Source organism: Garra rufa, chromosome 16, assembly GCF_049309525.1.
Source record: "Garra rufa chromosome 16, GarRuf1.0, whole genome shotgun sequence".
In the NCBI taxonomy this organism is placed as follows: Eukaryota; Metazoa; Chordata; class Actinopteri; order Cypriniformes; family Cyprinidae; genus Garra; species Garra rufa.
Window position 1 is genome coordinate 34,577,617 of NC_133376.1, and position 70,351 is coordinate 34,647,967.

The 70,351-nt window shown below is 35.9% G+C and overlaps 1 protein-coding gene across 1 annotated transcript; it reads left to right on the forward strand.

The window, feature by feature from the left end:
- The first annotated feature begins 7,178 nt into the window (after positions 1-7,178).
- fat1b (FAT atypical cadherin 1b) lies at positions 7,179-54,694 on the forward strand. Its single transcript, XM_073821106.1, has 27 exons — positions 7,179-10,440; positions 12,524-12,838; positions 14,678-14,739; positions 15,377-15,691; positions 15,891-16,101; positions 18,131-18,196; positions 18,390-18,529; positions 21,465-21,740; positions 21,844-22,054; positions 22,178-26,236; positions 27,791-27,987; positions 28,149-28,302; positions 31,550-31,783; positions 34,316-34,705; positions 34,789-35,003; positions 37,801-37,938; positions 38,035-38,178; positions 38,318-38,506; positions 39,979-40,780; positions 42,409-42,540; positions 43,320-43,471; positions 46,034-46,496; positions 47,397-47,550; positions 47,631-47,741; positions 47,822-48,423; positions 50,635-50,754; positions 54,034-54,694. The coding sequence occupies exons 1-27, from the start codon at positions 7,179-7,181 to the stop codon at positions 54,414-54,416; spliced, it is 13,497 nt and encodes a 4,498-aa protein (XP_073677207.1). The 3' UTR covers positions 54,417-54,694.
- The last annotated feature ends 15,657 nt before the right edge of the window (positions 54,695-70,351 follow it).

Here is a 70,351-nt window from a genome sequence, read left to right on the forward strand (position 1 = left end):
ATGATGTCACCCAAGCACAGTCGTTTGCATAAACACTGCCTCCAGAGCAAGGCATCAAGGAATAGTCATCCTCTCACCATAGGCCCTGCTCACTGGGATTCAGTAGCTTAACGGCTGATCACTTGAATACGCTGAATGCAAGTAAAAATTACAGTCACTCTCGCTATCTCGTCTACACTGGATACAGTATAAAGATGCATGTTTGCTTTCTGACACAGTCCAAGAGCTTGAGTCTGTCGTCATTAGGACAAACAAAGTGAAAGAATGTTCACTTTGACATCTCAGCGAAAGGTGGATCGTTTATTTTTAATACCATCCCAAATCGAGTCAGAGGATTGTTCGGACTACTGAGAATGTTGTTTTGTGATTGAGGCACAGTGAGTTCACAAAGAAACATTTGTTGATAGATGAGGCGGTACTAGATCTGACTGCAGCTGCATCACAAACTGTAAGTAAATTACTTCATAATGCTTTGTCTAGAAATTACCTTTTTTTTATCATGTTGTCAAAACACTCACATGCAATAGCGAGGGGGCAACGAGAGGGCATACTGTTTACTATGTAATGACGTTAGCCAATCATAACAGTGGCCGATTGCTGAGAAGTCTTAAAGGACACACCCCTTAAAACAGGTCATTTTAGAGGGTCAGAACGAGGGTTGAAAATAATGATTTTCCAAATATATATTTGATTTTTGTGTAAAAAATGTTATTAACATTATAAGGAACATATTAAAAAAAAAAAATCCATGTCATGACCCCTTTAAGAAGCTATTTTACATTTAAATTTATTCATTTTTTTAATTTATTTTGTCACATCTTCACACAACACATCTTTTCCACCTCTGGTGAAAAACAATTCAGTCTATTTATGACCACATAAATTTCACAGCTCTAAAACAACAGGGTACACAAAAAAAGTTCAGAAGACAAAGGCAAAGTCAAAATATTGCTTGTTACAGCAAGATAATTACATCCACGTTAGTTTGTATGCACAAAGAAACAACATGCTAGAGATATTACATTCTGAGTATGAATTATTACTTTTTAAAGAAATAGTTCATGGAAAAATTTACTGAAAATGAGTACTCACCCTCAGACAATCCAAGATGCAGATGAGTTTGTTTCTATATCTGAATAGATTTGGAGATATTTAGCATTACATCATTACATCACTTGCTCACCAATGGATCCTCTGCAGTGAATAGGTGCCGATTCTGGCTAAAATCCTGTAGTGCTCTATCAATTGCTTGCACAGATTAAGTACCATTTACAAGCGAAAACAGTCCAAAAACAGTTCTAAACAAATATGTGACTTTGGACCACAAAACCAGTCTGAAGTAGCACAGGTATATTTGTAGCAATAGCCAAAAATACATAGTATGGGTCAAAATTTTTCTTTTATGCCAAAAGTCCTTAGGATATTAAGTAAAGATCATGTTCCATGAAGATATCTTGTAAATTTCCTACTGTAAATATATCATAACCTTATTTTTGATTATTAATATGCACTGCTAAGAACTTTTAATGGCGATTTTCTCAGTATATAGATTTGTTTTTTTGCACACTCAGATTCCAGATTTTCAAATAGTTGTATCTAGATTAAATATCCTATCCAAACCATACACCAATGAAAAGCTTATTTATTCAGCTTTCAGATTATGTATAAATCTCAATTTAAAAAAAAAAAGTACCTTTATGACTGGTTTTGTGGTTCAGGGTCAGGTATGTTGGTGGACTTTAATGTGAGAGAAAAACAGGGACTTTTTCACTAAAGGAAGCATTATAATGGTCATATTTTGGCCAGAAGCGAGAGTATAAAATTAAAACACCTTAAACATGCAGGTTTTCACTTTACAAGATGAAATCATGTGGATTACTTGTGGATTATTGTGATGTAATTATCAGCTGTTTGAACTCTCATTCTGACGGCACCCATTCACCGCAGAGTATCGACTGGTGCTAAATTTCTCCAAATTTATTCGATAAAGAATCCAACTCATCTACATCTTGTGTGGCCTGTGGGTAAGTAGCCCTACATTTTCAGCAAATGTTAATTTCTGGGTGAACTACTCCTTTAAAATTATGTTTCCTGGTTGTGTGACCAGAGCTAAGGGAGAAAGGAGAAGTCAGAGCTATTCATCTGTTCGTCTTGGACTGTCACACATAAGATGGCAAGAGTTATATTTTCACCAGTAAAGATTCACTTTCACTGGCTAAACAGCATTGCATCCAGCATTGTATTCTCACTGTAAAGTTCGAAAGATGTCTGGTATAGCATTAGTATAGCAATTTTGGATTTTGGATGCTTCAGCGCATTTTATGTGGACTGTGTATCAGTTTTGTAATTTCAGCATGAAGGGAAAAAAATGAGCTGTCCGGATGTGCAAAAGATAGGCAATGTTCCTTCAAAATAGATTAAATTACTTCTAACATCACAGTTGTTTGAATAACAAACAACAAATTAAATCGGTTAGGATTTGGCAGTATCTATACTTCCCTACTTGTTTATGTTCTTATGCTGATGAGATTCATATGCAAATATATTGCACAGATTGTTTTGCATGCTTAATTACTGATATCCATGCACAATCTTCCCACTTATTCAATTTATTTTTTGCATCGTTATAGACTTCTCAAGTAATCCTGCTTGGGAAATAAAGAGAATGATGCAATATGGCCTCTCCCTTGGCTCTGTTATGTTTATGTCTCCTTTTGTGTCTAACTTAGAAACACTGTACAGGGACAGATCATCGCCGGCATCATGAGAGGATATAGATTACACAGAGACGCTCAATAACACATATTGTCTCAAAACAGCAGAGTGTTTCTCTGAAGACTCTTGCTGGAGATGAATGCAAATAACATGTTAGAGCGAGATGGAAAAGCAAAAGCGTTTTGCTCACAGGCTTATCCAATATATATCCTCCCACTCATGAACGATCAATGCGACGCTTACAGCTTCCACGCTGTGTGTATCATCTCGTTGCAAAAGCAAGTGTCAAAGTTGAAACTATGCCAGCTACAGGGTTTGCGTTCTGTTGTTTTTCATTAAGGAGAAAATCTGGCAGTGAATTATTGAATGGAGCTTAAAAACTACACCAATCTGAGAGGATAAACAATGCTGCGAATATGATGTCTAGCAAATCTGAGCTGCACAAGTGTGCAAGTTTATTTCTATACCCATCTACTCTTATCTTATCTTTTAACGCATAATAACTGTATTCCAATGAGCGAATGTAGAATGTATGATTGTAGAGTGCTTTTGGTTATTTCTTGCTAAATAACTCAGAGTGATTCCCATAGGCTGGATTTGATGGAAAACACAATGTGAACTTATTAGAAAAGTGCAAATAGCCTTTCCGCCCATTTTATTTCCTTTGAGAACCACTCTACACACTATTTGAATGCTTCCTAATGCCATTAGAACTCAAGTCTATTTCCCAAAACAGACAAGAACAGTTCAATAAACACATTCACATGGCTTAATTTTGCCAGCGCTGATTTAAAGCACTTATTTCAGTAGCTGTCTTGTACTGAAAATAACCTGGATATGATTGGCATGTCAAATCTGTAGCATTTGATCAAGGATAAAAGAATCACAATGAAGGGAATATGAAATATTTTGTGATAAAAATGTTTGCTAAAGCTACCAGTGACATAAAACCAGCAAACAACATACGGTGTATAAAATACGCGCTACAATACTATTCAAGACTTTAAAGAACAACTCTAACAATCACATCCACACAAGTTCAGATGAAGAACAGACCTTCGAAAGTATTTTTAGAGAAATGAAACAAACAAAGCTTTTTAATAGACCAAGTCATATAAGTATGACTACACCAATCTATTATCTACAGTGTTGGGGAAAGTTACTTTTAAAAGTAATGCATTACTTACTCCCTAAAAAAGTAACTAATTACGTTACTTAGTTACTTTTTATGGAAAGTAATGCGTTACATTACTTTTGCGTAACTTTTTAAATCTGGGCAGGGCTTGCTTTTGGTTTTTAATATAAAAAAGTTATATTTTGAGGAATTTAAAAGCCTTTTCACACCAAAAGCCTCAGGCTTGAGTAATTTTTGCTTATTAGTATGAATGAATTAGATCATCGAAGGTTGGCAGCAAAGACATTGGTTAATAAAATGGCATTAAACACATAAAACATATTTGATTTTTAATTATTGCAGGTTTCTTGTTAATTAAAAAGTAAGCCATTACTTTACTAGTTACTTGGAAAAAGTAATATTATTACATAACTTGCTCTACTTGTAATGCGTTAGCCCCAACAATGATTATCTATTAGAATCCATAAATTATAAAATAATAGACTTCCACTTATTCATTTACGCTAGCGATCAGCTGTGTTAATGATCTCGTGTAGATGAATTATCTGAATCCTATCTATGTTTTACTTTACGTATTCTTCTAGTAAACCTTCCTCTAAAAACAGATCATGAACCAACCATTTAGTCTATACAACTAAGTTCTGACAGACTGACACCGATGACATCACGGAGGCTGATCCAGACGGACTGTCCTCTGAGGAGCGGTAATGATCCAGCATCAGTGAGGCACCGAAACACCGACACCGCGTGCACGAGCGTTCTCCGTCTCATGTGGAGTTTAAACGACATCTTTATTTGGAAAATATCTGAGATTGCTATGTGTGGATTACTTATTCATTTAGACAACTATTCTTTTGCAGCGTCGGTAAGTAAAAACTAAAGCCACTTTTGTTCGCAAAACAGGTATATAGTACAGTTAAAGTTAGTCACATTTGATTATTTATTTGTATAGTACTGGAAAGAATAATGCAATTTCTTCTGCTGTCGCGATAAATGTCTGTACAAATAATGATTTTGAGCTGAGCTGTATGAGACGTGTGCACTTACATTAACAATGAGCTCGTACAAACTTGAGAACTGAGTCTTTTAGTGCATGCAGTCGGAACTATAGGTCTGCTTGTATTAGGCTATAATAATAAATAAACTTAAACTCTTGTACACGAGCAAATCAGCCAGATTAACGTTTAAATAGAATACAAGATTGAAACCTGTTTATTTTCCTCATTTATTTAAGTGTAATTATCTAAAATTTGTCTAATAATTTAAAACATTTCCAGCCAACAAGTCGTCATAACAAAATGATCGGTCTCACATTGAGAGGGGTTCAATCAATAAACAAATATACAAAGATATATATATATATATATATATATATATATATATATATATAGATAGATAGATAGATAGATAGATATAGATATATAGATATATAGATATATAGATACACTGTAAGAATGATTTTTGTGAAGTTGTAAATAAAAACAAAGACTACTGGAGTGGGCTACGTTTTGCACGAAAATAATATTTCGATTTTTTACATCTAATTCAATGTGTTACTTGCTATTTCTTTGTAATTATTTGTGTAATTTACTAGCAATTTCTAAATGAAAATTTGATCACCAATTCCTAAAATAGTACAGTGTATGTGTAAACAATACCTGAAAGACGTACTGCAGGCGCTGAGATTGCGAAGTGTGCAACCTGTTCACTTTAACCTCCCATGAGGCCACATAATCTGAGGAAAAGGCGGGAAAATAAAAAATGGCAGAGGACTGTTTCTTGGCAGCTCAAGCATTAGTGTTAGTTAACCACGAAAATCATCGTAGTTAACTTGTATTTTTGGTGCGTTCAAGTCAGGAGCTGAATGCACATGAACACCACACAAAGTAGTTATTATGAGTGGGAAACTCTAAATTGTCTGTGAGCCCAAGTTTCCGAGTTAGGGGCATGTCAGTGAGAAAACATGTTGGCTGCGACTATAGATTAGCCCAGAGGTTCTCAACTCTGGCCCTTGAGGTCCACTTTCCTGCAGAGTTTACCTCCAACCTTGATCAAACTCACCTGCCTGTAACTTTCTTGTAATGATGAAGAGCTTGATTAGCTTGTTCAGGTGTGTTTGATTAGGGTTGGAGCTAAACTCTGCAGGAAAATGGACCTCGAGGGCCAGAGTTGAGAACTCCTGGATTAGCCTATGCAACTTCTGTATTGATTTGTTGAAATTAATAAAAATTATTTTTTTTACATGCGCGATAAAAATATAAAGGTTAGACCTACATATCTACAAAATATTCCATTATTGTAAATATAACACAATAGAATATATATTTATTCCATTTTCATAATCTTCATAAATTGAATAAAAATAGAAATGAGCAAAAACATGGTGTACATTTTTTATTCATAATTTCATAGATGTATAGTTTTTTTTTTTAAATTTTATGTAGAAAAGTTAAATCACCATCTTGTTCCGACCAATGTGACTTGAATGTACCTGACATTGTAATTATGAATTTGCAGCTATGTTGTTTATCATATTTGACATATCAGGCTTTTATGGTTCATACATATGATATATAAATGATATAGATGAAATTCTGATAACTTCTCAATGAGTAATGCATTTTTAATGAAATCAGCGAGATTATTACTACAGTATAGCAGACAAATTTCATAAGTGCATATAAATATCAGTTGTCACTCTTAGCCCTTTGATCAAAGCTCTATATGTTTTATTATGGAGGCAAAACATATAATGCTGTGTAATACAAAAATTATTAAAGGATAAATAAATAAATGTTACTCAAAAGCTTGATAGGTTCAATCAATCAGTTAATCAACTAATCAATCAATCAATCAATCAATCAATCAATCAATCAATCAATCAAATCAATCAAATCAATCAATTAATCAGCCAAATATATAAAGTAATGCCTTTAAATGTTGTATTATCTGACCGATTTACTGACATTTTAACACAAATCTCTCTAAGAAATGATGTATTGATAATCATGTAACTCCAAATTTCTTTAAATGTTCATCTTTAAATATTAACAATATAAAAGTTATTCTAACGTTTACATCTAAAAAAGTCATGTGTATCAAACCTGAGGGTGGAGATTTTTACAATTACTAAAAGTCCTTTATTTTCTAAGAAAAAAGAACAAATTTCCATATCAAATATGATACAGGCTTTATAGAATTAAATAATTTCACATGTGGTTGAATCAATGCATTATTGTGATAATGTTTTATTCTCATATTTACTGTATTTTCTTCTACCTGTTGCTCTGTTTTTACTTTTCAGTTGACTCTGTAATTACCTGCCACAATGGGTAAATCCTTGACGAGCTGTCTTCTAGTGCTGTTTATGTGGACTTGCTTAAGTGCCCAGCAAATAGAAGATGCATTGTCTTTTCAGTTTACTCACCCACTTTACAATGTGATGATATATGAAAATTCAGCAGCTAAAACCTTCGTTGAATGTCCCATAAAAATGGGTATTTTAATGATGAACCAGTCTTGGGACATTTGGTACACAATAGAACCCGGTGACCATGACAATTTATTCAAAGCAGAGAAGTATGTTTTGGGCAATTTCTGTTTTTTGCGAATAAGAACCAAAGGAGGGAATTCCGCAACTCTTAATAGAGAAGTAAAAGACGTCTATCTACTGACTGTAAATGCTATCGAAAGACATACAGGTGCTGAAACGCAAACACAAGTTAAAATACAAGTTCTGGACACGAATGATCTCAGACCTCTTTTCTCACCGACTACTTATAGTTTTTTTGCACCTGAAAACTCAGCCGTCAGAACAAGCATAGGCAGAGTTTTTGCCACAGATGCTGACACAGGCACCAATGGAGAGTACTATTTCAGCTTCAAAGAGCGGACTGACATGTTCTCCATTCATCCTACTAGTGGGGTTATAACTCTGACAGGCAAGCTGGATTACTCTGAGGTGGCTCTTTATGAGATTGATGTGTTGGCTGTGGACAGAGGTCTGAAGCTCTACGGGAGCAGCAGCAGCAGTAGCACGGCAAAGCTAAAGGTGCACGTACTGCAGGCCAATGAACATGCACCTGTCATCACAGCTGTCCCTTTAACTCCATGGAACGCAACCAGGGATCCCACTTATGCGTACGTGACTGTGGAGGATGCAGACGAAGGGCAGAATGGCGAGATTGCCTCTTTGAGCATCGTCGCTGGAGATCCGCTCCAGCAGTTCAAAACGTACAGAACAAACCCTGGGAGCAAAGAATACAAAATCAAAGCTGTCAAGGAAGTTGAATGGGAGGGTTATAGTTTTGGCTACAATCTTACATTGCAGGCCAAAGATAAGGGAAATCCTCCGAAGTTTTCCTCAGCGATAGTTGTGAGGGTGAGATCACCTTTTGAATACACAGAAGCTCCTACATTTGAGAAGAGCGTCTATAGAGTTAGTCTGAGTGAGTTTGCGCCACCTCACTCTTCTGTTGTTATGGTCAAAACTGTACAGAAGCATTTGCAGATTAAATACTTGTTGCAATTTAAGATGCAACAACATGAGAATCCATTTGTTATTAATCCAAACACAGGCCTTATTACCACCGTGGCACCTATAAAAGCAGAAAGTGTCAGTCAATATGAATTCAATGTTGTTACAGGTGACAGACGAGCAGTGGCCAAAGTGGTGGTCAGTATAAGTGACGTGAACAATAACGCCCCATCGTTTCAAAAGACTAATTATGAAGCAAGTATCGCTGAACACGTGCCCATAGGAACAAGTGTTTTGACAGTCAGTGCTACCGATAAAGACGATGGAGAAAATGGCTATGTCACCTACAGTACTGTCAATGTGAACAAACAGCCTTTTATAGTGGATTATTTCACCGGTGTCATAAGCACTTCAGAGGATCTAGATTACGAGACAATGGCAAGCAAATTTTCCCTAAGGATTCGAGCCTCAGACTGGGGCTCCCCTTTCCGCCGTGAGGCAGAGACTGTTGTTTCAATCACTCTCACCAACATGAACGATAATAAGCCACACTTTGAGAATATCGATTGTGATGTTACTGTGCCAAGATCTCTAGGGGTCGGCGAACAAATAATAGTAGTGTCTGCCATTGACGCTGATGATCTTGGCGTAGTGCGGTACAGAATTGACAGTGGTAATAACATGAATCTTTTCGAATTGGATTCCAGCTCTGGGGTGCTGACACTTAAAAAGTCGCTGAGGGATGGCGATGCGGTGAAACAGTCTTTCCACCGCCTGCAAATAACTGCCAGCGATGGAGAAATGTCAAGCACTCCTATGTTCCTAAATCTAACAGTTGTTAACGCTTTTAAACATGTCCGCTCCAAATGTGCAGAGACTGGCATTCTGAGAACTTTAGGAAGGCTGTTGCTTTTCGGCTCTAAACGGCCCAGTCGGAAAGAGGCAGAAGATGAATTCGCACACATCCATTCTGTTAACCGTCACACTCCACGCTTTATAGAGTCCACTCCAAATGTAATAGAAGTTAAAGAGGACCTTCCTAGAGGGACAAGCGTAGCACTTCTCAGAGCTGCCGATTCAGACTCTGGCTTCAATGGGAAATTGCTTTTTGTGATCTCAGGGGGAGATTTTGATAGTTGTTTCACGATAGAATCTGACACGGGGTGGCTTAAAGTTTTCGAGCCACTTGATCGAGAAACAACAGACCGCTACACTCTTAACATCACTGTTTATGACCTTGGCTTGCCACAGAAATCCTCATCTCGCATGCTAGAAGTTAACATTTTAGACGTCAATGACAACAGCCCAGAGTTCCTTCAGTCGGAGTATTCAGTGGATATAAGTGAAGACACTGCTATGGCAACAGACATCATTCAGCTTGAAGCAAAAGATAAAGATTTAGGGGTTAATGGACTGGTTAGATACTCGTTTCTTACCAAAACAGACAAATTCGTCATACATGAAGAAACAGGGATTGTAAGTGTTGTGGGTCCACTAGACAGAGAAGCCAATCCGTCATTTGTTTTGAATGTGGCTGCTTTTGATTCAGCAGTTGATGAGCCTAAAATGGTATCAACAGTGTTGTTACGGATTAATTTGGAGGATGTGAATGACAACGCCCCTACGTTTATACCCCAACACTACCATATCAGAATAAGAGAAGACATTCCAGTGGGCACCTTGGTGCTTTGGCTTGAAACTCACGATCCTGACCTTGGCCTGTCCGGACAGGTGAGATTCAGTCTAACAGATGGGGAAGATGGAAGCTTTCAAGTGGATAAAATGACTGGAGCTGTGTATGTCTCTCAGACTCTTGATTTCGAAACAAGACAAGTATATAATCTGACAGCAAAGGCCAAAGACAGAGGCAAGCCAAACCCTTTATCCTCATCCTGCTTTATTCATGTGGAAATTGTGGATGTTAATGAGAACTTGTACCGACCGTCCTTCCCATTCTTCGTGGACTGGGGAGCTGTGAGTGAAGATGCCCCAGCTGGCACCTCTGTTATGAAAGTTACAGCTCGTGATGAGGACGGTGGCAGGGATGGAGAAGTTCGCTACTCCATACGAGGCGGTTCAGGCCTGGGTGTGTTCACCATTGATGAAGAAAGCGGTAAGTTTATCAGTATTTTTGCATTTTTAAAAGAAAAAAACAATCTGTTCTGTGGAAAAATAAGCCTGGCTCATTAGTTGCAAGGATTCAAAACAAAAAAGGCATCAGTAAGTGTTCTTACTGAGAGAATCTACAAACCACATCTGAAAAATATTTTGATTAATTAATGGAAGCTTGTGAATTCATTTTTTTTTCTAGGAAAAAGAGTGCAAGAAATGAAAAGTGCATTATTTATTTATTTATTTAAATGTGGATTTCTTGGTACTGAACACTTACTGTGATTTTTCTATAATTATTTATTAATATTAACTGATGACAGATAGACAGAAGTGTTTGGACACTTTGCATTGTAAACGTTGTTGCATTACAAATACAAATCCATAAAAAAATTAAAATAAATAAAACCAAGTGTCCTTTATATTAAATATAATTTTCAAGCAAAACATTTAAACAAAAAATATTATACTTTAAAAATATTAGTAACATTTTGCAAGGTTAATCTTAATTAATGTTAATTTCCGAATTTACTTATGCATTATTAAAATCACAAGTTGTATTTGTTGAAATTAGTTGAACTAACACTGTGAGCTAACATAAACAAACTGAACAACTGTATTTTTTATTAACTAACATTAACAAAGATTTATAAATAAATGGTGTTATTAATGTATGGTTTATTGTTCGGTAATGTTAGTTAATAAATTAACTAATGTTACACAAATGACACCTTATTGTAAAGTAACTGAAATAACTGATGTATTGTTCAAAATTAAGAAAAAACAATATTTGGACTCTTTCTGGATGTTAGTTGTTAGTGAAATATGTTCATAGAAAATGTAATGAGATATACCTGTAGTTTTTCTGATAGGATCTGAGGAGATGGTTCATACATACACTAAAAATCATATAAGCAACGTTAGAGGTAATGCATTAAAAATAATGCAAGTTACTTAATCAGATTACTTTTTCAAGTTACTAGTAAAGTAACACATTTACTATGAAATATCTGAGATACTTTTTCAAATAAGTAACTCAAGTTACTTTAGTTTTCCATTTAATGATTGACATCTCTCCTGTCATCATGTTGAGAGTAATTGTGAATGAGGTGCAAAGACACTTTCTTCAGTCTGAGACTTATTAATTTCACTTTTGGTGTGAAAGGGGCTTTATAATTAGCAAAAATATAGCAACTGGGATTATTGTTATTAAAAATAAATTAACAAGCTCAGGTGACAAAAAGCAACACAAAAGTAGTGCATTGCATTACTTTTCATAAAAAGTAACTAATTATGAAGTAACGAATATTGTAATGAATTTTAGAAGTGACTTTCCCCAACGCTGGTTGTAAGAAATCTGTAAAATAGCTTAGTGAAGTGAACAACTGGTGGTGTTACTGTGATGCTTGCATATACCATTTTGAAATGTTATCATATATAATAAAATGTATTCATTTTAAGTGTGACTGAAGTGTACAGTATGTTTTGAGGCCACTGTGTGCACTAAAGACATCTAAGAGAGAAAGAATGAAAAACAGAGAGAAAAAGAGGGAAAAACAAAGAGTGATATGCTGGAGACTTTCACCCTGAGGAAAGAGCTTATCAAGTGTTACTGGAGTTGTAGAAGCCACGCCGTTACCTTTAGAAGAAAGCCCACAGCATGAAAGCAGACACTGCCGAGAGACAGACGAACAAAAAGAGCTGCCTCATCTCCTTTTATTCACTCAATATTTTATGTACAATGTCTGCCCTTTACACATTTAATCTTTTATGCAAATGTCCGCGTAATGAATTCTCAATTCCCTGCTAGATAATAGACCCATTTTTTGCTTCTATGTTGATAACAGTTTTCATTTTAAAAGAACATTATTAGCGTTGTGCCAGTCGATTCTACTTTGTATGGTTAATTTCTGCTTCACCCTTATCTAGACTTTAGAGTTTACAATGCAAAACTCTCAGTACCATGTGACATGGTTTTATGGCAGCACCGTTGGTGCTTTCTTAGTCCAAATATTTAAAGTGCGTTTCGCTTTTTAAAGTGCCTAACATGTAGTGCAACATGTTCCTTCTTCTTTTCTTTGTCACAGGCATAATAAGGACACAAGAGATCCTCGATCGTGAGACTACCAATCATTACTGGCTCACAATCTATGCTACAGACCAGGGAATTGTGCCGCTTTCCTCATTCGTGGAGGTCTACATTGAGGTTCAAGATGTCAATGATAATGCTCCACTGACAACAGAGCCTGTGTACTATTCTTCTATATCTGAGAACTCTCCCAGAGACGTCTCTGTCATCCAGATCCAAGCATTTGACCTGGACTCCAAATCAAGGGATAATCTCTCATATAAAATAACCAGTGGAAATCCACAGGGATTTTTCACCATCAACTCCCAGACAGGTACGTTGATACCTCTCATCAAAATCTGCCTATGGATTTGAGTTTTAAAAAAAAGTAAAGAAGGAATTGAATTTTTTTTTTTTACATTTTAAAACCCTGTGTTTGAGTATATACACATATAGAGATACAGTTGAGGTCAAAAGTTTACATACACCTTGCAGAATCTGCAAAATGTTATTATTTATTATTTTACTAAAATAAGAGGGATCATACAAAATGCATGTTATTTTTTATTTAGTACTGACCTGAATAAGATATTTCACATTAAAGACGTTTACATATAGTCCAAAAGAGAAAATAATAGTTCAATTTATAAAAATGACCCTGTTCAAAAGTTTACTTTTGATCCACAGCTGTGTGTTTTTTTTTTTTTTTTGTTTAGTGATAGTTGTTCATGAGTCCTTTGTTAATGACTGTATGATTTGGAGATCCATCTTTTCACACTGAAGACAACTGAGAGACTCATATGCAACTATTACAGAAGGTTCAAACGCTCACTGATGCTTCAGAAAGAAACACAATGCATTAAGAGCTGGGGGGTGAAAACTTTTTGAATTTAATCAGGGTAAATGCAACTTATTTTGTCTTCTGGGAAACATGTAAGTATATTACGTAGCTTCTGAAGGGCAGTACTAAATTAAATGATTATGAAAAATATGATTTTTAGGCAAAATAAAAAAAAAAGCACACATTTTCATTCCGTTCAAAAGTTTCATTCCCCCCCCGGCTCTTCGTCTTTTTGTCCTTCTGGAGCATCAGTGAGCGTTTTAACTTTTTGTAATAGTTGCTTATGAGTCCCTAAATTGTCCTCAGTGTGAAAAGATGGATCTCAAAATCATAAAGTCATTGTTGGAAAGGCTTCAAACACACAAAAATGCTAAAAAACCAAAGAATTTGTGGGACCTGAAGGATTTTTCTGAAAAACAGTGGGCAGTTTAACTGTTCAGGACAAACAAGGGACTATCACTAAGCAAAAGAAAAAAAAGTGGAATACATGTAAATATCTTCAATGTGAAATATCGTATTCAGGTCAGTACTAAATAAAAAAAAACAACTTTAATTTTGTATGATCCCTCTTATTTTGCTAAAAATAATTAACATTTTGCAGATTCTGCAAGGTGTATGTAAACTTTTGACCTCAGCTGTGAAGCTTTCTTAATAAATTGCAACATTTGAGTGCTGCCACGTCCTCACACCTGTGAGGGAGATACAAGTCAAACATTTATGAATAATAATGTTAATGTTCACAAATGTACTTGCAAATAACACATATGCCATATAGGTTTTGACATCTTTCCTGAAGTTTTTCATACAGTATATAGCCATAATTGATATTCACACCAGCTGGTTAATTACATTCACTGAGCAGCACAAGTAATGAATGCAGCTAATTAATTTGACGCGTCAATTGATTTCTCCTCCAACAAATTACTTGCCACACTCAGTCAGCTCATCTTAAAGTCTCAACAGCGCAAGTAAAAAGTTTTTCAAAGGATTTCCATGCCAAAGTCAATCGAACACATTGAACTTAGTTGGTACATTAAGAACGGAATGTTTTTTCAGGAAAAAATTGTGACCGTTCAGATAGCGCTTCAAGGAACAGCAAGCACAGTACACTCTAAACTACGACTCCATTTATGTTTTTTTTTTTTTTTGGCAATACTTGAAGCAATTCAACTCTCTCTGAGGAGAATATACAATTAAGGATAGATTCATCTGTCAAGCCTGAATGTTTCTTTTCTGTGTGTCAAGAGAACAGCTTGAATCTTTTAGTACTGACAGACAGATTTTTCAGTTAGAGACAGAAACATGCTGAACTATACTATTTGTTATGCACAGGGTTGATAACAACAACATCACGGAAACTGGACAGAGAAAAGCAAGCAGAGCATCTTCTTGAAGTAAGCTGCACTCCTGTAACTGTTGACTTTGTATTTGGACAAGTTCATTTGACTTCCACAGAGCATAAAACAAGGCCAAGCTCCAAAAAGGACATAAAAAGCACTGTAAAAGTAGTCTGAATGAAAATGTTCTTTCAAGATGTTGTAATTTAGTGTTTCACTGAAAAAAATGACACCATACAGGTTTAAAATGACACGATGGTGTGCTGTATTGAGTAGATTACTTACAAATTGTAATCTGTTATTGCAAATTACATGACAAAAACTGTAGTTTGTAATGTAATCTGTTACAAGATTTCCCTTTAACTGAATTAATTATAAATAATTTGTTTGGTATTGTGTGAATATGTAATCATGCAATCAATAAAAAAGTAACCATAGCCTGATTACAAGTATTTAAAAATTTAATGTAATCTAATAACAAGTAGTTAATTTTTGAAATCTGATTACATAATCCAGATTACATGTAGGCTAATCAGTTATCACCCAGCAATGATAGTTTTTGGGTGAACTGTTCACGTTGAAGCGATTTTGAAGTTTACATTAAATTGAATACATTTTATGCCTCCCTCATGTTTACTCTGGCAGCAGTTTCTTAAGCTCTCAGGCATGAGATGTGTTTTTTCTTTTTTAACAGATCACTGTTTCGGATGATGGCAGCCCATCCAAGTCTACAGTGGTTCGTGTGATAGTCAGCGTATTGGATGAAAATGACAACAGTCCCCAGTTCTTGGAAAAGAGCTTTAAAATCAAGCTGGTGGAACGACCAGAGGCAGTGGAATGGGAGCCAATTTATCGAGTGATTGCTTATGACAGAGATGAGAGTCCCTCCTCTGATATCTCATACACAATCGAGGAGGCTGAAGAGCATGGGAAATTCTTCATTGAGCCCACAACTGGGTTTGTGCTTTCCAAAGAGGCTTTTGCAGCAGGGGAGTATCATATTCTCACGGTACGTTTATTTCAATTCCTAGTCTCCAAATGGTGTCAGACTTGATAGAGGCGTATTTGTGGCTTCAAATTGAATGAGTACACGCCCTTTCATATTTTTGATCCAAATGCAACTTAAATATTTTGTTAAATAAATTGAATAACACTGTAATTTAAATCTTCAAGAAACAAGAGAAAACACTCACACTGCTCTCTTGCAGATTAAAGCATCAGACAATGGAAGGCCTTCAAAGTCGTCCATCTGTCGGTTGCACATTGAGTGGATTCCAAAGCCTAAGCTGGCTAAACAACCGCTGGCGTTTGAGGAGATTCCGCTTTCATTCTCCGTGATGGAGAGCGATCCAGTGGCCCATATGGTGGGAGTCATCAGCGCTCAGCCACTTGACTCCCCTGTATGGTTTACAATCAAAGGTAAAGATCTAAAAGCTCTACAATCAGCTTTAAAAGAATATTTCCAAAAATGAATATTCTGTCATTTACTCTCCCTCATGTGATTCCAAACCCATATGACTCTCTATCTTCAGTGAAGCACAGCAGGGGAATTTTTCAAGAGTATGGTGGTCTTCTCTATTTCATGCAATCACTATGACTAGAGATTGGACTGGAGCATCCAGCATCAAAAAGGACATAAAAGCATCATTGTTTTCATAAAGTGTCTCATGCACAACATTTTAAACCTACTGTACTATAAAAGACGTATACATATAGTCCACAACAGAAAATAATAGTTGAATTTACAAAAATGACCCTGGTCAAAAGTTTATATACACTTGATTCTTAATACTGTGTTGTAGTGATAGTACATAAGTCCCTTGTTTGTCCTGAACAGTTAAACTACCTGCTGTTCTTCAGAAAAATCCTTCGGGTCCCACAAATTCTTTGGTTTTCCAGCATTTTTGTGTATTTGAACCCTTTCCAACAATGACTGTATGATTTTGAGGTCCATCTTTTTACACTGACAACTGAGGGACTCATTTGCAACTATTACAGAAAGTCCAAATGCTCACTGATGCTTCAGAAGGAAACACAATGCATTAAGGGTGAAAGATGTTTGAATTTGAAGATCAGGGTAAATTGAACTTATTTTGTCTTCTGGGAAATAAGCAAGCAGAATCTTCAGTAGATTCTGAAGGGCAGTGCTAAATGAAAAAAAAAAGGATATTTTGGCAAATTAAGAAAAATGTACACAAGTTTTCACCCCAGCTCTTAATGCAACATGTTTCCTTCTGAAGCATGAAGTGAGCATTTGAAACTTCTGAAATAGTTGCATATGAGTCCCTCAGTTGTCCTCAGTGTGAAAAGATGGATCTCAAAATCATACAGTCATTGTTGGAAAGGGTTCAAATACATGAAAATGATGAAAAGCCAAAGAATTTGTGGGACCTGAAGGATGTTTCTGAAGAACAGCAAGCAGTTTAACTGTTCAGGACAAACAAGGGACTCATGAACAACTATCACTAAACAAAACCAAAAAAACACAGCTGTGGATCATTCAGATAACAAAAGTGTATGTAAACTTTGTAAAAGGTCATATTTATAAATACATCTATTATTTTCTCTTGTGGACTATACGTAAACATCTTTTATGTGAAATATCTTACTCAGATCAGTACTAAATAAAAAATAACATGTATTTTGTATGAGCCCTCTTATTTTGGTAACATAATTAACATTTTGCTGATTTGCAAGGTGTATGTAAACTTTTGACCTCAGCTCAATTTAAGTCTTCTGATCTAAATGAGATGATTAATTGGAAAGATGGCAAATCATTTCATGTTATAGTAACGGTACTTCTATCATGACTAGGTCACATTAATATGAAAAATCTGACCTCATATTGTTTCAAACCTGTGTGTTTCTTTGATCTAACAAGATGTCTGTTTTTTCATCCATACTATGATAATCATTGAGTTCCAGCATTTTCTGGTTTCCAGTGTTCTTTTAAATCTCTCACACAGGCTTGAAATAACATGAGGGTGAGGAAATGATTTTGGGGGATTTGCCTTTATTTAAACTTCATTCCAATTGGGTTCAGAAGACATAGCACACAAATCATGCAGCACTTTTATGGTGCTTTTTGAAGTTTTAAAGCCTCAGTTCTCATTCAAGGTAATTGCACTGGGGGAAAAAATCATTGGTACATTTCTCCATTTATCTTCTGAAGCCAGAACATCATCAGGATTGGAACGACATGAGGGTGAATAAATGGAAATGCATTTTTGGGTGAATTACTCTTTTAAAAGAAAGCAATACATACAATGTTTAGTCATCTGTAGTTTCTATTCTTGATGCTTCAGCTCTTTATTGTTCAATGTTTATTTGATCTTCAATAACCCAACCTTGATTTGGCCCTAATCAGCTTTCAACTAACTAAATGTTTTTTCTTTCCTCCGCCGCCTTCTTGTCTGCCTCCTCTGCTTTTCTACTCTTGCTTCACAAGGAGTCACACATGTTAAAGAGGTTTTTCACATCCTACAGATGGCTTGTGACCTGAGCTGTACAGCAGGTATCTGCTGAGAAATAGAAATATTGCTTTTTAGTTATCTTACAGCTTCACAGAATCTGTATTCTGTGAAAGAGATCTTGCACATTATTTACTTTCTTTGAATGTTTGCTACTTTAATAGCTGATGCAAATGATAGATTATGCAAAAATGACACCTGTTAAAATGCGACCGCTCTCTGTATTTTTACTAACAGGTGGAAACGCTGACAGCCGCTTTGACGTGGAGAGGGCGAGTGGCACAATCTTCATCGCTGGCGCTCTAGATGCTGAACGGCAGTCAAATTACAACCTCACTGTTGAAGCAACAGATGGAACGAGATCTATCAGCACACAGGTGTTTTGTCTTTAATGGCACTTACCAAGAAATTGCCCATGTATTTATAAAACTGGAGCGGTTGAATAATAGATGAAGGATAAGAAAAATGATGCACATCTTTGCTTTTGACAAAAGCATACGCGTGCATCTGTATTGTGACAGGATAATTGTTTTGTTGCTTAGTATTACCTATACATTCCGTCACTGCTCAAATTGCATAAACCATTTAAAATGAACAAGATTACATGCCACACAATAAACGACAGATTCAAATTCGTCAGAAAGCAAACATATCATTTTGCTTTCTCCTAAACGCTTGATATCTTAACCTGTTGATCACGTGTCTAAAAAAGTACAGAATTTAGTTATATCCATTTAATTTCTTTGTCTTGCTACACGTGACAGATCAGATTTAATCTCAGTAGAACATATTTAATTCCATGTCAAAAACGTGATATCTCAACTAGCTGGAATGTGCCCTGCCACCTGCATATTGCAATACTAGACTTGGCTGGACTCGAGCTCTCTGGCTGTCTTTCGAATGTACAGGTTTCCTTTGTCCTTTTGTCATGGTGTGAACATACCTCTCCTTGGGCGATACCTGCATGTATCAGCCAAGCCAGCCAGCCTTATCAGGTCACAGTGCGAGACTCATCCATCAGTGTGAGCAGACCCAGAGGCAAAGAATGATGTGAGAGGGAGTAATGTTTTAAAAGAGAGCTCCGTTTCAGCCCTCAGCCCATCGCTCCTGTTGCAGAGAGCATGCCCTCCAGGAGATTGCACTCAGTACAGTTTGTCATCCCATAATGGGCTTTTTACTTGTGGGCAGTTTCTGTGTGAATTACAGATTTTCATAAATTTCATGACTCCAGTCAAATCATACGCACGTATGTTCTTGTTGCTTGAGTAAACATACCATCCTCCAACAAACATGAGTGTATAGCTAGTATGATGAACTTGAAATATAGTTTTTGGAAATACCTTGCAAAAGTATTCATTTTTTTCACATTTTGTGTTGTTGCAGCATTATGTTAAACTGCTTTAAATTATTTTTTCCCCACATCAATTTACCCTCCATACACCATAATAATGACAAAGCAAAAACCAGATTTGCAAATTTCACAAATGTTTTAAAAATAAAACACTGAAATAAGTACATTGCATAAGTATTCATACCCTTAACTCAGTACATAGTTGAAGCACCTTTACAGCCTCAAGTCTTTTTGGGTATGATGTGACAAGCTTTGCACATCTGCATTTGGCAATTATCTGCCATTCTTTGCCTCACCTTTTCACCTCTCAAGCTCTGTCAGCTTGGATGGGGGCTGGCAGACATTTTCTAGAGTCCTAGTTGTTCCAATCGTCTTCCATTATGGATAACGGAGGCTACATGCTTCTGTGAACCTTCAATGCAGCAGATTTTTTTCTGAACTCTTCCCTAGATAATTCCCTTAACGCTCGTCTTGACCTCAGGACTTGGTTTTTGCTCTGATATACATTTTCAGCTGTTAGACCTTTTCTGAGAGGTGTGTGCCTTTCTAAATCATACTCATTCAAATGAATTTGCCACAGTTTAACTCCACTCGAAGTGTAGTAACATCTAGAAGCAATATGAATGCTCCTGAGCTAAATTTCGAGTGTCCCAGAAAAGGGTATGAATACTTATGCAACAGGATCTTTTCAGTTTTTTATTTTTAATAAATTTGCACAAATGTTAAAAACCTATTTTTTGCTTTGCCATTATGGAGTAGGGAGTGTAGATTGATGTGGGAAAAAAAAGTAATTTAAAGTAGTTTAACATAAGGCAGCAACATAACAAAATGTGAAAAAAAATGAAGGGGTATGAATAATTTCACAAGGCACTGTATGCAACAGCTGAATTTTTCCCATTTGTTTCTCAACTGATCTCAATGCCACTATGGTTGCTAAACATAATAATATATAATATAATAACTGTATAATCCAGTGTATAATAACTTGTTTTTCTAAAGAAACATTGTCCAACAGCGACACCAGCAGGTAAAGTTACAGCGTTTACATCGTGATATGATAAGGTTATGTTCGGATGTGATTGCGAATGCGATATATCCCGCCTCTTGAATTTGTGCGCACTTTGTTACGTCAAAAAACTTAAAATTGGCATGAAAACATGATCTGTGGGAGTTTTTGAAGAATAACTACACTGGTGAAATTTATAGTAAATCTGTGTTTGAGACCAATATTTACTGAAGTTTGATGACTGATGGTCTGAAAAAAAGAAAAAAAAAAGTTAAAAGAGTTAAATAAAAAGAATAGCTAAACATAAGTTCACAAATAAATTATATTGTTTAAAGTGTTACTGCCTTGAGTTATTATTTTCGAAATAAATGTAAAATAAATAAATAATACTAAAAGCACTTGATTAGATTTATACTTGGTTTTAATAAACAGAACATTGATTACATTGTTAATGTAAAAATATAAAATTATTTTTTTTTTCTTTTCTTTTTCTGATAGTGTAAGAAATGTTTATTTAACCAATAAAACTTAAATAAAATGTGGTTTTAGAGAAAAAAAAGAAAAGAAAAAACTTTATTATACTTTATTTTTAAAAATATAATATAATATAATCTTTTAACCTCATGAAGCCTGACAATAATAGTCATGATACACAGCCTGATAATTTTCACATTATTTTTCAACAAACAAAACATACTGAAATATCACTAACAATATAAAATACAATATAAAAAAGCTCACAACAAATAACCTGAAGGTTTTTTTCTTTTAGAATTATTATGAAGGCATTTTACTTGGTACAAAAATTATAACTTATAAATCAGACAACAGAATTTTAGTAAATTTAAAGACCTTAAAAAATGGTGCATTAAATATGATACAGAAGTGCTTTTTAGAGTTACTATAAATGCATATATGCTGTATTTAAACTCTGTGGTTTGTCTTTGTTAAACAGGTCATAATTCAAGTTATCGACACAAATGAACACCGCCCTCAGTTTGGCCAAAACCAATATGAGATAAGTATTCCAGAGGAAACTCTGCCTGGTATGAAGATATTGGAAATAAATGCAACAGATAAAGATGAGAACAACAAATTATCCTACACACTGTTGAGCAGCACAGACTTGTTCAGTCTGAAAAAGTTTCGTCTTGATCCTGGAACGGGCTTTCTGTACACCGCTGAAAACCTGGACCAGGAAACCATACACAGACACATCCTCACAGTAATGGTAAGGCCATGTATAATCTTTTTTGTCCTCTACATTATGCATTAGAAAAAGAACTGCATAATAAATTACCATCTGGTTGTTACAGTATGCCATTTTATTCCAGGTTAGGGATCAAGGTGTGCCTGTGAAGAGTAATGTTGTGAGAGTGATCATCAACGTAGAGGACAGTAATGACAATGCACCGTGGTTCACCAGCTCTCAGTACACCGCCTGTGTGTTTGAGACAGCTGCGATTGGTTCATCTGTGTTACAGGTCACCGCTCTGGACAAAGACAAAGGCATAAATGCTGAAATCCTCTACAGCATAGATTCAGGTACAGCATAGCTCTAATAAAACTGCATTAATATACAAATAGAATTGCTTTGTCAATGGCTAATGAGATAATCAACAAAATTATGTTTCTTTATGTGTCTTTTCCCTTTCTCTGATGGTATAGGAAATCTTGGAAATTCCTTCAACATTGATCAATCTTCAGGCATTGTATCAGTTGCAAGAGAACTTGATCGTGAATACAAAGATCAATATGAATTGATAATTAAAGCAACAGATAAAGGACAACCACCTCTCAGTGTGGTTACAACCGTCAAGATCACGGTCACCATCTCGGATGATACCAACCCAAAGTTCCCTTTCAATTCAATATCAGCTGAAATCAGCGAATCTGTCCCAGTTGGGAGTTTTATAACTTTAGTCTCAGCCTTCAGTCAATCAACCATGTACTATCAGATCAAAGAAGGAAATGTGAACAGTGCGTTTGACGTCAATCCAAACTCTGGTGCTGTCATCACAAGGAAAAAACTGGACTTTGAAACTCTTTCGTCATATAAACTGATTGTGCAAGGGTCAGACATGACCGAAAGGTCAAGCAGTGTCACAGTAAACATTCAGCTAAAGGATGAAAATGACAATCCTCCTGTTTTCACTCAAGCTGAATTTACCGGCTTCATCAGCGAGTCAGCGATTGTCAGAAGTGTAGTTCTGACTTCTAAAAATGTTCCGCTTGTTGTTCGCGCAACAGATGCTGATCAGCACTCAAACGCCAGGCTTGTTTATGAGATTGTTGAGCCATATGTTCATAACTATTTTTCAATTGATTCTGGCACCGGAGCTATTCAAACTCTCAGCAACTTGGATTATGAGCAGAGAAAGGTGTTTAACTTCAGAGTTCAGGTTCATGATACTGGAATTCCATGTTTGTTTGCTCGAAACACTGCTAATGTGACTATATATGTTATTAACATCAATGACTGTGCTCCAAAATTCACTCAGGAGTCATATGAGACAACACTTCTCCTTCCAACCTACAAAGGAGTTAAAGTAACAACCGTAAAGGCTACAGATGAGGACTCACTGCCAGACACCAAACTGCGCTTTGAACTTGTCGATGGCAACATAGGTAACAAATTCCTGCTTGATTCAACTTCAGGTGACATTTTTGTACGAAATGCTACACAGTTGCGGAGCACGTACAGACTGACGCTCAGAGTCTCTGATGGAAGCTTTACTGGGACTGCAACTGTTAAAGTCAGCGTTAAAGAAAATAAAGGTCACAATCTGAAGTTCACTCAAGAAATTTTCACCGCCTATGTGGAGGAAAACTTAGAGGAGAAGAAAACCCTGGCAATACTCTCTGTGGTTGGAAATAGAGTCAACGAGCCTTTGTTTTATTCTATTCTCAACCCTAACTGCAAATTTGAAATTGGACGCACATCTGGAGTGCTCTTCTCCACAGGCGTCCCGTTTGATCGTGAGGAGCAGGATTCATTTGAAATCTTTGTGGAGGTTTCAAAAGAGACAAGGTTAAACGGCACCGCCCATGTGCTTGTGAGAGTGCATGTTGAAGACGTGAATGATAATGCCCCCGTCTTTGTAGATCAGCCCTATAATGTCATCGTTCCGACTGACAAAACCGTAGGTTCGGTTTTCAAGAAGGTGGCCAGTGTGGACAAAGACATTGGCAGAAACGCAGAGGTTATGTACTATTTGAAAGGACATGATAAATATTTTCAGGTAAGCCCTTCTGGAGAAATCTCTCTTAAGAGACCTCTTGAGCTCAAAAGCATTGGAAAATTTGTTATTAACATCACTGCACAAGACGGAGGCGAACCACCATTGTCTTCAAAAGCAGAGGTTGTTATTTCAGTGGTGAACAAAGCCACGCCAGTGTTTGAAAGACCATTTTACAAAACTGAAATCCCTGAGAATGTCCAATTACGTACTTCTATACTCCAAACTGTGGTTAATGAATCTACAGGACCTCATACGGTCTACAGCATCTGTGGGGGAAACCCATTCAATCAGTTCAACATTGATTTCAATTCGGGACTCATTGAAGTCATCCAGCCGTTGGATTATGAGGCTCATCCTGCATATCGGTTATGCATCCAAGCGACAGACTCTCTAACCGGGGCCAACTCTGATGTTTTTGTAGATATCATATTGGAAGACGTCAACGACAATGCACCCAAATTCGAAGCGGCAGTGTATAACATCAGCATCTCTGAATCTGTTGTAATTGGAGCCTCTGTGCTACAAGTGAAAGCCATGGACTCTGACACGGGAAGCAATGCAATATTGTTTTATCAGCTGTATGAAAAGGATGGAGGCACTTCAGATCACTTCAGAATAGATGTTGAGACTGGAGTCATTTGGACTGCGAGACTATTGGACCACGAAACCCAAACACAGCATGAACTTATTGTAAAAGCAGTTGACCATGGAGCGTTTCAGCAGTCTGCTGAGGTCCAAGTGATCATATACGTAACAGATCTTAATGACAACCCGCCTGTTTTCACACAGAAGCTTTATAATGCCACCATAAGTACAATTTCTTCTCCAGGGCGGCTTGTGACCTGTGTTAAAGCATATGATGCTGACAGCCGTGGAACTAGTCAGCTTAAGTATGCTATTTTGTCTGGAAATGACAACAGTATCTTTGCCATTGATGCATCAAGTGGAGAAATTGTGATTGCCAACATCGGCCAACAGTCTCTTAGGCACTTCTACAGCTTAATTTTGTCTGTAACTGATGGTGTTTTTAGAAGTACCGCTGAGGCAAACATCTATGTGATGGGTGAGAACAGCCACAGGCCATCATTTACCCAGGATGAGTATGTTATTGAGCTCGCTGAGAACTCTCCAGTTGGTACAATTGTTGGACAAGTCAAAGCCATTGACAAAGACCCAGGGATATATGGAGAGTTGACATTCTTCATTGTAAATGATATCGCCAGGGATAAATTTACTATCAGTGATGATGGCTGGATTCACACAGTGGAGAGTTTTGACAGAGAAAACTCAGACGAGAAAACAATGACCATCAGTTTAATGGCTAAAGATGGCGGTGGTCGATTAGGCTTTTGTACCGTTATTGTAATTCTCTCTGACGTGAATGACAATACACCCAAATTCATGCTTTCAGAATATAAAGTTACGGTGCCCAGAGATGCTCCCAGTGGAACAACGGTGATCAAAACATCTGCAGTAGATGAAGATGAGGGAAGTAACGCTGAAATCATTTACACTATTGACTCTGAGATAGGGCACTTTGAAATTCATCCACTTAGTGGGGCAATTGTCACAAAGGAAAGTCTAATTGGACTGGAAAATGGCCTCTATTCCTTATTTGTGAAGGCTAAAGATTCTGGAAGCCCACCAAGGCAATCTGTTATCCCAGTTTCAATTAGAATAGTTCCCCCTGAAACATCAATCCCAAAGTTTGCAGAGCCGTCACTGTGGCTGGAGCTTTCAGAAGACCTGGCTGTCGGAAGTGAGATGGATATCTTCCAAACCGAGAATGAGCGGCCTGTGATCTACAGCCTTGTTGGTGGAAACACCCCTGAGAGCAACAAAGATGGTGTCTTTGCTATTGACAGCCGTACTGGAAAGCTTACACTCACAAAAAGACTTGACTATGAAACTATTAAACAGTATCAGCTTGCAGTGCAAGTCCGAGATGCTGAAGATGGCATGGAAATTGTCTCAATTATAGATGTGAGTATCCATCTCAAGGATGTTAATGACAACAGCCCACAGTTTGACTCCTACCCCTACCAGTCATATATTGTTGAAAATCTTCTAAAAGGGGCGTCAGTAGTGCAAGTCAAAGCCACCGATCTAGATTCCTGGATGAATGGTCAAGTCACTTATAATCTGGATGAAATCCAGGAGCATTCTGATGTTCTGGAGATGTTTGCAGTGGACTGTGAGACGGGCTGGATAACCACCCTCAGAGAGATTGATAGAGAAAAGACAGACCGATATCGAGTCACAGTGCTGGCCACAGACCGAGCCCAGGGGCTGCAGATGACAGGCACTACTGTTGTAGAAGTGACCGTTTTGGACACAAACGACAACCCTCCGTTATTTACAGAAGCATTTTTTAAAGGCACTGTGAGAGAAGATGAATCTAAACCAGACACAGTTGTCACTATTCTCAGCTATACTGATTCTGACAGTGAGGAGGCCAACAGGAGGTTCAGCTGCTTTATCACAGGTACACTGTCCATGCTACTAAGTGAAACCAGTGAGATTCATTAAACTGAAGAGATCGCCATAATTGTTATCATTTACTCTGAAATACAGAAGCTTGTTTCAGTTACTAAAAAAAAAATAAAAAAAGGTAACTGCAACTTTTTATCTAACAGTTTTTTTTAGAATTGTGAGATTATATAAATTCTGAGAAAAATGTCAGAATTGCGAGTTTATATCATAAATCTGAGAAAAAAAGTCAGAATTGTGAGTTTATATAAATTCTAAGAAAAAAGTCCGAATTTGACTTTATATCACACAATTCTAAGAAAAAGAATCTGAATTGTGAGTTTATATCACAATTCTCAGAAAAAAGTAATTGCGAGTTAAGTCAGAATTAAGTATATATTATGCAATTCTGACAAAAAAGTCAGAGTTGTGAGTTTATATCACAATTTTAAGACAAAATAATCTAAATTATGAGTTTGTCACAATTCTGAGAAATAGATCAGAATTGTGCGTTCTTACGCAATTCTGAGAAAAAAAAGTCAAAATTGTGAGTTTATGTCATGCGATTCTGAGAAAAAATCTAAATAGTGAGTTTATATCACAATTCTGAGAAAAATGTCAGAATTGTGAGTTCTTATTATGTAATTCTGAGAAAAAAGTCAGAATTGTAAGTTTATATCATGCAATTTTGAGAACAATGTCAGAATTGTCAGTTTATACCACAAAATTCTGAGAAAAATGTCAGAAATTGAGTTTATATCTTGCAGTTCTGAGAAAAAAATGTCAGAATTGCAAATTTGTATCATGCAATTCTGAGATAAGTCAGAACTGTGAGAAGAAGAAAAAAATCGCAATTACTTTTAGAATTTTTTATTCAGTGGTGGAAATGGGCTTCCATAGTGAAGAACCCAGAAATCAAACCATACAGTTTTTACACTATAATTGTAGTGTTCATCAATCCATTAATCATCTAAAGCAACACTTGCTTAAATATAAAGGCAGTTATATTTTTTTCATTTAAGATGTGTTTATATTGTGTTGAATTAATCAAGTTAAATATTATGCATATCATTAACAGTATTTTTATTTTTGGGTGAACTATCCCTTTAACTTTGACAGCCCTACAAATACATGGTGTAATCCCCTTGCAGCCACTGGAAAAGTGAGAAACAGACCAACATTTTATTTTTAGGTGAACTGTCCCTTTAAAGAAACTTGTATTGACATTTCAACCTGATCTTTTGGGAGGTGTTTATTAACCTTTGGATAGTCAGCAAAGAAATTACAGAGCTAATGCCAGAAACTAAATTGCTGGATGTTATGAATAATCTATGATATGTATATGAGTGTTCTGTATAATACCGTCGCTGATTAGAGATATTCAGAGCATCTTGTTATTGTCCTCTGTTTCATTACATCGCCTGATTAGTATCTTATATGCATCTAGAAATACAATGAATCCCCAAGCTGTTGAGAATGATGCTAAACGCATGATGATTTGACTGCTAATCTTCTTATTAAATATTTCTGATTAGACCAAAGTTAATTTTTCCTTGTTTAATGTATTCAGGTGGAGACCCACAGGGCCTGTTTGATGTGAAGCACACAGATGGTGTTTGGGTGGTCGCTGTCAGCAAAACCCTGGACAGGGAGGAGAGAGATTTCTATCTTTTAAACATCACAGCCACTGATGGCACCTTTGAGACAAAGGCTACCGTAGAGATCACTGTCCTTGATGCAAATGACAACAGTCCTGTTTGTGAGAAGGCATGATGTGTATATTCATTAGCCCCTGAGCACTTTACTCTGAACTGTGCAGAGAACTTTTAATTAATACTTTTTAGACACGTTACACATAGACACATTTTTCACAGAGAATTGTGACTTCTGCAGTGTCAGTTTAAATTGAAATTCAGTTTCTTTCTCAGGATGTGTATACTCAAAGTGTTCCTGAAGATGCACTTGTCGGAAGACAAATTCTTCAAGTCTCAGCCACTGATGCAGATATCCAGTCAAATGCGGAAATCACGTACCAGCTGAGTGGGGGTGGAGCTGAATCATTCACAGTTGATGCCAAAACAGGTAAAAATGAACAAATGGGAACTATATAGTCATTTAGACTGCATTTTTATCTAAAGCAAGAGGTTAAGTGTCTGTTTCAAGGACATAATGGCAGTAGCTCATTGATCACTCCTTGCCTGGTTCAAGCTCACAACTTTGCGATTATCGTTCCTGATCTGTATCGACTTTAATGTGTTCAGTGTTTAATGTGAATAGCAAAGAAGAACTCTCTAAGATGTAAGTAAGAGGGCTGGGTAAAAAATATTGATTTCTCTATTTTAATAGATTCTACATTTAAGAAAATATATTGATTCTTAAATCCCAGGAATTGTTTAGTCTAGCCTGTTTCAGTTAATGAAGGGAAATTGTAGCGCACATCCCATCTAAAAAAATCACAATAAGTTTTATGCTTTGTTATTTGTGGTATGAAACTGTTTCAGATTAAAAATTTTGTTCATTTTATTACAATATTCAAATAATAAATGCCGTTTTGACACTGTTTAATGTGGAGTGACAGATCAGCATGAAGTGCATGTGAACTAATCATATCCGCTGCTTTTATACCAGTTTCAGCACAAAATAAACATGAATAAACAGGTATGTTAAAAGAAAGAGTACAACATACTGAAATCCGTATTCTGTCTCGTGTAATCGCTTAATCAGTGTTTTAACTGCAGAAAGACATCAATATAACAACTTGTAAACAATGTCCCATAAAGTCACATTTACTTTACAAAAACGTATTTTGGTGACCATAAACTCGTTAGTCAGCTAGAGAAATTAACTCTGGAGAGGAGAATTTTGCTAAATATATGTACCACATAACATATTCATTGTAGTTTTTACCGTTCTTCAATGTTTAAATAATGTTTGAATACATTTGTCAGGTTTTTGTGCTAGACACCTTTTAAATGTCATTTCAAAAAAATGAATTGGAGTGGAAATATAGTTATGCAACTGTAACAATATTTCTGTCATAACAACTCTCTGAAAAGTTTAGCATGGTAATGGATATGACAGTGTTAATGTATTTGGTCTTGGCAGGATAGATCTGCTACGATGCTGCTGCTGCTGTTGGTTATTGCTGTAGTTGTAGATTATTGCTGCTGCTGCAAACAAGTACAGAACTTGGTACTGCTAAAGCATACGGTGCTGTGAGTATTTAAGACATACTGCTGCTGCACAAATAGCATAAAATAACCCTTAGCAGATTTATTCAGGTGGAGCTGGGGAAGGTGGAGGGTTTCAGAGGAACTCTGAAAGCGCGCTGCGAAATGCCCAAGTGAATGCTACCAGCCATTTAAATAGCTGCAAGCTGCAAGCTCATTGGTTGTGTACGCAACATGAACCAATCAGCTTGTGCCAAGTTGTATAACTCTGTGATATCATTAGTTATGTTAACAACCCCTCAGCATGCGTCATCTAGAGTTTAATGGCAGAACTAGGTATTATTAAAAACTTTAAGTGTAATTTAAGTGCTTGTATACAAATTTGATCATTCTGACCTTCAACATTTCTGAATTTTTTTTTTTTTAGAAATGTATTATTTCTATCGTATTATATGTAATCTATGGAAGCATTTTTTCGCCACCAAATAAAAATTTAAAAAAGGTTATTGCGACTTGTTATCATACAATTCAGATTTTTTTTCTCAGAATTGTTTCTCAGAAAAAATAAAGTTGCAATTGCATGATATAAACTCACAATTATGAGTTAAAAAGTCAGAATTGCATTAAATAAACTCGCAATATAAACTCGCAGTTCTGAGAGATACAAAGTCGCAATTGCGAGAAAAAAGTCAAAAGTGCAAGTTTATATCTTGCAATTCTGCCTTTATTTCTCACAGTTCTGACTTAATAACTCGCAATTGTGATTTTATATCTCAGTTCTGAGACAAAAAAGTCAGAATTGCGAGTTTATATGATGTAATTCATAGAAAAAAAGTCAGAATTGTGAGATACAAACTCACAGTTGCGAGAAAAAAAGTCTGTGAGATAAAGAGTCGCAATTCATTTTTATTCAGTGGCGGAAACGGGTTTCCATTAGCCTGGAAAAATCCAGACCCTAATCTATTAAGATTAAGGGTCTGGAATCGAGCAATGAAAACTGCCTAACTCGAGGGGCGGCACCAAGCATGCATTTGAAACTCTAACTGCACGCAATTGGATAACGCCACGACCAATCACAACAAAACACACTTAGCGACCAGCAGAGCTAAATGATGTTTCATTAACAAAGTTTGGGAGAAGCGCGTCAGATGCTTAGCTTAAACATCACAAGTCAATCAGCGCCATAGGTTTAAACACAGCTGACTCACCTCAATTCACTCGATGGTTTATCAGTAACCCTCCACCACCCCATCTCATCACTCCGAGTTCTCGCTACTTCTATTGAGGGGTAACGTACTCTGGGTTCGGGCCACTCCCGAGCTCGGAGCCCTTCACCGGACAGCACGCCAAACATGCACTACTATTCTCCGGCTAATTATATGTAAGCGTGAACTCGTGAACTGATAGATTAAACTCTTGCCGTATCCAGTCGGCAAAACAGCAAAAACGTCCTTCTTGCAGAGGAACGATTCGAGTTTTCGGTTTTCTGTTCCTCTTTTATATGGAAAGCCAAGTCTAACTCGTTCATTGTAGCGGCCAAAGCCGTTTCCAACAACTTGTTGTTCATCTGTAGCGACAGCGATCTTTCAAAGTTTACTATATGATTCGAACGTCGCAGTGCTGTCGTCATCAGATTAGCTCGCCTCTGGCCCGCCTACATCAGATACACCGATTTGATTGGTTCCCACAATTGCTTACGTATTGCAGTAACCTGCATCATTGCTTGATGCCAGAGTATCTTGCAGAGACAATTCAAATTGTGCTCTCGCGAGACCTCTGGATTTCCAGGGTAGGCTTCCATAGTAATCTATTGTAATTTATTCCTGTAATGGCACATTTTCAGCAGCCAGTCTTAAATGTCACATGATCCTTCAGAAATCATTCTAATATGCTGATTTGATGGTCAAGAAATGTTTCTCATTGTAATTAATGTTGAAAATAGTTGTTCCTTCATATTTTTGTTTTACATTCTTTTCAGGATCCCTTGATGAATAGAAAGTTCAACAGAACAGCATTTATTTGCAATAGAAATCTTTTGTGACATTATAAATGTCCTTACGCTCTCTTTTGACCAGTTCAATACATCCTTGCTGATTAAAAGCATTGTACTGACCCCTAAATCTTTGAAAAATAGTGTACATTTTTGCATTTTCTTCTAGGTGCAGTGAGTACGCTGGTAACCCTAAACAGAGAGATGACAGATGTGTACAACCTAACTGTGCGAGCGGTGGATGGAGGCAATCGTTTCTGCCAAACTTCTGTGCTCATCACAGTCGATGACATTAATGACAACGCCCCCAAATTCACATCTGACCAACATCACGTTAATATATTTCAGAATACACAACCTGGGACGTACGTGGCACGACTAGAGGCCTTCGATGCAGATATTGGTATGAACAGCTTTTAAACATTATCAACCATTTCTGTTGTTTGGTAATCTTGTGCAAATTCTCTCATACAATCATGAAGAACAGTTAGTTAGATGTACAGTAGTTGTTTCCAGCAGTGTATATCTTGATTGAGGCAGTTGTTGCATCAGTAGTTATTAGTCTATGCCATCATTTGCTCTGTGTGGCATTTCATCACTCTCATCTTCACTCAGCGTGCGGCATTCCCTGACAATGGGACAATTGAATATAATCTATGCTCCTCGTGCACAATTGTCTTTGCTCCCTGCGAAGGTAACAATTACTTTCTCGCAGTGGTCTGCACTCTAATTTTCTGCCTCGGAATTAAAGTTCAAAAGTTTTTCTTTTCTGACATCTCAAGTGCCTGTTGCTTGTTTGACTTCAGATTTCTAACATTTCAATTACTTTTGTCCATCTGGGCTTTGGTCTCACCACTAGACGATGGCGAGATGCCCGTCTCCTTTGTTTAGATGAAGTTACCCGCACACATTCCATTCCCTACCGCGTCATTACTCTTCAAAACTTGTTCACTTGAAGGCCTGTCTGTCTTGCAAACACTATTGTGGGCACTAATGACTAAAGTAAACAACTGCCCGGATAGATGTCTTGTAATTAGAGGTTCTTTCAGAAATTACCATCAACAAGATGTGTTTGTGAGCATTTGCTGATTGGAGGGGAGATTATGAAGTGATTAATTCCAATTCACTCAGCTGTCATCGTAGGATTTTCATAGGCGTTAATTAGTCAGAGGCAATTAGGCTGGACGACCGGGCGACACTAACAACAAGGTCTGCTCTCATTGTGCTAATGAGCATATGAACAAGAATGTATTTGTATATAAACTGCAAATTAACCTAACAAGAAGCAATCAGGTCACATTTAAGCCATCCTGCCCCACTATGACATGAAACAGACTAGAAGAACAGGCTCATTTTTGCATCCCTTGGGTTTTGTTGGAAGTCCAAACGCTCTCCTCAGAGTGTTATCCTTTCAACCCACTCATGACTTAATGATATAATGATATTCCTCTGCCCACTTCTACTCAATTTAAGTCCAATTTTTGAACTCGTTTACTCTTCTCAACTATGTGTTTTTATTTTTAGCCTGCATTTTTGTTATGAAATATCAGGAATTTAATTACAAAGAGCATAAATCACAGCACAAATCACTGTTTCCCTAATAAATGCAAAAATGTATGTTCGTTGCTGAAAGCAAAGGGTTATAAAGGGGATTTATGACTTATATTTTAATAACACTTCAGCCTACAGTTGAGGTTAAAAGTTTACACCCTCCTTTCTGAATCTGCAAAATGTTAATTATTTTTACCAAAATAAGAGGGATCATGCAAAATGCATGTTATTGTATATTTAGTACTGACCTGAATAAGATATTTGACATAAAAGATGTTTACATATAGTCCACAGGAGAAAATAATTGATACATTTTTTTTTACTTGCCCTTGATTCTTAATACTTTGTTTTTACCTGAATGATCCACAGCTGTTTTTTTTTTGTTTAGTGATAGTTGTTCAAGAGTCCCTTGTTTGTCCTGAACAGTTAAACTGCCTGCTGTTCTTCAGAAAAATCCTTCAGGTCCCACAAATTTGTTGGTTTTCCAGCATTTTTGTGTATTTGAACCCTTTCCAACAATGACTGTATGATTTTGAGATCCATCTTCTCACACTGAGAACAACTGAGGGACTCATATGCAACTATCACAGAAGGTTCAAATACTCACTGATGCTTTAGAAGGAAAAAACAATGCATTAAGAGCTGAGGGTGAAAACTTTTTGAATTTGAAGATCAGGTTAAATTTAACTTATTTTGTCTTGTGGAAAACATGTAAGTATCTCCTGTATGCTCTGAAGGGCAGTACTAAATGAAAAATTATGGTATTTAGGCAAAAAATGTACACATTTTCATTCTGTTCAAAAGTTTTCACCCCTTGCTCTTAATGCATTGTTTTTTCCTTCTGAAGCATCACTGAGCATTTGAACCTTCTGTAATAGTTGCATATGAGTCCCTCAGTTGTCCTCAGTGTGAAAAGATGGATCTAAATCATACAGTCATTGTTGGATAGGGTTCAAAAACCAGAAAGGTAGTAAAGACATTGTTAAAATGTGACATCAGTGGTTAAACCGTAATGTTATGCAGTCAAGAGAATTCTTTTTATGCACAAAGTAAAAAAGTAAAAAAACGACTTTATTCAACAATTTCTTCACTTTCGTGTCAGAAACTTTTACTCCATAAAATAATGAAAATAGGGCTTCTGTGAACATTCAATATATAATAAATGGACCTTTTCAATGATTCACAGTATGAACACTAGAAAACACTACAGAGAACTGAGAACTAAAAAAAACAGGCTGCTTCCACCAACAACCACCTGTTCCCTGCCTACACATCAGAGACCGAATCCCATGCTGCGACAAATCTAACACAGGCCTTTAGAAATCTAATGCAGACCTCCAGAACTGACCTTTCTTAATACTCTTTCTTGTTTCTTTATCTCCAGGGATGAACGGCAAAATACGTTACTCGTTTGAGAACTCCGCCGGAGGTCTGTTTTCAATTGACGAGAACTCTGGAATTATCAGTTTAGAAAGGTCTCTGGACAGACAGACGAAGGCCACACATGTGCTGAGGGTACGAGCGACAGACCATGGCTCTCCTCACAGACTGTCCTCTCTCAGCTCTGTGGTGGTGACAGTGCTGGACGCTAATGACCATCCGCTGACATTTGAGCACAGGGAATATGTTTACACAGTTCCTGAGGATGTTACAATAGGGGTAAAGCTTCTGAATGTATTTGCTGCAAGCAAAGACCGGGAAATTACTTCCCAGACAACATACTCTATCACCAGCGGGAACGAGCAAGGAGCTTTCCGAATTGATTCACGGACAGGTGACACACAAATACAGTACGCACAGTTTTCTCTTTGACAGTGTGGCTCAAAAAGGACTCCACAGTAAATGTTATGTTTGCAGGTGACATCTTTGTGATGGAGCCGCTGGACTATGAGGCGTTTCCACAGCACTACCTGACAGTGAAGGCATTCGCCAGAGGGAAACAGTCACTCAGTGACACAGCTACTGTTACTATTCACCTCCTGGACATCAATGACAACAGCCCTGTGTTCAGCCAGAAGACCTACACGGCTGTAGTCAGTGAGGACAGCAAGCTCGAGAGCACAGTGCTGACAGTAAGTGTTTTGCATGGGTTTGCATTAAATTACACCTTATCATTGAAGTGGCAGTTGTTTCAGGTTCTCTCTACACTTCCACTTCACAATATGGTCTGCTTTTATATGCAACCACTTTTGTCACAGCATAGTATTTTTACAGTTTTACAAAACCCCAAACAAACAGAACACCCCTGTTGGGGTCAAAACCCCTCTAAAATCAGCCTCTAATCCAGATATGACCAGTCAAACAGTTTAGGCAGTTTTTTTTCTTCTGTTTTTCTCAGCAGGACCTCTAGCAATCCCATAGCAACATGCTTAAAGAATTAATTCACTTTCAGAACAAAAAATACAGATAATGTACTCACCCCCTTGTCATCCAAGATGTTTATGTCTTTCTTTTTTCAGTCGTGAGGAAATTATGTTTTTTGAGGAAAACATTTCAGGATTTCTCTCTATATAATGGACTTCTATGGCGCACCTGAGTTTGAACTTCCAAAATGCAGCTTTAAAGCACTCTAAACGATCACAGCCGAGGAAAAAAGGGTCTTATCAAGCAAAATGATTGGTTATTTTCAAAAAAAAATTACAATTTATATACTTTTTAACCTCCAATGCTCGCCTTGTCTAGCTCTGTGTGTACTCTGTGTAGAGATTAAAAGTATATAAATTGTAAATGTTTTTAGAAAATAACCGATTGTTTCGCTAGATAAGACAAGACCCTTCTTCCTCGGCTGGGATCATTTAGAGCCCTTTGAAGCTGCATTTAAACTGCATTTTGGAAGTTCAAACTCGGGGGCACCATAGAAGTTCATTATATGGAGAGAAATACTGAAATGTTTTCCTCAAAAAACAATTTCTTTTTGACTGAAGAAAGAAAGACATGAAAAGGATTAGTTCACTTCCAGAATAAAAATTGACTCATCCACGTCATCCAAATTGTTCATGTCTTTCTTCATTCGCAAAGAAATTAAGTTCTGTCACGTTAATGTATTTAGTCTTGGTGGAACAACCGAGACTTGCTACTGCCAATACATCCACAACATGCTGCTGTAAGCATGTACAGTCGTGGCCAAAAGTTTTGAGAATGACACAAATACTAGTTTTCACAAAGTTTGCTGCTAAACTGCTTTTAGATCTTTGTTTCAGTTGTTTCTGTGATGTACTGAAATATAATTACAAGCACTTCATACGTCTCAAAGGCTTTTATCGACAATTACATGACATTTATGCAAAGAGTCAGTATTTGCAGGGTTTCAAACTGCTACAGCAAACAAAAGCCAGGTATTTGAACATTGAGCAGTAAGCTCATTGGCTACCGAAACAGGAGAGAACCAATCAGCTGCCATGTGACAATGACGTTGCCAGGTCAGATTGAGCTAGACCTATCGAACTGTGCCATTTAGAGTTTCAGAACTCTGTATTTTTTTTGAGGAAAACATTCCAGGATTTTTCTCCATATGGTAGACTTCAATGGGAGCCAACAGATTGAAGGTCCAAATTGCAGTTTCAGTGCAGCTTCAAAGGGCTCTACACGATCCCAGCCAAGGAATAAGTGTCTTGTCTAGCAAAACAATCCGTCATTTTCTTATAACAATAAAAATGTATATACTTTTTAGCCACAAATGGACGTCTTGCACCAGCCCAACCTTGCGCATTACGTAATGATGTTGGAAAGGTCATGCGTGACGTAGTCGGAAGTACTAACCCAATGTTAACAAAGTGAACGTACAAAGAAACGTGTCAAATGCCCTTTACAAAAAAACAACGATGTTGGACGATTTTGAAGTTGCAGGAGAAAATTAGATGGAGTTTTTTCACCCTACCCAATCTTTTTGAACTAAAGAACACAGATGAAGAACTAACCACACATGACTTTTTCCAGCATACTGTAATTGCAGAGCTAGTGCAAAGCGAGCATTTGTGGTTAAAAAGTATATATATATATATATACAGAAGGAAAAAAGATGCGTCGCAAAGTCGGGGGGTCAAAACTTTTGAACAGAATGGAAATGTGTACATTTTTCTTATTTTGCCTAAATATCATATTTATCCATTTAGTACTGCCCTTCAGAAGCTACAGAAGATACTTACGTGTTCCCCAGAAGACAAAATAAGTTAAATGTAACCCGATCTTCAAATTCAAAAAGTTTTCACCCCCTTAGCTCTTAATGCATGGTTTCTCTTTCTGGAGCATCATCTGGAAAACCAAAGAATTTGTGAAACCTGAAGGGTTTTTCTGAACAGCAGACCGTTTAAATGTTCAGGACAAACAATGGACTCATGAACAACTATCACTAAACCAAAAAACACAGCTTTGGATCATTCAGGTAACAGCACAGTATTAAGAATCAAGTGTATGTAAACTTTTGAACTGGGTCGTTTTTATAATTTATTTTCTCTTGTGGACTATATGTAAATATCTTTTATGTGAAAGATCTTATTCAGGTCAGTACTAAATAATAACGTGCATTTTGTGTGATCCCTCTTATTTTCATAAAATAATTAACATTTTGCAGATTCTGAAAGGGGGATGTAAACTTCTGACCTCAAATAAAGCTTGGAGGAGCCAGGACTTTTTATTTTTTAATATAACTCATCTGAAATATAATATCATCTGAAAGAAGAAAGTCATATATACCTAGAATGGCTTGAGCGTGACTAAATCATGGCGTAATTTTCATTTTTGGGTGAACTGTCCCTTTAAACAAGTTATAATAATAAAATTATATTTTGATTGTGTTGCTACACCAATATGGCATCTGGTTTATGTGAGGAAAAACAGATTTTCATCAAGTGTAATGATCCCTGTCCTTAGGTACTTGCGAATGATTTTGATGGGCCTTTAAACAACCATATCCGCTATTCCGTTGAGAACCACAACCAAACATTTCCATTCATCATGGATGCAGTCAGTGGTGAATTGCGACTGGCCTATCAGCTGGACAGGGAACAGGTAATGCTTTTTGAATAACATCTTCCTCCTTCACTAAATCAGTGTTCCTAATTCCTTGCAAAAGCTGAACTGCCTTTTTTATTTCGGATAAATTAGGTAGCGAGTTACATGCTGACCGTTCTGGCTTCCGACAGTGGAAATCCCCCCAAATCCGACAGCGCTGCAATCAACGTGACCGTGTCTGATGTGAATGATAATCCCCCTGTTTTCTCTCAGGCTAACTACAGTCTCATCATCCAGGCAAGACCACACTCTCCCATAGAGTAGAGCAAATTAAATCCTACACTCTTCTTCCTTACTCCATGAGTTCTCAGTGAGAGGTGATGTGGTAATCTCTGCTCTTTTGGAGTGATTCTGGGTATCTTTCTTTATTCTGTAGGAGAATCTGTCTTCAGGGGCCGATGTGTTACAGCTCAATGTGACAGACATTGACTCCCCCCAAAATGGACCTCCTTTTTTCTTTAGTATTTTGAAGGGTGATGAGTTAAGCCCCTTCAGCATAGACCAGCAGGGTATGATAAAGACAGCTGGACCGCTGAAAAAGGGTCAGCATATACTGCAAGTGCAGGTGAGAACTAAGCTTTGTCCATTTGTTTGTTGTGTAGCAAGCCTTTAGGGGACTTTTACAGCAGTGTTAGACTTCATGCTTCCTGGTAGCTGCTTCATAAATTGCCAGGGGACCCTCAACTGAGACTTCTTTAGCAGAATGGGGTTCCCGAAATAGTAAAAAAAAAAACATACCAAAGTCTTTGATTTGATTCCAAAGTTCTATTAGTGGAAGATTTCATTGTTATGTGATGGAGACATTTGTAATCATTCATGTGTTCAAAGTTCCCTCTTGTGTTGAACAAGTGTCATAGCAGGCAAATAACATATGATCACATTTTAAATTTACACTACCGTTAAAAAAATGTAGGGTCAGTAAGACTAAATAAAATACTACTACTAATAATAATTGTAATAAATAATAATATAGCTACAAAAATATATTAATAATAATATTTGTATTTTAGCAAGGATGCATTAAATTGAAGGTATAAAAGTATAATAAATTACAGTTTTTCATGGTGTTTGATAAACATAAACCAATAATTTGGTGTTGTTTGTACTATTATTATTTACTTTTTCAATGTCATTTTATTTTTTTATATTAATACTTTCCCTAATTTTATTTTAGTATAGTATTATTTAAACTTTTATCATTAATATAAATATTTTTACATAATAATAATAAATACTATTACTATTAATATTAATAATACAGCCAAAAAATAAATAAATAAAATAATTAATATTTGTATAATTCAACAAGGATGCATTAAATAGAATAAAAGTGACAGTAAAGATGTATATATGTAATTTTACAACATTTTCTTTTACTTTTTTCAATTTAATTTATTAAAATTAATTGTACTATTATCATTAATAATAATAATAATAATAATTCTAGTTCTAGAGGTATAAAAGAATATTAAATTGTAGCTTTTTTCATTATGTTTGATTATTTTTTATACATAATCCCTAATAAAACCAATAAGTATTTAATATTAATACTTTCCCCTAATTTTATTTTATTATAATATTATTTGTATTATTTTTGTACTTTTAACATTAATATAAATATTTCTGTGTAATAATAAATAATAATAACAACAATAATAATACAGTAAAATATATAAATACAAATAATAAATTAATATCGTATTTCAGCAAGGATGCATTAAATTGAACAAATGTGGGAGTAAAGACGTTTATATGTAATTTTACAATTTTTTTACATTTTTAAAAACTTTTTTCAATTTAATTTATTTTTTTTAATTAATTGTACTATTATCATTAATAATAATAATAATAATAATAATAATTCTAGTTCTAGAGGTATAAAAGAATTTTAAATTATAGATTTTTCATGGACTTATTTTTTGACAATGATAATGATAATTTTCAAAATTGTATTTTTATTTTTACTATTGTGAAAAGTTAAATGTAAACCGTTACAATTTCAAATCTAAAATGAAAATCTTCTGTATGTAATTTCAGGTGTCTGACAATGGAAGGCCCCCACTGAGATCAGTCACATCTGTCAGTGTGCTTGTAGTACAGACGAGTGTGTATCCTCCATCTGTGCTTTCTCTGGATGTTTTCATCATGATCTTGGAAGATGAGTATTTAGGAGGCATGCTGGGCAAGGTCCACGCCACAGATCAAGATGAATATGACACACTCACATTCGGTCTGGAGCCACAGTCACACAGCTTGTTCTCGGTCGTTGGCGCTGATGGCAGATTGTTGGCCCGCGGAGGCTTGGACGTGGGTCATTACCAGCTTAATGTCTCAGTCAGCGATGGCCGTTTCTCAGCCGTAGCCAGTGTCACAGTGAACGTGCTGCGGGTCACAGAGCAGATGCTGGACAGTTCTGTTTCTGTGCGATTTGCTGGCATCGCTGCAGCAGATTTTATTCAGGACCACTGGAAAAACTTCCAGAAAGCGGTCCGCAGTATTGCCGGAGTCCGCAGGGGTGCCCTGCAGTTGATCAGTCTGCAGCCTGCAGAAACTGGCGACGGCCTGGATGTTCTTCTGTGTTTTGAAAAACCAGGACGAGGAGGCAGCTCACTGGAAGCCCTTTCTCAGAAGCTCAGCTCTTCCAGAGCAGCCATCAAAGAGATGACAGGACTACATGTGGTGCGGGTTCTGAATAGTCAGTGCTCAAGCTCTGAGTGCCCTGGTGCCATGTGCAGACGAGTGGTCCTGCTTAACCAGACCAGTATGGCCACGTACAGCACTGCTCGAGTGAGCTATGTCACACCCAGACACCACATGACAGCCAAATGCTTGTGCACAGGTATGCAATGTTACTGTCATAAACTGGCTAACAATCTGTAAAGTTGTTGCTTTTTGAATCGACATTTTAAAAACAAAAGCTTTTTAAATTATATTGTTTTTAATAATAATAATAACAACCCTAGTAATAATAGCAACAACAATAATAATAAATAATAATTTCCCCTTAATTTTATTTTTAGTATTATTTTTAGTATTATTTGTATTATTAGTATTATTATTTGTACTTTTATCATTAATATAAATAATAATAACAATTCTAGAGGTATAAAAGAATTTTAAATCATGGCTTGTTTTCACACTGTTTTATTGTTTTTTGTTTTGTCGATTTGACGTTTGTCAATTTTATTTTATTTTTAGAATGAATTGCATTATTTTTATTATTATTATAATTCTTATTCTAAAATTCTAAAAATTAAATCATGCTTTGTTTTCACACTCTTTTATAATTTTTAAAAACTCTTTTAAAATGGTATTTTATTTTTAGAATTAATTGCACTATTATCATTAATAATAATAATAATAGTTCAAGAGATATAAAGAATATTAAATCATAGCTTGTTTTTACACTTTCTTTTATTAATTAAAAGTTTTTATTTATTTATTTACTTTTTTATTTAATAATAATAATAATAATAATAATAATAATAATACTTCTAGTATTAGTGGTATAAAAGAAATTTGAATTAATGGCTTATTATCACACTCTTTTATTACTTTTTAAATTTTATTTTATTTTTACAATTAATTGCACTATTATCATTAATCACAACAACAATAATAATTCTAGTTCTAGGGGTATAAAAGAAAATTAAATCATGGTTTGTTTTCACACTCTTTTATTTATTTATTTATTTATTTATTTATTTTACTTTTTTTAATTAATTCCACTATTAAATATAAATGTTATTTTATTTTTACAATTAATTGCACTATTATCATTATTAACAACAACAACAACAACAAAAATACTTTATTTTTAGTATTTGTATTATTAGTTTAGTAGGATAATTACTATGATTATTTGTACTTTTATTATATATATTTTTTTTCTACATCACAATAATAATTATAAAAATAAGTGTATTATTATTAATACTTAATTTCTCCCTAGTTAAATTGTTGTATTTGAATTATTAATATTAATATGAATAATTATTAAATATTATTAGAAATTTCAATTTTATTTTATTATCATTAAAATGAATTATAATAATAATAATTCTAGTTCTAGAGGTGTAAAAAAATGTTACATTTCGGCTCGTTTTCATTGTTTTGATAAAAAAAAACAATTTATACATAATGCCTTGTAAAAAAACAACAATGATTTTACTGTTATTATTACTATCATTAATAATAATGATAATAATAATATATAAAATTGTATTTTTAGTATTATTTGTATAAATTGTATAAATTATTAAACTATAATTATTAATGCAAATATTTATTAATAATAACAATATTAATCCTATTAATAATAGTTGTTGTAATGATAATAAAAGTAAAAATATTTATTAAAATTGTTATTGTGTATTGACATTTTGACAACATTGTATGTGAAACAATGTCTACAAAGTAAATTTGTTGAATCACAACTTTATTTCCTCCAATCTCCTGCTATTTCAGACGGAAAGTGCCTGAAGCATGAAACCACCTGTGTAAACAGCCCGTGTCCTGAAGGCTACGAGTGTGTCTCAGGCTTTGGGGAAGAAAAACACAGCTGCGTATGCACAGGGGCTGCCAAAGCCAAATGCTCAGGTAACAGTGAATCAATTTCCTTATCAGAGAAGACAGTGTCATCTAAAAGACACATCACAGGTGCAGATTAATTTGTTCCCTGCTCACTTAATTAAAATTAATTTGCAAGCATGTGTATTGTAAACACATTCATTAAGTACAATAAAATAGGCCTCACTTTCAGCTATTTGCAGATTTAATCATTAGGTGAAGCAGCACTTACATGCACAATTTAACACAAGGGTGTTTTTATAATTAATGCAGAGAATGACGGCTTCTCTTGAGCACGATCTATGATGTGTTTAACAGTAAATCAACTACAAGATAAAAGACTTGAGTTCCTCCATTACATCCTTAATGAGAATGTCTTAGCACTTCTTTATTTAGAATAATTACAATTGCCTTTCACATGTTAATGTCGCTATTACAAAGATATTATGATAGAAACCTTACCAGGTTAGCTCAACTATGTTAAAAAAAAGCACAAATCAATCAAGAAAAGTTTCAAAAAGCAATTTTTTCAGTTCCAGTGTTGCTGTAGTTACTGTGTTTTGCATTTGTAGGGCAGTATGATGATGTTATGAAAACATTAGATACTAATTTTATTATGGATAGTGTGTGCATGACATTTTCTACAATTTTCCATGGCTTAAAATTAATTAGTAAGAAATGTATTATTACAGCCAGTTTTAAAGGTGTGTAAAACAGACATAAGCAACCAGGAACCCAACTTAAATGTAATCTGTGTTTATTTTAATTAATTTGCTACTTACTGCATTTTGTCTTTTTTCTGTTCTAAGGAGGATCTTCAATGACATTTACTGAGAGCAGCTACATTAAATATCGCCTGAGAGAAAGCATTAGAGAAGTGAAGCTCACGCTCAAGTTAAAAACGCTCTCAAGAGAAGGAACAGTAATACTTGCCAGAGGAAGAGGCCACAGCATTTTAGAGGTATAAAAACCCATACCAGATATCTCTAGATAACTCTAAAAACCAGTTAAACCAGTCTAAGGTGGTATTTAATGATAGTTTTGGAGTGGTTTTATGGCTGGGAGAGACAAACAAAATGCTGGTTTAAACCTTTTTTTCTGCAGTGTATTTTAAAGAAGTCCTATTATTTCCCATTTTACTAGATGTAAAATAAGTCGCAAGTGTCCCCAGAATGTGTCTGCAAAGTTTGAGCTCAAAGTACCTCACAGATAATTTATTAAATCATTTTGAAAATGCCTATTTTGAGTGAAAGCAGAAACACGCTGTTTTCGTGCATGTCTCTTTAAATGCTGCTGCTCCCTGCCCCCTTTTCCAGAATAGGGCTTTGCCTGTACAGCTCCTACCTCAGATATTCTGCTAAATACATCTGTTTGGTTTTGATTATCATGCTTATCGCAATTGAAATCATGCGTTTTAAAGTCATATGGCATGTGAGTACTAAACTAAGTTCTCTTTTATGTCTTATTGCGCTTAAACTGTCAAATACACTTAAGTTTATGTTAAAAACACAAATGAGTTACAAAGCATACACACAGAAAGTGGCTGTCACAGGGCATGTGAGTACAAAACTAAGTTCTCTTTTATGTCTTATTGCGCTTAAACTGTCAAATACACTCAATTTTATGTTAAAAACACAAATGAGTTACAAAGCATACACACTAGGGTTGCACGGTATACCGGTACTATGGTAGTATCGCGATACTAAAGCTTAAAAATACCCGTGGTGCCATTGCAGTTTTGAAACGGTAGTATCGTCCATACGGTAGCACCGTAAAATAAGTTATATGCACGGCAGGAACACTGTTTAAAACGTTCATCTGAACATGCACGCTAGCAGATTTGATTGCCAAAATGTCTTGCTGCTGTGCTTTGTGTAGTACAGGCTGTGTAATTCAGTGTTTCCCGACACTTCAGTTCAGTTTGAAATGAGAAGTTGCACGCACACGTTGTTCATGCTGCAGTTTATCAGAAGAGTGGGTCTGATTTTGACCGTCTAATGTTATTTAAAAAATAGCAGCTCGAGAATCAATTATTAAACATCAAAATGTTTTACAAGAAAGTATTTTCGTATTTGTATACATTTGCCCACTTTTAGAACAAGTGTAATAATTAGTTTCTGGAAGCATCGTTGTTATCACGAATGCAATTCCGTTCATTAACATAGTGGCTTTGCACTTGGCTCTTATCAGTCATTATATATGTATATTTTTTAACATTATAAATTAATACGTTTTAATATAGAAGCTGCTAACTTGGAAATTTCAAGATATGCCAGCAAAAATGCTCCTGCAGTTCAGAAATATGACAAGATATCGTTTCTGTGTTCGAATCCGAATCCGCGTTGGTTTGGGCGAATCACTGATTCACTAAGCCATTCATAAAAACAGTCATTTGAAACGCTCCTGAATAATTCAATGATTCAATCATCAACACTGCTGCCACCTGCTGGCAGTTTTAAGTTTCCCATCATATTACATTCTTTTCCAACATATTTCTATATTCAGAGTTTTGTATTTAAAACATTAATCTTATAACATTACTTATACAATTATAAGTACAGTGTACATGTTTAAATACCACATCTAAAAGTCTGTGCGGTGCTACGATGAGTTTCATTTACATGATTTCATGGATAACAATAGCCAGTCATCCATTCACATTAATGAAGTATTCAGAGAAAAATCTTGTCTGTTTTCATTTGCATCTTTTTATTTATGAAATTTTGATTAATTTTGTAGATTTTTTTTTAAATTAACAGAATACTGGATGGTATTGTGATACTACTTGGTATGGCGATACTTCAGCTGGTATAGTATCGTAAGTCATTTTTATGGTGACAACTCTAGTACACACAGAAAGTGGCTGTCACACGGCATGTGAGTACTAAACTGAGTTCTCTTTCATGTCGTATTGCGGTGAAACTGTCAAATACACTCAAATTTACGTTAAAAACACAAATGAGTTACAAAGCATACACACAGAAAGCGGCTGTCACACAGCATGTGAGTACTAAACTAAATGATCTTTTATGACTTATTGCGCTTAAACTGACAAATACACTTAAGTTTATGTTGAAAACACAAATGAGTTACAAAGCATACACAGAAAGTGGCTGTCACACAGAATGTGACTACTAAACTGAGTTCTCTTTCATGTCTTATTGCGCTTAAACTGTCAAATACACTCAATTTTTTGTTAAAAACACAAATCGGTTATGTCTGTGCAGGTAAAGAAATCCCATGTTTATATTAGATCTGCTGTAATATATAGTAAATAAATCAAGAAATCTACTGCTCTTTTGTCTCTGAGGCTGGGACTCTAAATAGTGGCCTGTGCTCCTCTGTGCAGTCATTTTTTCACATTCTTGCAAAGAAAGGCTTCCAAAACAATCTTACTGGGTTGTCCTTTTCACATTTTCTAGGTTTGTAGATGCAGTGGGGATCTGATTATAGCACTTAAACATGAAAAAATAAATATTTTCATTATATGTCACCTTTAAAATTGACTGTATGTTTTCCTCAGATCGTAGGAGGCCGACTGCAGTTCCAGTTGGACTGCGGCTGGGGTCTTGCTACAGTTTCTGTGCACAGCGTCCTGGTGAATGATGGACAGTGGCACATGGCAGAACTTGAGGTGAAGGGTAACTATGCCAGACTGGTTTTGGATCAGCTTCATTCTGCATCAGGCATCGCGCCCGGTCCCCTCCACTGCCTCGACCTGGGGGACCAGGTGGTCCTGGGTGGACGTGCTCAACGTTTCGGTTCCAGACTCAGGCGCAATCTGCCGGTGTCAGACAGCCTACAGGGCTGCATGGACTCTGTGCTGTTTAATGGACAGAGACTGTCTTTGGACTCAAATGGTCCATTAGGGGTTGCCATTGAGGACATGGTGGGAGTGTCTCCTGGCTGTGTCTTCTTTCCTTCTCCAGACTGCTCCAGTAATCCCTGCCTCAACGGAGGGAGCTGCTTAATGAGGCAGACTGGAGGTAGACTGAACCCACATACTGTAGATTAATGAAAATATCGTACTAACACTATCTGTATTAATATCAATGCCGATGATATTTTTCATATTTATTAATTATAGAAAATTATTACTGTTAAATTAAAAAAAAATCTAAGATTATGAGATTAAAGTTGAAATGTTTTAAAAATAAAGTCAAAATTGTGAGAATAAAGTATAATTATATAATATATAATTTAATGAAACAAATGTTTAATTGTAATCAAAAAGACGATTAATTCACATGAATTTAATTTCGACCTTATTCTCAAAACATTGACTTTATTCTTGTAATTTCGACTTTTCTTGGAACGTTTCAACTTTATTTTTTAAACATTTTCACTTCATTCTCAAATGAAGTGCACTACAAAACGCCATCATACATTTCTGCCTTACGGTATTTTATTTCTTGTAGGAATTTATGTCTCCAATTCTATATTCCTTGTTTTTCTTTGTTTTTCTTTTTTTATAAAAGTCTTATAAAAGACTTTTAAAAAAATAAAATAAAAATAAGATATAAATTGACATTCTATTGAAAAGTTTTTTTAGTAATACTTTTATTCCGAAAGAATGCATAAAATGTATCAAAAGTGACATAACTGATTGTTGTAATCATTGATCATTAAAAAAAAGTTTCTTAAGCAACAAATAAAATAAAATAATCATGAAATAAATATTTAATTTGAATAAATTACGTTAAAAAATATATTAAAATATAGGAATAAATTACATTTTAAAATATTTATATTTAAAAAATGTTATTTTATGTTGTAATAATGTTTCACAATGATTTTATACTGTATGTTTGATCAAATAAATACAGTTTAGGTGAGCATTTTAGGTTTAGATTTATTTATAAACTGGCTTGCTGATATTCCCACAGGATATGTCTGTGAATGCAGCACTTTATTCTCTGGGACTCGCTGTGAGGTTAAGATCAGTCCATGTGACTCCAACCCCTGTCTGTATGGAGGAACCTGCATCCAAAATAACCTGGATTACTACTGCAAATGCAGAGGCCGGTACTCAGGTCAAAGGTATTGCACTGTCAGTCAAGTCAATTTTTGATTTCAAATTCAGAATTACTGTATGCCCAAAACTCTTTGTATGATTGCAGGTGTGAGATAGGTCTATACTGCAAGGAGAATCCATGCCAGAATGGTGGACGGTGTATAGACGGTCTTGATGGACCCATCTGTGAGTGTGAGGCAGGATTCAAAGGAGAAAGGTCTTTTGTTTTTATCATTCTTATGAAGATATCATAGTACTTTTCCCAAGTATGTCTGATGGAGCATTTCTGTTTTTCAGGTGCATGACTGATGTCGATGAGTGTGTGGAGAAGCCTTGCTTCAACGACGGCCGTTGTCTCAACACATACGGATCCTTTAACTGTTCCTGCTTGGTGGGATTCAGCGGGAGACTATGTGAAGTGGACACAGAAGTTAGGAACCAACTCATAACTTCATCCTGGAACTCTTGGATTGGAGAACTGGTCGCAATGTTGGCCTTTTTGACAGCCATCTTTGTTTTGATGTTGTTTTTCTTAGTAGTGTGGAAAAAAACCTGCAAACCTGACAGGAGCGATAAAGTGCTTGATAAGTACAAAGATGTTGATTCTTACATTCAGAGGTCAAGCGTATACAACCAAGCCCGAAAAGAATTGCGCCTGGACACCCCACCGCAGGTCCCGGTGCGACCAATCTCCTACACGCCCAGCATTCCTGGAGAATGTCGAAACAACCGAGGCTCCGTGCCTGAGTTCAGCAGCATCACGCCAGATCCGCTCTTCGGTCTTAGGAAGACTGTGGCTGTGTGCAGCGTAGCCCCTAACCTACCACATCGCAAGGGGTCCCATTCACACTCGGAAAATGATTCTATACAGCAAATGGACTGGGATTCGGAGTTTGATGGTTAGTGCAATCTGGTCTTTAAAGGTGCCCTTGGTAAAAAAAAAAAAAAAAAAAAATGTGACTAAGGGTTGACCGATTACCTGTGTTTTTATGGTTATCGGTATCTGTCAAAACCGATTTGCTTATTAAATAATTTAAAAAGTATTTAAAGAAAGTTTCTTTCAGTTTTTTATTTTCTTAATTCATTTTCATTTCCACACTGAACATATATATCAGTTCTGTATATATATATATATATATATATATATATATATATATATTAGGGGTGGGCATAGATTAATTTTTTTAATCTAGATTAATCTAGATTAAATCTTGGAATTAATCTAGATTAATCTAGATTAAAATGGCTAATTTGAATTCTGCTGAAGGCATTCAGAATATGTGTGCTACCCAAATAATGACTTAAAGTCTTTGAGAATGGATCATAAAGCTCATAAAGCTGTTCTATGATAATTTGTTGATGAAAATAAATTATGTTCAATTAGATGTACTTGTGTTTACTAACTAACAATGAAATTATTTTTTCTACCTTAGATTGTGTTTTTTTTAACGTCAACACCTACCCATTACATGTTACACCGTACTTTTATTTTGACAGGTTGCCGTGAAGTTTCTGTGTCATACAGTATGATATGATGCTAGTTTTCTCAAATGAAACGGTAAAAGTGACACTCACAGCAGTTTGGGAGATTGAGTTTATCTGTTCATGTGAGATGAAAATGCCAAAAATTACCGGGAGCGTCACGTGTGTTTCAGTATGCGTGTAGTAAAAGCTCGTCTCCGCAATGCATACATACAGCTAGGCAAACGGAACATATCGGATTCATATTAAAACGGTCTTTTTGCATTTCAGTTTTCACAGACACTAGTCCATATCGCGATTTGAATTAAGTGACTGACCAACATTTGATTTATGAATCCAAAAAACGGCGAATTTACGTGGCATTTCGCGCTATAGTAGATTCGGTTTTTATGAATGGAGGACGACGCGATCCCGTCTGTGTTTTGGCGGAGGAGACTTAAACGCGCGACCATATTCTACAGTCTTCGGTATACATCCGCGTTAAACTATCAAGGTGAAAGTCATCATAGCTTGCGTAGTTTAGACCCAGCTCCCAACCCAAATTTGAGAATAGATTAACGGCGATATTTTTTTTATCGCGCGATAAGAGTTTCACGTTAACGCAGCACGTTAACGCCGATAACGGCCCACCACTAATATATATATATATATATATCATTCTAGTTGATCTTTAATTATTGGTATCTGCCCTGAAAAACACATATGTGACCCTGGACAACAAACCAGTCATAAGTAGCATGGCTATATTTGTGGCAATAGAAAACAATACATTGTATGGGTCAAAATTATCGATTTTTCTTTTATGCCAAAAATCATTAGGATATTAAGTAAAGATCATGTGCCATGAAGATATTTAGTACATTTCCTACCATAAATATATCAAAACTGAATTTTTGATAAGTAATATGCATTGCTAAGAACTTCATTTGGACAACTTTAAAGTTATTTTTTTTTTTAAATCAAAATTTTTTTATTGCACCCTCAGATTACAGATTTTCAAATAGTTGTATCTCGGCCAAATATAGTCTTATCCTAACAAACCATACATCGATGGAAAGCAAATCTCAATTTTAATGAATTGACACTTATGATTGGTTTTGTGGTCCAGGGTCACATTTCAATTGACCTCTACATGTGAACTCCACATGTGGGCTCCATGTAGATTATCTGCCTTATTTATTTAGAGTTTTTTTTTATGTGTACAATTAGTTACTAAGTTTTTACATTTTTGAACAAAAATAGAGATTTATTTTTCTTGAAATTAATTCATAAGTAGTAGTTTGTTCATTGGTTGGTTAATTTGTTGGTTTACATGACACCATTTTCAACTAAAATCTAAAAAACGTATATGAAGTTTGGCCATTTATTTACACAACAACAAAGCTTTGGGGGCCTGAAAATGCACTTTTGAAAATGCATTTCAAAGTACAAGTTTTTTAAAACAATACCTTTATCTTCTCGGTGTAAACTACGAAAACACGAATTTTTGAAAATGGTGACATCATATGTATGCGTATTACATAAAAACTGCACGTTTTTAGTACATTGTTGTTATTTTAAAGAACCCCTTAGTGGTTGCCTTTGCAGAATTGTTGTTTACTGATACTTCTTTGTATTCATTCTTCCAGAAAAAGTCCTAGACCTGACTTCCTGTTTAGCAATTGAAGACGACAGTATTTCCTTTTCTCATGATAATAGAGGTCTGCGGTCCATGTGCTCTGTCCATTCAGACGTCACAGATGACAACAGTAAGTTGCACTAAAAATAAAAAAAAAGTGAAACAAAATTATTTCGTTTACTTTTTTTAAACAAATGCACAAATCTGACAAAAAACTATTTCTGCATTTCTGAAATGAATTCAGCCCCCATATGGATTAAATCTGAGATCACAGATTCTAAACAAATCCAAATGGGCTACAGTGTAAGTGTTATTCTGAATGACTGTAATGACTGAAAAAGCATAACAAAAAATCCCAGAGATTTCTGCTTTTAGAGCCTTTTTAGAAATCTTGCTTTAGAATTCTCATATTGCGTAGGTCTTGTTAGATCTTAAAGGAATAGTTCACCCCAAAATAATTAATTACTCATCCTCATGTCATTCCAAACCCGGAAGACTTTTGTTCATCTTTGGAACACAAATGAAGATATTTTTGATGAAACCCGAGAGCTTTCTGAGCCTGTGTAGACAGCCATGCAGATACCACATTCAAGGCCCAGAAAGGTAATAAGGACATCTGTAAAATAGTCCATGTGACATCAGTGGTTCAAATTTAATTTTATAAAGCTACAGGAATAGTTTTTGTGCAGATATTCATCAGATATTCAGATATATAAAGAATTCTTTGGCACCACTCACATGCATTGTGGTACTCTTGTGAACATGCATCGAAGACTAACACAGAAGAGAAGAAATTGTTGAAGACAAAAAGTATTTTTGTAGCTTCTTAAAGTTCTTAAATGCTTCTCACATGGACTATTTTAACAATGTCCTTACTACCTTTCTGGGCTTTGAATGAGCCAGTTGTGTTGCTGTCTATGTAGGATCAGAAAGCTCTCAGATTTCATCAAAAATACCTTAATTTGTGTTCCAAAGATAAATGAAGGTCTTATGGGTTTGGAACAAGATGAGGGTGAGTAATTAATAGCAAAATTTTAATTTTGGGTAAATTATATGTTAAATGCACATCATTTTCCAAAAAATATCTATATTCATTTCATTTATTGTGAAAACAGTTTTACATGCTCCACTAATATTGGCTTAAAATAATTACAGCATTTGGTTTGAACATTTATGCAATGCATATACAATCAGGATATTATCAAATTCAGATCAACACTGGAATATGCATGTGCATGTAGCATTTGCTGATGAATTAGAGTATTATTCATCAGTTAATATTTTATTTTAGACTAGAATGTGTTTAGCACTATGGTGCTTAATATTCTTGTTTAGATGTTTAGATATACTATTCTTGTAGCCATTTTATAGTGCCTTTACAGAACAACTAGCTGGAATCACATTTAGGATATAGAAAAGTGTTATGTTGAACACATAGGGTGTTTTGTAAAGTTTTATCTTAAATTGTCAAATCTCATTTAATGACTTTTGTTTTACTTTTGCAAGCTTCCAAAGTGAAACACCCTGTCAAAACATAAATTGACATGGTGAGGAAAAGGTACACAAAGTTACATCTCATGTCATCAGTCTGTTACTCAAATATTTCCTGCATGCCAGCACGCAGCTGATTGTTTATTTACTCAACGTCCAGCACTGACCAAACTAATCGCATGGAAATTAAGATATTCATTTTGCTTTGTTAAATGTATATTTAATACTCTCAAAATGAAAAAATGCCCTTTTCTTTTTTTCTTGACTTGTCAACAAATGATTCTCGTGAGCTTTGGTACTGTACCTTTGTTGTTATTTATCAGACCCTTCTTGCATGGTCCTTTATTTTAGCAACTGAACAACTGTGTGAATTTGATAGGTTCTATAACAAGATGCACTGGCGTCGATCTCAGGGGCACTTTGATATTTAATCCTCTTTAACTCTGAGGAGTTATAACAAGCTCTTTCAAACCCGCGCGCTCAGATCTTCCACACGTCTAAGATTAATGAGCCTCAGAACTATCAAAGCATGTCGTAGTCTGAAGATACATGTGAGCTTTACTGAGATGTGTGTGTTGTGGAACTGTGGATGACGTGATAATATACAGTCGTGGCCAAAAGTTTTGAGAATGACACAAATATTAGTTTTCACAAAGTTTGCTGCTCAACTGCTTTTAGATCTTTGTTTCAGTTGTTTCTGTGATGTACTGAAATATAATTACAAGCACTTCATACGTTTCAAAGGCTTTTATCGACAATTACATGACATTTATGCAAAGAGTGAGTATTTGCAGTGTTGGCCCTTCTTTTTCAGGACCTCTGCAATTCGACTGGGCATGCTCTCAATCAACTTCTGGGCCAAATCCTGACTGATAGCAACCCATTCTTTCATAATCACTTCTCGGAGTTTGTCAGAATTAGTGGGTTTTTGTTTGTCCACCCGCCTCTTGAGGATTGACCACAAGTTTTAAGATCTGGGGAGTTTCCAGGCCATGGACCCAAAATGTCAACGTTTTGGTCCCCGAGCCACTTAGTTATCACCTTTGCCTCATGGCACGGTGCTCCATCGTGCTGGAAAATGCATTGTTCTTCACCAAACTGTTGTTGGATTGTTGGAAGAAGTTGCTGTTGGAGGGTGTTTTGGTACCATTCTTTATTCATGGCTGTGTTTTGGGGCAAAATTGTGAGTGAGCCCACTCCCTTGGATGAGAAGCAACCCCACACATGAATGGTCTCAGGATGCTTTACTGTTGGCATGACACAGGACTGATGGTAGCGCTCACCTTTTCTTCTCCGGACAAGCCTTTTTCCAGATGCCCCAAACAATCGGAAAGAGGCTTCATCAGAGAATATGACTTTGCTCCAGTCCTCAGCAGTCCATCCGCTATACTTTTTGCAGAAGATCAATCTGTCCTTGATGTTTTTTTTGGAGAGAAGTGGCTTCTTTGCTGCCCTTCTTGACACCAGGCCATCTTCCAAAAGTCTTGGCCTCACTGTGCGTGCAGATGCGCTCACACCTGCCTGCTGCCATTCCTGAGCAAGCTCTGCACTGGTGGCACTCCGATCCCGCAGCTGAATCCTCTTTAGGAGACGATCCTGGCGCTTGCTGGACTTTCTTGGACGCCCTGAAGCCTTCTTAACAATGCAGTGGAAAGTTTTTTTCGGGATTAAGTTTATTTTCATGGCAAAGAAGGACTATGCAATTCATCTGATCACTCTTCATAACATTCTGGAGTATATGCAAATTGCTATTATAAAAACTTAAGCAGCAACTTTTCCCATTTCCAATATTTATGTAATTCTCAAAACTTTTGGCCACGACTGTACAATACCATTCAAAAGTTTGAAGTCAATAGGATTTTTTTAAAGAAAGGATCCATTAAATGTGCCAAATTGTTTGGTTTTCTAACTCAAACAGGCTATTACTGGGATACCTCAGATTGTCTTCAGAATATCTACTCTCCTGGAATCCAAGGGTTTCTCCAGTATGAATTTGTGCAGATGCCTTCCTCCATGCACACTGCTTCAGAAAATCTCAACATGGACTACCTTACTGGTGGCGATGACATTGAGAACTTCCTGCCAACTCAAGCTCTCCCTTTTAATACTGACATGTCTGCAGTTCACGAGTATGACCAGTATACCAGGCCAGAGGTCCACCCTGTCATCCACCCATCAGCAACAGCAAGTCAACATCACATCCACGACTACCCACAACCCATTCAAATAGCCTTTGGGATGCCTCAGGGCCAATATATAGAACCTGTTGAGGATCCTGATCCCTTAGAAAGTCCTGAGTGAGAGCCACACACTTCTAAACTCCATCAGACTTGTCTAGCCAATGGTTAGAATTTTAATTCTATGGTTACTGACCGTGAAGAACTTGGTTGGTAATGCTATCAGAAAGTGAGGTGTGACTAAGGTGGGTTTACAGGCTCTCATTTGAAATCACCATCAGTCTTTGAAAGGTAGAATAAGCTACTCATAGATGTGCAATCTATTTTTTGGAATGACAGCGTTCTTGGGAGTTATACTGACACCTAATGGTACGGATGAAGCATCATGTACAAAACAGGGAGTTAAAGGAGTAGTTCACTTTCAGAACAAAAATGTACAGATAATGTACTCGCCCCTTGTGATCCAAGATGTTCATGTCTTTCTTTCTTCATTTGTAAAGAAATGGTGTTTTTTTTTTAAGGAAAACATTTCAGGATTTCTCCCCAGATAATGGACTTCTATGGTGCCCCCGAGTTTGAGCTTCCAAAATGCAGTTTAAATGCAGCTTCAAAGGGCTCTAAATGAGCCCAGCCGAGGAAGAAGTGTCTTATCAAGCAAAACGATTGTTTTTTTTCTAAAAACATTTACAACTTATGTACATTTTAATCTCAAACACTCGTCTTGACGAGCTAAACAAGACAAGCATTTGAGGTTAAAAAGTATATAAATTGTTATTTTGTTTTAGAAAATGTTATTTTTCTTTTTTTTTTTACCCATCGTTTTGCTAGATAGACCCTTCTTTCCTCGGCTGTGATCGTTTAGAGCCATTTGAAGCTGCATTTTGGAAGTTCAAACTCAGGGGCACCATAGAAGTCCATTATATGGAGAAAAATCCTGATTTCCTTACGACTGAAGAAAGAAAGACATGAACATTTTGGATGACAAGGGGGTGAATACATTATCTGTAAGTGATGAAAGTGAACTACTCCTTTACTGTCATAAACAAGTAGCATTTGGTCATGTGATCTCAAAAATAAACTGTGGTTACACTTCATGTCAATAGTCCACTTTAAACATTCTACTAACTACAGTATAAGTATAGCTTTGCAACTGCACTTGATCTAACTCATTAATCTATGTCAACTAACATTAGAGTATTAGTAGACTGTTAGGTTAGGGTTAATAGAGTATGTTGACATAAAAATTCCTTATAGTCAGTAAAAAGCATGTCAATGAAAAATTTTACTAAGCATACAGTCTACTAATAGCCTAATGACTGCTGGTTGATATGGAGTTGCTAAGTTATTTAAAGTTTGTTGAATGTTAGTCAGTACAAATGGACACTCAAAATAAAGTGTTATCAAAACCATTTTTTAAATATATCTTTATTTCATGTATGTGATCTTAAACACAATGTAATAGCACTATGCTTTTCTTTTGTATATTTTTATATTCACTACCAGTCGAAAGTTTAAGGATTTTTTAATGTTTTTAATGTGAAGTCTCTTCTGCTCAGCAAGTCTGCATTAATTTGATTCAAAGTACAGTAAAAACTGCTAAATTTTGAAATATTTGTACTATTTAAAATAACTGTTTTTTTATTTTAATATATTTTAAAATGTAATTTATTCCTGTGATTTCAAAGCTGATTTTTTCTTCATTACTCCAGTCACGTGATCTTTCATTTTCTGCTCAAAAACATTTTTTTATTATTATGTTGAATTCTTTCAGGCTTCTTTGATAAATAGAAAGTATCAGAATAACTTTTTTGTAAAATTATAAATGTCCTTATCACCTTTGATCAACTTAGAGCATACTTGCTAAAAAAAAAAGTATTAATTTCTTCCTATTATATATGATTATTAATTATAATGACTCCAAGCTTTTGAATGGTATAGTGTATTATGTTACAAAACTTTTTATTTCAGATAAAAGTTGATCTTTGGATCTTTCTATTCATCAAAGCACCCTGAAAAAATGTACTCAACTGTTTAAAATATTGATAATAATAATTAAAAATGTTTCTTGAACAGCAGATCAGCATATTAGAATGATCATGTGACATTGAAGACTGAAGTAATGATGCTGAAAATTTAGCTTTGATCACAGGAATAAATTACATTTTAAAATATATTCAAATGGAAAGCAGTTGTGTTAAATAGTAAAAATATTTCACAATATTACTGCTTTTGCTGTATTTTGAGCAAGAGACTTCTTTAAAAAAACATTTAAAAACTTTTGACTGGCAGTTTACTGTTAGTGGTAGATTGGCAAAATAGTTCATCTCCAAACTCATGCCATTGGTTTAGCCACTGTTAAAAGAACATTAAAGTATTTAACTTTAAAAAACAGTCACACTTCAGCTTTAAGTATTAAAGCAACACTAAAGAGTTTTTTTTTTTTACCTTAAAATAATGTTTCCGAACTCGTGTCAGTGGTTCATCAACTCATAACAGGGTGAAACGGCACTTTCGTATTCGCTTTGCGACCCTCTATCAGCCATAACAGCACTAAGTTTGGGTCGTCAGGTAGCGGTTTTGTAGTTCAAATGAGACTACAAATGCGACTTGCTTTACGGAAAAAAAAATAGCAAACAATGTCATCATTATTATGTTTTATTTCGTTTTCATACTTTCATAAAGTCATGCAACATACTCTACCTTGTCACTGGACATCGTTATTTCCAAAGCCGGTCCTGGATAGCCTCCAAACAAATAACGTGCATGTGACGCGACGGTAGGCTAAATTATTTACGACAGCGGTAATGGACAATTCCGCTTCCAACCTGTAGAGAGAGCGAAGTTCTTTAGTGTTGCTTTGCTTTTTCCATCCTGACATGAAATGTTGTCATTGAAATGTTATGGTCAGTGTGGGAACTGTACAGTTGTGAAGTACACCATGAATTTGTTTTGGATAAACAGAGACAAATCTGACAATAAAATTTAATTTTAAGTTTAATTCCTAATTTAATGACTGAGGTTTGTAAATGTTCGAAAAGAGACATTATAATGTGTGAAAAAGCTAACAACAACAACAAAAAAGTTCTTTGTGTATTCTTAGATACCTGAGAATACACAATACAGTTATTTATTGTCTGTTAAATGCTATGTATATTATTCTGTCCTTACTAAAATGACTCTTTAAAATGTTAATGTTCTGTATGTACAAAAATGAAAATATTTTTTAAGACATAATACATTATGTTTTGTCTCATTTATGAATTTAGTGTGTTTGGGTGGTTGTTTCAAGATTACAAAAGACCTGAAAGTCTTTGTTAACAACTAAGGCATCAGGTTGAGAAGCAGAGAGAATCTCTATATCCATATGGTTAGTTAAAAAAATAAAAAAAACACCTGAGGACTACAGCTTCCTGCTGCTTTAGCTTCTCTAATGCAATCTAACAGTCTCATTAGGGGAGTTTAAACTTTTCTGAAGCTGTGAAATTTAGCATTTGCAAAGGTTGATGATCCGGAGCTAATAGCAGATGCTCTCAATAGGGTTGTTATGGAAATGACTGGAAGGTCATCTGTTGTCAGGGTCGCCTTTTTATTTCATGGAAAAATGAAGAGCTTTTAACTCATTCAGAACTTAGTTTACATTTGAATGGTTTTAAATGTTTTCAAAATTTACATTTAATGTCTAATAAATAAATATAAATATGATTGAGAATGTGGGACAACATGCTTTGGATAATCTGGGACAGTCTTCAAATGGAGGACTTTATAAGTCTAATGACATGGGCTAATATGTGACCCTGGAGCACAAAATTAGTCTTAAGTAGCACGGGTATATTTGTAACATTGGCCAAAAACACACTGTATGGGTCAAAATGTTAGATTTTTCTTTTATGCCCAAAATCATTACAATTTCCAACGTAAATATATCTAAACCTAATTTTTGCTTAATATATATATTTTTTTTAAATTACAGGTTTTCAAATAGTTGTATCTCGGCCAAATATTGTCATATCCTAACAAACCATACATCAGTTGAAAGCGTGTTTATTCATGATGTATAAACCTGAATTTGACCCTTATGACTGGTTTTGTAGTCCAGAGTCACATACAGTTCCCTCCACTAATATTGGCACCCTTAGTAAACATGAGCAAAGGTGATTGTGAAAATAAATCTGCATTGTTTATCCTTTAGATCTTTCATTCAAAAAATTCACAAAATTCTAACCTTTAATTGAAGGAAAACGATGGAAAATAGGGGGGATATCTCATTATGAAATAAATATTTTTCTCTAGTTCACGTTGGCCACAATTATCGGCACCCCTAAAAATTTGTCTAAGTAAAATATCTTTAAGTAAAGTATATTCCCATTAATATTACAATGTTTTTAGCACACCAGGGTGGCTAGGAGTATACAATTGTCCAGTCATGACTTTCTGTTCCACAGGATTATAAATATGAGGAACACAAAAGTCCCTTAATCATCCATCACAAGAAGTAAAACCAAAGAATGTAGTTCTGATGTGCAGAACAAGTTTGTTGAGCTTCACAAAATACAAAGTGGCTGTAAGAAAAGAGCTAAAGCATTGAAAATCCCCATTCCCACCATCAGGGCAATAAAGAAGTTCCAATCAACTAAAGATGTTACAAATCTGCCTAGAAGAGGATGTGTGTCTATATCATCCTAATGCATGATAATGAGGAGAGTTTGAGTGGCCAAAGACTCTCCAAGGATCACATTTGGAGAATCGCAGAGAATTGTTGAGTCTTGGCATCAGAAAGCCTAAAATAAAATGATCAAACAGCCCCTACATCACCACATGTTGTTCCAGAGGGTTTCAAGAAACAATCCTCCTGGCTCACCCAAAAACAAACTCCAGCATATTCAATTGTCAGACATGATTGGAACTCCAAACACAACTGGCTTCTATGGTCAGATGAAACTAAAAATGAGCTTGTTGGCAGCTAACCCTCCAGATGGTTTTGGTGCAGACAGGGATAAAAAGTACCCAATGCCCACGGTTAAAAATACTGCTGGGTCTTTAATGTTGTGGACCTATTTTTCTGCCGGAGGTCCTGGACATCGTGTTTAGATACATGGCTTTGTGGATTCTATCAAATACCAGCAGATAAAAAATCAAAACCTGACTGCCTCTGTTAGAAATCTTATAATGGGCCATGGTTGCATCTTCCAGCAGGACGATTATCCAAAACAAACATCAAAATCAACACAAAATTGTGTCACTGAGCACAGAATGAAGCTTCTACCTTGGCCGTCCCAGTTCCCTGACCTGAACCCTGTATAGAAACTGAAAAGAAGAAGCACCAACGTGAAGCTGGGAAGAGAGAGATTCTGGAGAATCTAGAGAGATTCTGTTTGAAGGAATGGTCTCTGATCTCTTGTCAGGTGTTCTCCAAACTCATTAGACACTGTTGGAGAAAACTCAGAACTGTTATCTTGGGAAAAGGACGTTGCAATAATTGGGTGCCAATAATAGTGGCCAACGTGAACTAGAGAAAAAACATTTATTTCATAATGAGATTTCACCTCTATGGTTCTACTGTTTTACTTCAATGACAGGTTAGAATTTTGTACATTTTTTGAATGAAAGATCAAAATGATAAATGATGCAGATTTATTTTCACATCCACCTTTGCTCATATTTACCAAGGGTGCCAATATCAGTGGAGGGCACTGTATATGCCATAATAAGAAATGGGTGTTGGACTACTTCTCACCTGCAAGGAGTGTTTGTTCTTGAGTAGCCCCACATTTTATTGAATGGAGAACTTGAATAACCAAATGAATCCTGCTGCAGAGACAGTGATTATTATAATTTTCTTATTGAGATTTCTTACAAATTGGTGAAATTGTGTTTGGTATGCATAAAGTATGGTGAACATAGGCTTTTCCATGCCTAATACATATGTCCCAGATTATCAAATTCAGGCAGAATTTTTGTTTTTTGGCACAAAGGCACTAATAGGTGTGGCATGTCTCCTAATATCTAGTCTTTCTTCTGATGGGGTTAGAAAACATCTTAAGGATTTGTGTTGATCTAATGTGTTAGATATCAAAATAAATTTCAGAATCAACATCGTAAAAAAAGTCCCAGATTACCTGAATTCACCTAATGTATATTTGATGAGTAGTGAAAAAACATCAGATTATATCAGCATTGGTGTTTTTTTTCTTCTAATGTAAATGGATGTGTCATTTATAGATGTACAAGTCTTGGAAAGAACGGTCTTGTAACCCTGCTATTTAAGCCAATGGTATGCACACAATTGAACACTAGAGGGCAGCACAATCAAATAAAGTCAAACAAGCAGGTTGACTACATGACTAATCGCCCTCTGCTAATTAAAGCCAACTGTTAAGAGACTGTTTTATTACAAGATTTTCAGAACTTAATACAGTTTCTTTTGATAATGATAACACAAATGAACTTTTATTCCAATGGAATGTTTTCATTTTAGAATGCTGCTGGTAGTCAAATGACTCTATTGATTGTAGAAGACATAATATAATGCCTACAGCAGTGCTCAGAGTATAGGAAAGACAGGTCTACACTAGTGCATGTCTTACAAATCACTGTATGAGATGGTGACAGCACTTAAACACTTTGACAAGTAGTGACAGAGGCCTGAGGCGAGGAACAGGATGTCTGTGTCTAACACGGTGTGACAGGTTGACCTTGCCTGATGCAGTCATGTGACTCATTTGGCCCACCCAGTTCCACAATGAACAACAAATATTCTAAGGGTCTTCATAAATGGGACTTTATGTTCAAAATTACACACTACTATGCTAATTTTATCTAGTATATTATTTTTCTGTGAAATATATGTAGCTGACGTCATCTGTGGTCTGTCAAAATTTCTCTCGACATGCAATACTTTATCCCACAATGCATGTGTGATAAATAAATTTGTTTGTGTAATGTTTGGAGTGAACTTTACACAAATTAAATTACAATTTATAATAATATATTAATCAATTTATTAAAAAAGAATCATAAAATAAATGTACCCACTATAATTTTGCACCAGTGCACTCATATAACCCATTGCACATAGAAAGAAGAGACTTGCATGCTTATAATAGATGAGTGAATTTCAAATGTCAATGATGGATGGAAATGCTTACCTCAACAAGAGGTGCATGAAGGGAATTTTTGAATTGAGTTCAGGCTGTCTAAATATATCTATACCCCGAACAACACTTTCATACAAATCAGTGTCCTCCAAAAATATGTCAACATTTTTAGGAGCAGGTCTTACAGACTTTTAACATTGTTTATATAAGCGTTTCGTCAATTTCATCTGCGTTAACATTTATTTATCATATCTGCAGGAATAAATGTCACATCATGACTTTGATCAACCTTCAAGTGTTTTTTCGCATAATATGTAATAGTGTGGATTTTTTTTTTTTTTTTTTTTTTTTTTACCTTTTTTACAATTGAAAAAATTACCAAATTCAAATTTTTTGTTTTTGTTTTTATTCAGTGGTGGAAATGGGCTTCCATAAACTGGACTATGGAAGCCCGTTTCCACCACTGATAAAAAAAAATAAAATAAAAATTATATATATTTTATGTCACAATTCTGTATTCTTTTTTTCTCAGAATTGCAATCTTTTTCCCTCAGAATTGCAATTCTGACTTTATAACTCGCAACTGCGAGTTTATATCTCACAATTCTGAAAAATCCTCAGAATTGTGTAATAAAACAAATTCTGTTTTTTTTTTTATTCAAAAATTGGACTATGGAAGCCCGTTTCCACCACTGATTTAAAAAATACATATATATTTTTACGTCGCAATTCTGTATTTTTTTTTCTCAGAATTGCATGATACAAATTCGTAATTCAGATTTTTTGAGAGGGGGTTCAGCGAAAAATTGCCAGTTGTCAGCAGGAAGTGGCTGCCATTGGCAGCCGACAGTACCTGCCACTAAAACCGGACGTCAGCTATCGCTCGGAGGGGAAGAAAACAACACATATATATATATATATATATATATATATATTTAAGCAATAAGGTACGAGAGGCCGTGCTGTATCATGAATAAATCACGGCTGAAGGGCGTTGTTAGGCACGACGCGAAGCCAGCTGACTTTTTTTCTTACAATTGCGAGATATAAACTAGCAAATGCAAGATATAAAGTCCAATTTTGAGGGGGATGGGGGTGGAAGACTGATACTGTATGTCCTCAGAATCTCAAAATTCTGACTTAACTCACACCTGCATGTTATAAAGACAATAAAAGTTACAATTGTGAGATATAACCCCACAATTCTGAGAGAAAACTCTCAGAATTGAAAAACTACTTTTTGTTAATTCAGTGGTGGAAACGGGCTTCCATATTATATTTCATTATAGAAGAGTAATTAAAAAAAGGTTTGGACAAAGGACAAGCCCAAAACTTGATAAATAATTAGCCACAGTAAAAAGTTACGTCCTATAATCCATTTTACAATAAAGAAAATGTAAATACAGGTCCTTTTCAAAAAATTAGCATATTGTGATAAAGTTCATTATTTTCTGTAATGTACTGATAAATATTAGACTTTCATATATTTTAGATTCATTACACACTAACTGAAGTAGTTCAAGCTTTTTATTGTTTTAATATTGATGATTTTGGCATACAGCTCATGAAAACCCAAAATTCCTATCTCAAAAAATTAGCATATCATGAAAAGGTTCTCTAAACGAGCTATTAACCTAATCATCTGAATCAACTAACTAACTCTAAACACCTGCAAAAGATTCCTGAGGCTTTTAAAAACTCCCAGCCTGGTTCATTACTCAAAACCGCAATCATGGGTAAGACTGCCGACCTGACTGCTGTCCAGAAGGCCATCATTGACACCCTCAAGCAAGAGGGTAAGACACAGAAAGAAATTTCTGAACGAATAGGCTGTTCCCAGAGTGCTGTATCAAGGCACCTCAGTGGGAAGTCTGTGGGAAGAAAAAAGTGTGGCAGAAAACGCTGCACAACGAGAAGAGGTGACCGGACCCTGAGGAAGATTGTGGAGAAGGACCGATTCCAGACCTTGGGGGACCTGCGGAAGCAGTGGACTGAGTCTGGAGTAGAAACATCCAGAGCCACCGTGTATAGGCGTGTGCAGGAAATGGGCTACAGGTGCCGCATTCCCCAGGTCAAGCCACTTTTGAACCAGAAACAGCGGCAGAAGCGCCTGACCTGGGCTACAGTGAAGCAGCACTGGACTGTTGCTCAGTGGTCCAAAGTACTTTTTTCGGATGAAAGCAAATTTTGCATGTCATTCGGAAATCAAGGTGCCAGCGTCTGGAGGAAGACTGGGGAGAGGGAAATGCCAAAATGCCTGAAGTCCAGTGTCAAGTACCCACAGTCAGTGATGGTCTGGGGTGCCATGTCAGCTGCTGGTGTTGGTCCACTGTGTTTTATCAAGGGCAGGGTCAATGCAGCTAGCTATCAGGAGATTTTGGAGCACTTCATGCTTCCATCTGCTGAAAAGCTTTATGGAGATGAAGATTTCATTTTTCAGCACGACCTGGCACCTGCTCACAGTGCCAAAACCACTGGTAAATGGTTTACTGACCATGGTATTACTGTGCTCAATTGGCCTGCCAACTCTCCTGACCTGAACCACATAGAGAATCTAGTCAAGTCAAGTCAAGTCACCTTTATTTATATAGCGCTTTTAACAATACAGATTGTGTCAAAGCACTGCACAGTATTTAAACAGCACAATAATCTGTGGGATATTGTGAAGAGAAAGTTGAAAGACGCAAGACCCAACACTCTGGATGAGCTTAAGGCCGCTATCGAAGCATCCTGGGCCTCCATAACACCTCAGCAGTGCCACAGGCTGATTGCCTCCATGCCACGCCGCATTGAAGCAGTCATTTCTGAAAAAGGATTCCCGACCAAGTATTGAGTGCATAACTGAACATAATTATTTGAAGGTTGACTTTTTTTGTATTAAAAACACTTTTCTTTTATTGGTCAGATGAAATAGGCTATTTTTTTGAGATAGGAATTTTGGGTTTTCATGAGCTGTATGCCAAAATCATCAATATTAAAACAATAAAAGGCTTGAACTACTTCAGTTAGTGTGTAATGAATCTAAAATATATGAAAGTCTAATGTTTATCAGTACATTACAGAAAATAATGAACTTTATCACAATATGCTAATTTTTTGAAAAGGACCTGTATGTAAATGCTAAAGTTGACAGAACCTCTCATGAAGAGGCACTTCACACACATTTATGTCACCGTGTCTACAACATCCAGTATTTCAGCCTGACTTTTGAGTGCTATATCACCTCGAGATTTCATTGAGTATTACACTCATTATAAGTCTCATGAACACACACATGCACACACGCGCTCTCACGCACGTACCAAGTTCAATTAAACATGTTCATGAGCAGGCCAGGTGGTAATAGCCTGTTTAGTGGGACTAATTGTCGTGAGCAGTCTCCTCACACCTGGCCTCTACAGAAGGTGAGAAAGCATGGAAATGTTGGATGTCCCTGTTTCGACTCTGTATGGGCACTTACAGCAGCCAGACCTCTCTTAAGTGCTTTCAAAGCATTTTTGGGAGGGGAAAAAATCTACAAAGAATAACCTCTTCATGGCAGCTATTGTTGCTCCTGGCTATTTCCAGGAAAACCAAAAAATAATAAAATAAAAAAATAAAAAAAATGGATAAATAAACAACAAGCTGCATTCCAGGCTTGAATACCTATTGTGCTCTTTCTATTCAGTCATGCTCGATGCTATTTACCATCCAGAGAAAATATAGAAAGGCATCTCTTCTTGCTGCAATATAGCAATTGTGCACAAAATAAAACAAGACATACACCCAAACCTAAATGTCACTTGAATTGATCACTCCTTATCAATTTTCTTTTCACTGCCAACATTTTGCTGGTAACACAATGGCATTTTTCAACAGTGCATTTCAATAAAAAAAGTTTGTGCATTTCATAGTCAAACTTTCCAACCTTATATCTCTGACTCTTTATCTCTTACAGATTTTATGTCTTGCTGAAAGTGTAATAGGTTGTATGTTATTAGACGACCCTAATGAATACTCAATTCTGATTGGCCAGCACGTTCATGTTTTTCATATCACACTGTTTTATACACATCTGGCGGATTAAGGAGCAATTATAGTGAAAATTACCTCAGAGAATAGTTTTTTAAATTGTAATGGGCTTTTAAATGTTTTTTTTTTTTAAATAATAATATACAAGTAAAATGTGTAATAATTAATAATAGTAGTAATTTATTTATTATTAATTGATATATCAACTTTTTAAAAAACATTTTTTTAAGTAAACAAACAAAAAAGTTTAATCTGAAAATTTTTAAATAGAAAAACTGAAATAGTATTTTCTTGTAAAACATATTTTAATAATATTTGTCTTATTTAACATTTTTTCTTTTACAGTGGAGAGTTGGTTTTCCTATTCAATCTATGTTAATACAGTTGAAGTCAAAAGTTTACATACACCTTGCAGAATCTGCAAAATAAGAGAGATCATACAAAATGCATATAATTTTTTATTTAGTACGAACCTGAACATTTACATTTAGTCCACAACAGAAAATAATAGTTGAATATATAATAATGACCCCGTTCAAAAGTTTACATACACTTGATTTGTAATGCTGTGTTGTTATCTAAAAGATCCAAAGCTGTGTTTTTTGTTTAGTGATAGTTGTTCATGTTCATGTCCCTTGTTTGACCTGAACAGTTAAACTGCCACAAATTCTTTGCTTTTTCAGCTTTTATGTGTATTTGAACCCTTTCCAACAATGACTGTATGATTTTGAGATCCATCTTTTCACACTGAGGACAACTGAGAGAGACTCATATGCAACTATTACAGAAGGTTCAAACCCTCACTGATGCTCCAGAAGGAAAAACGATGCAATAAGAGCACAGGGTGTAAACTTTTGAATGGAATGAGGATTTGTACATTTTTCTTATTTTGCCTAAATATCATATTTGTATCATTTAGTATTGCCCTTCAGGGGCTACAGAAGATACTAATATGTTTCCTAGAAGAAAAAATAAGCTAAATTTACCCTGATCTTCAAATTCAAAAAGTTTTCACCCCCAGCTCTTGCATTGTAAAGCATCATTTTTCCTTCTGAAGCATCAGTGAGTGTTTGAACCTTCTGTAATAGTTGCATATGAGCCCTTCAGATATATCCTCAGTGTGAAAAGATGGATCTCAAAATCATTCAGTCATTAATGGAAAGCTTCAAATACACATAAATGGACCTGAATGTTTTTTTTCTGGAGAACAGTGGGCAGTTTAACTGTTCAGGACAAACAAGGGACTCCTGAACAACTATCACTAAACAAACAAAAAAACACAGCTGTGGATCATTCAGGTACAGTAACAACAAAGTATTAACGATCCAGTGTATGTAAACTTTTGAACAGGGTCATTTTTATAAACTCAATTTTGGTAAAAGAATTAACATTTTGCAGATTCTGTGAGGCCTATGTAAACTTTTGACTTCAACTGTATTTAAGATGACTTCCTTAAACACTTTTAAGAAAGTGTTTCATTTTTCCTTATGGACAAAACCAGTTAAGAAAGTGAACTGTGGTCAATTTTTGTTAACTTTTTCACAATCTACCCTGCTTGATGTTTCTCCAACCTTTCTCTCTCTCTCAATCAAGACCGACCCCATCCATCTTTTCAGGTGACTCTCATTATCTCTTCTTTGTTTCCTCTATGACCTCTTCTCTTTCCTCCTTCAGTCGTCTGTTCGGTAACCGATATGCCTGTCACACTCCCTTTGTCTTTTCCATCCTCCTCCTTTTTCCCCACAATTTATCCTAGCCTAACAATGCCTCAGGCTTTACTACAGGCCTCTGTTTAACTCGTATAAACCTCAAAACACCCTCTTGGCAGCTCATGTGTTCATTCCTCAGCACAGAACATGGCATTTCCTCCTATTGACTTCTGAAATCATCAGCGAAAGACTGAGGACTCGCAGTCGCACGAAGACCTGAAGCAGCGTGCCGCGGTAACACAATGAGACTCACTCATGGCTGTGTCATAACGAGTCAAAAACATAATTAAGCTGAATATGCTGTCTGTTCCTTTACAGATTTGCTGTTGCCCTGGAAAATTGGTTTAATGCCTGAGGTAGGTCATTTATGTACACAAACGTCAACATTATCTTACATTCACAACCTGATAAGGGCATTTTCTATTTATATGCGCTCACATGGCTATCTCTTCAAGTGGATTTCACTAGAAGGTATGAAGTGTCTATGTAATACGCAAACTAATTCCAATGCCCTGAAAGTTTGTCAACATGATCATAAGACTTAAAGTTAACCAAAACCGCTGTATATGTTATATTATGTTATAAATCAATCTTCTCCTGAAGTTACCAAACAGAAATGTCAGAAAGTGTCTTTAACTGAAACCTAATGCAACTTGGATACACAGTGAACGATAAAACCAAAACTCCAGTCTCTTCTTACTCCTAAACAACAAAGGCTCACAGAATTAACTTGGAGCACACTTTAATGATTTATTGATGACTATGGTCCTGTATCCCCTTTCTCACATTCTCTGTAATATGAGCGAGGATTCCTCGTATCTGAGGACCGACAAAGTTCAGAAGGTAATTAAACTCCATCCAAATGAATACCTCAACTTGTGATCTTTGAGGGAAACGAGTAGTAACTCAGAGAGGTCGCACATCCACCACACGTCAACCTTTATCAATGAAATGCCAGCGAGACAAACAATGCACTTTAAGTTAATTATTTAGGACGTGGCTTTGTCCTTCCATTGTTTGGTCGGAGCTGGTAAAACCAAAAGAGAAGGATGTGATGAATTTGACAGTCGTCAGAACATCATATCTTTGTGAATATGACAGCATGTCGGGCTGTCTGTTCTTATCTATCTGCTTCCATCTGCTTCACAACCAGGTGGAGTAAATAGCGTGATATGATTTGATGGCTGAGGTACTTTTTATTATATTACAGGTGTAATGCTTGTTTGTTTGCAAGCGTGTCATATATGTAATTTGAGTTTAAAAGCTGACGCTGGCAGTTTCACACCATTGCACAACCTATTTGCTCATATTTATGCGTCACGTTGCAGAGATCAAATGCAGCCTTGTTTTAGATTTATATAACCCAGGAAAACTGGAAAAACGTATAATAGTCTCTCGCTCCACTAGTGTTTACTGTAAAAATGAATGCCAATGTAATATTCTCCTCAGTGATGTGTCCTCTGGAGTAACCAATACCATGGATAAAGTGTAATGAGATCCAGTGTTAATGTGTTCTGATAGGAGGGTGAGGGTACATGTCAATAAATGTTAAGATCTGCATTCTTGATGAATGAGCTAATGCAAAATTGTATTGGATTCTTCTTCATTAAATTGTCTCCCAGACTCCAACTCATTAATCTGTTCCATTTCAGATAAGATGATTTTTTTTTTCTGTGACTTGTTCAAGTGCACTCAACGGCTCTTCAAGGCCTGGATCAAAAACAAAACCCAAAGTTGTCTTGGCGTTGTTCAAGTTATGCTGTCAAAAGTTCAGTCAAATGCAATTGTTGCCACATGAACTATGTTAGTACTGGTGTTTCATAATGGTACATTGTTGGAATTTCAAGGAATTTATTGTCAAAAAGTTGTGTAAAAGGTTACAGAAGTTAAGAGTTGCCTAAGGAGTAGGGGAAGGTGATATACCGGCAGACACGATTAAGCGGTCATAAAGATGTATCGTTTGCATGGGTTTTAAAGCATTGTGGTTCAAAAACAAGTAAGTTTAAAGGGGTCCTACTATTCTCTTTTACAAAGTCTTTATTTTGTTTTGGGGTTGCACTAGAACATGCTCTCATGCTTGGTAGTTCGAAAAAACATTTTTACATTATTACAATAGCTTTCTCTTCAGGCTGGCACAAATGGCTCGATTAGTTCTGGGTTTGATGAAGGTTTGCCTTCCAAAAAACTAAAAGTGTTGTGATTGGTTAGCAGTCTTACTGCATTGCAATTGGCGGACATCTTAAACAGCGTTTTAGTACTGCCACGCCCCTTCCCAAAGCAGCAAGATCTGTGTACAACTGCGCAAGCTAGATTAAAGTCATTCTTACGTTTTAAATATGGATTTTTTATTTTTTTATTACAAAAACACATCAGATCGCTAAAGGAGCCATGTGAGGCACTTTTTAGTATGGATCAACTTGTTTTGGACTGATAGAGAGAAACACTTATCTGTGCCGCTGAGCTAATTTATTTAATTATTTACATGCCCGAAACTAGCTCCAGCATAAGGCTAGTGAAGCAATATACACTGTATCTTGAATAAATCTTGTACCACACACTGCACACGTTAACAGTGCAGCTCTAGTACAGCTACCGAAGCAGTTCGCAGACACTTTAGTCAATGCTCGTGTTTATATGAGCCGCCCTGTGGCTCGCTGAACCATCCCAGAAGCGGCTGTCCATGCTACATTGCTAAAGTTTGGCGAATCCCTCACCTCATCTCTCCCCACCTGCCAATTGCCGGGATTTATTTAATTATATTCTAATGGACCGCATTGTGACATCATAGCATCCGGAAAACAAACACTGTAGTCCAAAGGAGCCATTCGTTGTAGTTCTTGAAAAGAGAAAACAAAATATAACCCTTTGGAGATGACTTTGACATTTGTAACTTTGTAAACATACGCACCACACACTGACTAAAATTCAAAAAATGAAAAAGCATAATAGAACACCTTTAAGCCGTTGAAATGCAATCAGCAGCAAACGTGCGCTATATGCACGCACATAAAAACAGTGCTCATAGAACGCGGAAGTACTGAACAAGTTTTTTTTTTTGCCACTTTATAGGCCTTGAACAGTTAATTACACACAATCATGTCAAAACTGCTCATCTTTGTAAATATCCTAGTAATTTAGGTCTTAAGTGAAAGAAAACCGCTGAGAAAAGAAACAGTATATTAGATCCGGGCAGCTCTTAAAGTGACAGCAGTCATTCAAAGTTCATCAAACGACAAAAGAGAGAA

What these genes read in the sequence shown, in the direction of transcription:
- fat1b (XM_073821106.1), top strand. Translation starts at nt 7,179, where the DNA reads ATGGGTAAATCCTTGACGAGCTGTCTTCTAGTGCTGTTTATGTGGACT. An exon ending in TGCCAAAGCCAAATGCTCAG is followed by an intron (nt 42,541 to 43,319) that starts GTAACAGTGAAT and finishes TTCTGTTCTAAG; the next exon opens with GAGGATCTTCAATGACATTT. An exon ending in GGCCGGTACTCAGGTCAAAG is followed by an intron (nt 47,551 to 47,630) that starts GTATTGCACTGT and finishes GTATGATTGCAG; the next exon opens with GTGTGAGATAGGTCTATACT.